Here is a 72,089-nt window from a genome sequence, read left to right as displayed (position 1 = left end):
CGATTTTCTTTTAATTGGAAACAAATTAGTACTGTCTGGAGAGAACAATGTGAACATTGAACCACAATCTTTTGGTGGAACACACCACAAACATTAAGTATGAGCAATTTTTTTTTTAACACTTCCTTTTTAGCTACAATTTTTGAGCCTCCCATTATTTTATGTGGCCTCTAGGGTTTCACTATAAGCAAGCCATTAATGCTAATGTGAAAATCTTGCAATGTTTGGAATAAATTAAGCACATGCTGTATCCTAATTATTTTACAGGTATTACTGCTTTGCTGGCTTGGTTGTGAACAGGAAGCTCACTTTTTTAATCATCTGGTAGATATTAAGCTGAAAGGATCCCATCTATGCCCATTGCTTAAACTCTGTTTAGTAAACAGACTGCACACAGCTAACTGCTCTGAATTCTCTTTGAAATTAGTGTATAAATAAAAGGCCACCACCGCTGTGTATATTTCTATTTATGAAGCTTCTAACCACAGGGTTGTGCCATCATTAAATGTGTGGGCTGTGGAAGTGACTATGCTGGGGATAAATGTCAATTAGTGCCCATGGGACAGAAGATGAGTCAACTACCTACTGTCTTCAAGACCTTGATAATCACTTTAGAGCTTCTCTAACGCAAAGGTTATTTTTAAAAGGAAGCCGGGGTTAGGTAACATATCAAAGCTTTCATTTATTTAAAGCTGAGTTCTTTAAAGCATGATCCTGAGACCTCTACCATCAGAATTACCAAAATCCTTGTTAGGTATTCAGATTCCTACCTTTGACATTCTGAATCAGAATTACGGGATGCTGGTCTCCAGATTCAGCTTTCTTAAACACTCCTGGGTGACTCTGGTTCACTGGAGCAATTAGAATCTAATTCACTGGTTCATTCCTAAACTGTAATAATCACCAAGAGAGGCAGTCATGGTAGGTAAAATGGGAGACAGAAAGGCAGGAGAAGAGAAGCCTGAAAAGCCCCCAGTGAGCTGGAGCAGCTGGACTAATGGACAGGAAAGCTCCAGTTGCAGCATTTTGGAGAAATCAACTGCAGAAGCTGCAGACCTCCCAACAAAACCTACAAAGATCTCCGAGTTTGGATTTGCCACAGGTAGTCAGATGTCAAAGAAAGTATCAGCCATATCCTTCAAACTTGGATCAAATAACCCTAAAGAAACTGTTCTGACTCTTGCTCCAAAAAACCCTTTGAGTAGCACTGGCTTTTAATAAAGATGAAGACAGTGAACCAGAGAAAACGCCTCCAGAAGCAAAGATGAGAAGATAGCATATTAGAAGGGATATATCAACATCAGCAGGAGCAAATTCCTTCAGTAAAGGAAAGCATGGATTTTCTGATAACCAGAAGCTATAGGAGCAAAATATAAAATCTCACCTTGGAAACGTCCATGACCAAGACAATTAATTGATATGTTTCAAAATTGAGGTGTGGGGTGGGTGTAAAGTTAAAAGGAACATTCTTTTTTAAAGAATGGTATAAGCCAATTTTTTTCATTTTAAGATTGAGTGGTACTTTAATAAATGAGATTTTGGAATTAGAGGTAATTTATGTTTTATACATAGGTTCAGACACTTGCTAATTTTATAGTTTCATGTGATTAGTTTCCAAAGGTTACAGATATGAAATCAGAAAAGGTAAAAAAATAAAAAATAAATTAAAAAATCACTGGAAGATGTCTTTTTCTCACCTCATTTTCCCTAGACAAATTTCTTTGGGTCTTACCTTAATTCCCAGACTTGTTCCTACAATAAGGAAGACAAAATTGTACAGTCACGTTTCAGGTCTGTGTTTCAGGCTACCTTTAATAGAAATGATAGTTAAGCCAATTATGTCTATTAAGGTAGCATCATCACAGGTTGGTGAATCATTTAGAAATAATTAAAAGATTAATCTCACTTATTGGAAAGTAGATGTACTACCTGGCCAGTAGTTTGAGTGGATTCATACTTTTGGGGAAAAATGGATGTAGGAGTAAAAATTTTTGTGTACTTCTCTCATAAGCACTACCAACATCTTGCTTTAGTATAATATAGAAGATTTATAAATGCATTATTTGAGGCAGCTTGTAGCACAGTTCAGCTTCTAGCTCAAGGCTTGGGAGCTGGGGCCCTTGCCCAGAGCAAGACATCATGACCCTTAGGACCATGCTACATATTAGCTATTGGTTTCCATTTCTGGAAAGTTTATACCAAAAGCTAATTACTCTTAAAACTGAGGTTTGAAAATTCTAGAAAATTTAACTTCTCTTAATTTTAACATTTTTTAAGAATCTCAGGAGAACTTTGAAAAACCTTGGACCACATTTTTAAAAAATTGTTGTTTCCTTTTTTTAAAATCTAATTTACCTTTTTATTTTAAAGATTTATTTATTTATTTGAAAGTCAGAGTTACACAGAGAGAGAAGGAGAGGCAGAGAGAGAGAGGTCTTCCATCTGCTGGTTCACTCCCCAATTGGCTGCAATGGCCGGAGCTCAGCTGATCGAAAGCTAGGAGCCAGGAGACAGGAACTTCCTCCGGGTCTCCCACATAGGAGCAGGGGCCCAAGGAGCTGGACCATCTTTTACTGCTCTCCCAGGCCACAGCAGAGAGCTGGATCCGAAGTGGAGCAGCTGGGACTCGAACCGGCACCCACATGGGATGCTGGCACTGCAGGGGATTCTCCACTTGCTATGCCACAGCATTGACCCCATTTCCTTTCAATTTTTAAAAATGTTTATTTTATCTGAAAGAGAGGGGTGGGGACTGAGGGAGGAATGGGGAGGGAGGGAGGGAGGGGGAGGGGGAGGGAGAGAGAGAGAGAGAGAGAGAGAGAGAGAGAGAGGCTGCTATGTAAATCCCTAAATCCCTTTAGCAGTAAGGACTGGGCCAGGATAAAGTTGGAAGCTGGAAATTGAATTCAGATCTTTTATGTGGGTGGCAGGAACCCAACCACTTGAGCCAACACCTGACATCTCTGAGAGCACAGATTAGCAAAAAGCTGAATCAAAAATAGCAAAGAATACAGCTCAGACACTGTGACATGGGATGCAGGAGTTCCCAGCATCATTTTGACTACTGTACCAAAAGACTGCTTCTTTGACCCCAATTTAAATTTGCATTGCATCCTTATTACAGGCAATGTACAAAGGTACTTCAAAAAGTTCATAGTACAATGGAATTACAAGATAATTTATATTGGTACAAAAATTTAGAAATCCAAACATACACAGAGTTTTCAAAAAGTTTACAGAAAACAAGTATTATAAGAAAAATATGTATGGATTTCAAAAAAGAATTGAAACAAAACATTTACCTTTTAATTCTATTTTATCAAGAGCTTTTTGAAGAAAACTTATTTAATTTGTGTGTTAAATTTTCCAAAAGGCTCATATTTTGAAAGATGTCACTTAGGAGCTGGTGCTGTGGCATAGCGGGCAAAGCCACCACCTGCAGTGCCGGCATCCCATATGGGCACTGGTTTGAGTCCTGCCTGCTCCACTTTCCATCCAGCTCTCTGCTGTGGCCTGGGAAAGCAGTACAAGATGGCCCAAGTCCTTGGGCCCCTGCACCTACATGGAAAACCTGGAAGAGGTTCCTGGTTCCTAGCTTCGGATCAGCTCAGCTCTGGTCATTTGGGGAGTAAACCAGCAGAACGAAGACCTCTCTTCTCTCTCTCTCTGGCTCTACCTCTCTCTGAAACTCTGTCTTTGAAATCAATAAAATAATTCTTAAAAAAGATAATGCAAATCTTCTATGAACTTTATGAAGTTTCCTTCATATTCTTTTTTTTTTTTTTTTTTTTTTTGACAGGCAGAGTGGATAGTGAGAGAGACAGAGAGAAAGGTCTTCCTTTTTGCCGTTGGTTCACCCTCCAATGGCCGCTGTGGCCGGCGCATCGCGCTGATCCGAAGCCAGGAGCCAGGTGCTTATCCTGGTCTCCAATGCGGGTGCAGGGCCCAAGGACTTGGGCCATCCTCCACTGCCTTCCCGGGCCATAGCAGAGAGCTGGCCTGGAAGAGGGGCAACCGAAATAGAATCCAGCGCCCCAACTGGGACTAGAACCCGGTGTGCTGGTGCCGCTAGGCGGAGGATTAGTCTGTTGAGCCACAGCGTCGGCCCCTTCATATTCTTAACTATAACAGTAAAGTGGAATGATTTTTCAATTATTATCTAGGCTATACTTCTTAAACATTACAAGTAGTTTCCATTATCCTTCATTATAATTATTACTTAAGCAGAACATTTTTAAAACTTCTGTAATTTTAAGCAACATTCATTTTCGATTTTTGGATATAATTTGAGATATATAATTGATTATCTGTTATGGAATATTAGCCCAAATTAAGAGAAGTAGAGTTATTGATATCTGTTCAAATTTATATTTTTAAATTCTGAGAAATGTAAAATAACAGCAACTTAAAGACTTACATAAATCATCAAAAAGGCAAAATTTATGAGATCAACAAAGGATCTACCTTTCACTTCATGTATTATTTTTAACAGATTTATTTATTTGAAAGAGTTACAGAGACAGACATACACATACACACACATACACACACACAATGAGAGAGAAAGAGAGAGAGAGAGTTGCTTCCATCTGCCGGCTCATTCCCCAAATGGCCATACAGATGGGGCTGGGCCAGACTGAACCAGGAGACAGGAACACCATCAGGGTCTCCCACATGGGTGCAGGGGCTCAAATACTTATGCTGCTTTCCCAGGGAACTAGATCAGAAGTAGAGCAGCAAGGGCTTGAAGTGGTACTCGTATGTGATGCAGGCATTGCAAGCAGCGGCCTAACCTGCTGCTCCACAATGCCAGCCCCGATTTCATGTAAATGCTGATAATGTAAAATAAGGAGCAAAATCAGTTTCTGTCAGAAAGTAGGGGGAAACTTCTGCTTCAATGTATTTGTAACTGCTTTTGTAGAATGGTTATCGAAAGAAGACCTTTTATGGATAGGGACGCTTTCATTCTTACTTTCTGGAGAGGGGTGTGGACTCTTGAACTTAACTTTGGAACTCCTCTATGGAAACAGTCCAAAGGGCTGTAATCCTCACCAATATGTTTCATATAAGCTATTATTTCTAAATAAAGAGCATCAGCCATGGCAGAGACCATAAAGATATACCCTGAATTCTCTTTCCCAACCTACACCTAACATCTGATAATGAATGTTCCATGCATAAAAGAGAAATACTTTAACCAGTATTGTGGTGGTGTTGCCATCAGTTGAGCTCACCAAGAGATCATTGTTAAGATTCAAAAAGCTCCATGTCTTTTTGAGAACATAAAAATAAAGTTACTTGAATCATGTGATTTTATATGCAATGTGTAAATAAGATCATCCTAAATAGTAATATTGTTCTAATTACCAGTTCTTTTCGACAGAAATCCCCATTGAAATAAAGCATTATGTTTGGGAAGTACAGTTCTGTCATTAACAACCTTTGGATATATGAGGCAAAAGAAGACCACATATAAAATGAGAGTGATAGAGAATATCATTTATTATTATAGCTATTGAATTAGCCTTACCATGCAGAAACATTATGATGTCACAGTAACAACACTCTCCAAAGAAATTACATACTAAATTTCTGTAAATTGGCTTGGTATTACAATAATAAGAGTAAACATAACTTTCTCTTTCATAAAGTTTACCATAAGTGCATTGTTCACAATTCAAAAAGGAAAGGGGCAAGGAACCATCAGGAAGTGAAGCGCCTACACTACTGCCCTGAAATTTATTTGTGTTCTTCCTGTGTCATGATCTCTCTTACTTAAGAGAACTCAGGGCTCCAAGTTTCTCGACCCCTGCCTGGCCAGCCTCTGGGAGGAGAGTTGACTTTCATAATGCCGGATGCCAGGTTTTCAGATACTGTCTGTTTTCTTTCCCACGAGTCCAGTAAGTGCTGTCTTGTTGAGTCATATGTCCTCCAAAAGGCAAATAGGGCTCACAAAAGAACCTCCGTTTTCTTTAGCAATGATACATTCTACTTTCTTTGATTATGTCAGTCTAGTCTGTGGGCAGGAACTCTTAGACCCAGATTGCACAGCCACACACACAACCGTAATTTACAAATGTCTTCTCTCAGTGATCCTTGCTTTCCTGACTCTCAGTTTATTGTTGTTGTCAAAAGGAGACAAGCATATGTTTATCAAGACTACTTCCCGAAAATGATCCCATTTTGAACTGATTAAATAAATCATGACTTCGAAAAAATATAAGACAAAGATTATTTTTGTTTCTTCCTTCCTCCAGAAAGTGGTTTGCATTAGTAGAGTTAATAAAACTGCTTTGGTCAAAGTTGTATATGATTTTTTTTATCTCTTGTGTGATTTATATGATAAAGCCACTTTTGTATTACACTTCCTCCTGGTGTCCAGATTTCCCATTATCACTGAATCATAGCACAATCTTCTAACAAGTCTTAAATTTAATTAGAAACATGACTGCTTCTTTACAAGGCCTGAGGTCCAGTGTTTTCTTTTATATCTGATAGTGGTTGCTATTAGACATTGGCCTATTTCAATTATTTTCAAAGTAATTCAATTGTTCTCACACAGGTCTGAATTTACCAGTAACAACAGAAAAACTGTTTAAGGAATATACTAGTTACCCAGAAATCTACTAACTGAAAAGAATATAAAATATTTATTAATTAGCCTCTATAATATTCAAAAAGATTAAATATTTAAATGCTTAAGAGATGAATCTTGAGGTTTTTTCCTTTAAAAGTAATAGAATTTTGAAGATTTTATAAATTTACTTTGGCTAAGCAAGTAGAATAGTTCACAGAGGTTGCAGGATTAGGCTAAATTATGAGATACTGGGATTTGAACACATCATGGAGGATAGAATACAAGGCAAGATGTAAATGAGCAAGGTATAGTTAGAAACAGCATCACCATCCTGTATAAATTGAGTCCTGCATGAAGCACTAACCAATACAGAGGTTCACAAGAAATTTATTGAGGATAATGCCTCTGAAAGATAGTGCAGCAGTAAGCAAAATGATCTTTCAACCAGTGTGAGTGTGACACCTGTGAGGGTGTGGGAGGAGGGCTGGTTAGGTAGAGCCTCTGACTGTAAGGCACCTCTGAGAAAGTCCCGGCAGCATCACAACAGTTCTGGCACAAAGACTGCCTGCGGAAGAGTCCACCTTAGACAAAAATGGATGGGTAGCACTGCTGCTATGCCTAATCATTGTGTGAGGCATGCCTGGAAAGACCATGGCCTCAGCTCAAAGGCTGAGGCAGAGTCCAGAGGCACTTACAGCTGAAGTTGCCAGTTGGCTGCAGTTCCCATGGCTGTTTCCCTTGTGAAGGTGTACCCCATGGCTGTCATTACTCTTAAATGCCTTGTGAGCAAGTCTAATCACCACTGACTAGCATTGGAGACCTCTACACACTGCTTCCATCTTAAGAATATTTCAAAAAGTTTGTGAAAAAATAGAATTTAAAAATTAAGTTAGCCGGCACTGCGGCTCACTAGGCTAATCCTCCGCCTTGCGGCGCCGGCACACCGGGTTCTAGTCCCGGTCGGGGCACCGATCCTGTCCCGGTTGCCCCTCTTCCAGGCCAGCTCTCTGCTGTGGCCAGGGAGTGCAGTGGAGGATGGCCCAAGTGCTTGGGCCCTGCACCCCATGGGAGACCAGGATAAGCACCTGGCTCCTGCCATCGGATCAGGGTGGTGCGCCGGCCCCAGCGCACCTACCGCGGCGGCCATTGGAGGGTGAACCAACGGCAAAAGGAAGACCTTTCTCTCTGTCTCTCTCTACTGTCCACTCTGCCTGTCAAAAAAAAAAAATTAAGTTTATTTTGGTATAAAACACTTTCCGAAATACATAAACATTTTTTATAATATACAGTTTCCATGAACTTTTTGGTTTTTTATTTAATTATTTATTTTTTATCTTTTATTTAATGAATATAAATTTCCAAAGTACAGCTTATGGATACAATGGCTTCCCCCCCATAACTTCCCTCCCACCCGCAACCCTCCCCTTTCCCGCTCCCCTTCCATTCACATCAAGATTCATTTTCAATTCTCTTTATATACAGAAAATCAGTTTAGTATATATAAAGATTTCGACAGTTTGCCCTCACATAGCAACACAAAGTGAAAAAATACTGTTGGAGTACTAGTTATAGCATTAAATAACAGTGTAGAGCACATTAATGACAGAGATCCTACATGATATATTTTTTTAAATTGATTAATTTTCTATGTAATTTCCAATTTAACACCAAGTTTTTTTTTTCATTTTCAATTATCTTTATATACAGAAGATCGATTCAGTATATACTAAGTAAAGATTGCATCAGTTTGCACCCACACATAACCACAAAGTGTAAGAATACTGTTTCAGTACTAGCTATATCATTACTTCACATTGGACAACCCATTAAGGACAGATCCCACATGGGACGTAAGTACACAGTGACTCTTGAAGTTGATTTAACAATTTAACACTCTTGTTTATGGTGTCAGTAATTTCCCTAGGCTCTAGTCATGGGTTGTCGAGGCTATGGAAGCCTTTAGGGTTTGCTGACTTCGATCTTATTCCGACAGGGTCATAGTCAAAGTGGAAGTTCTCTCCTCCCTTCAGAGAAAGGTACCTCCTACCTTGATGGCCCCGTTCTTTCCACTGGGATCTCACTCGCTGAGATCCTCATGAACTTTTTGAAGACTTGTATGCATTCCCAAACTCACAACACATTGATCTCTCTCTTCACAAGAGGTTTTAATAACACTTCTTGTTCTTATGTTTCTGGACAAGGTAGTAAATATTTTGGCTTGATAGGTCATACTGTCTCTATTAGAATACTCAACTTTGTGGTTGTAGCACAAAAGTGGTTATAGACAGTATGAATTAGTGTGATTATATTCCAATAAAACCTTATTGACGATACCAGGCGGTAGGCAGGATTTGGCCTTTGAGTAGTACTTTGCAGATCCTGACCAAGAGAGTCAGAGGAATGAGAGAAGACAGAGCTGTGTCATAAAAGAAGTCACTAATTAACAAAATAAAGAGGCGTGATAATAGAAGACTGAGGAGGAAAATAACCAATGAAAGAAGAGGAAAACCAAGAGATGACATCCAGAAGAGAAGTAATGCGTTTCAAAAGAGAATGTTCACTCCACTCAAGGGCAACTGAAAAGTCAAGTAAGATGAGAACTAAGACTCGGTCACTGGATTCAGCAACAAGGCTGAAATCAGTAGGATGACCACATATCCTACTGTTGGGATAATCAAGTGCTTTACCCAGATCCCCTCTTCAGGACTGCCCAAAGTGTCACTCAGCTACTGAGGTACTAGTTCTGGTTTGCAGCTGCAACCCTCTTTTGGAATTGTCTTCATCCACAAGACACCTCTTTATCCAATGTTATGCCTCCATCTTGCAACAGGCAGCCCATAACTGATATAATGACATAAAGGGACTTCTCTTTTCCTGAATTTGGGGTGATGATGTGGAGCATCCTCCCTCCTCTGTCTCTGTCTCTGTCTCTCTCTCTCTCTCTCCCTCTCTCTGTAGTAGGCATCTCCCTCTCCCTCTCCAATAAAATAAATATTTTTAACATTTTTATCTATATTGAATAAAGTAAGCTAAGAGGGAGACAGAGGAGGCATTTGTATGTTAAAATGGGAGAACATACAGCATATATGATCTTCTAAATAAGAATGATCTGCTAAAGACAGAAAAAGTCAATTCAACAGGAAAAAATGGAAATTAAGAGAAACAATGTTCTTGAGTAAGTAGGTAGAGATGGGTTGAATTTCTCAGTTGAAGAGTTGGCCAAAAATAGGTTCACAGTCAATTCTCCATTATATAAGAGAAAGCCGTTATATGGAATTAACATGGGAAAGTAGGCACATGTAATTATAAAAACATTGCTCACATTTTTATCTCAATGAAGTGGAAAGGAAAATACTCATCATAGTATTCTTTATAAGTGTGTCTGTCCCCCAGGCCCTGGTATGACAGTAGTAAGAATTCAATAAATATAAGGTCTTACTGATATTCATAAAGTGCCCTATAGCTTTTTAGTTTTTTACTCACTACTTTTTAGTAGAGAGACAATTTTGTAGAAAAAAAAAAAGCTTGAAAACTCACTACCCTGATAGGATTTCTCTTGCTGGTCCTTCTAATTCCCTATACTTCCTTCAAACTAAGAAAAAAAATAATGTGAAACTTAAGTTTTTAGAATTGGATATTTTCTCCTCCTGCTTCAGACTACTTGAACTTAGCCTCAGTGCCTCCACTCACGAAAAGAATGTGTTGATTCTTACAAATTGTAATGACACAATTTATGAAATTGGTTTTGTCTATTTTCTAATTGTCATAACCAAGTCCGTGGTTTTTCCTGTACAAAGCATTGGCTTCCATCCGATCAGTGATCAACTGAAAGTCCCACGCACTTTCACCATCAAAGTAGCAGATGAAATCAAAATTTCTAATTGACCATAAAATAAAAGATTATCTTGGATTAGAATTAATAAAATAGACACTTTAAAGTAAAAGTGGGAAGTAGAAAGGAAAACTGAGAAACTGAAACACTGGAAGACCTTAACCAGACATCACTGAGGAACAGCCATTAACCAAGGAAAACTGGCAACCTTAGATGCTTTCAAAGGTAAGAGGAAATATTCTTCTTTCCAAGGACCTCCAAAAAGGACTGTAGCAGACACATGATTTTAGCCCACTTATATTGTGTAATTCTTACCTTCACAGCAAGAAGATGAAATTTATGTTGCTTTAACCTACCATGTTTGTATTAATTTGTTACAGCAAAAATAGGAAACTAGCACATGAACTTTCTCCTATCAGCTTTTTCCCACTCTTCCTACTAATGTTCAATCTGACTAGATATTTTACGTATCTCTTCTCCACTCAAAATCCCATTGCAAACATGACATCAAGCCATTTCTTAAATTCTCCACTGCCATCTTCATTCCCAATTAATGTAATTCTTGAAGAAATAACTGCTTACTGAATGAATGTCACATGTTCTAGAAAATGTTCTTAAAATTGTCTTTCCAAGTCCACTAGATAGTCCAGGCTTTGTGATATATTTGAATAGCTATCATAGAAATTATACATGTGCTTCTCCAGCTTTATTTGAGCTGATAATCTCGTAAAAACAAAATGACTTTCAACATAATCTAGTCTATAAGTGGTGAGATTCAGGCTTTATTTAATATTAATAATTTCCCAAGGCCTTAACTATTAATCATTTTAATAAAGTCACAAAGGTTGATGGAGTAAAAAGAAAGAAGCACAATGTTGTTATTGAAACACAAAATGTTGTGTGAAAACACAACATTCAAATCCAAAACTACTAGAGTGACAGTGGTCCAAGTGTGGGCATTTGGGAAAATGAACTAAATAATTAAAGTATACAAAATGTTGGGATTAATCTCTGTGGAGGCCCATTGTCTTGGCAGTAACTAAAATGACTTTGATTTCATCGCTGTTAGGAAAAACTATATTTCCCAGGATGGTTAATAGAAATTCAAAGATCATGATGAGTTTGCACTTGTAGACATTTCCTTCTGCTGCTTCTAACAAACTCAAATGTTAATTTGTGTGCTTCAGTAGATTTAGATGAAATGTGAAAGGATGTAGAATTTCTAGATTGGGACATGTGCAAGGGGGCTGAATGTGGAGCAAATCTAATCATAGGATGGCTTAAAAGATTGGCTGGGATTTCTGTGCTGGGAGCTGAGATTACACTGCTAATGACACATGCCATGCTGCGTATTTGTCACATCCCTTTGCTCAGGGCACTGGCCCACCTACCTTGTTAGGCTACTGGGAAGAGGCAGTAGTTATTCATCATTTCTTTAATTGGTTGATAATTAGGGAAGCCACAGGACAAATACACTCTCTCATTTTGGGAGCAGATATCAGAAACTTAGATAAAAATGGCAACAGAGAACTGTCTACTCTCCTCTCTAATGAAGACATGTCTTCTTCAACTTCCCTTCATGTGATTCTGATATATTTTGATGCAATATCCCAGCAGTGCTAATAAGTGCTAGTAAGCAAAGTATCAGAGTTCAGACTTCCTTAGGTAAGTTCAAAGTACCCAATTTGTTCTTCAAGTCATCACTATCATAACTACTGTCATCATCATCAGCATCATCATCATTATTAAGAATTTCAGAGACCTCTGTACCCAGAACTCTTCCTAAAGGTAGCTGAACTCTGAATGATTTACTCGACAAGCTGATACTGAACTTGAAGAGGACCAGCTGACAGCAGAGTAGGAAAGAGGCAGGCTCAGAGACATGTTGTCCAAATTCAAGTCCTGATTTGGCCTCTTACAAGCTGTCTAAATTAGAAAATTACCTAATTTCTCAGTGACTCTATTTGTTCATCAACACAATGGAATAACTAAAGAGCCTGCCTCAAAGTTTTCTTAGCTTAGGAGTTAAATAACCAGAGTCTCAGACACACACCAAAGCTTCAATACATATTGAATAATTGTCTTCTTGTTAAATGTAGGGATATGGTCTTACTCATTTTTGTGTCACTAAAACTTTACAGATCCCTACATCAAAAGAGATACTATTTATTTTTAAATGGAATGGAATAACTAATAAATACTCAAGAGTCATCAATAGCTCAATTCAGTAAACCAAGTAAGGGTCAACATCTTAGTCCCTAGCACCCCATATTATATTACATGGCAAAAATAACTGTAAATACAAGTAGGTGAAGGATCTTGTGAGATTACCCAAAACAATCACATAGGTCCTTATAAGAAATAAACAATAGAATCATGGTCAGAGGGAACTGTGATATCAGAAGCAGAAATTGGAGGAATGAGGTTGGAGATGGAAGAAGGGACCATGACCAAGGAATGTGGATACCTCTCGGTGCTGGAAAAGGCAAGAAAATTAATTCTCCTGTAGAGTCCCCAGAAGGAATGCCATCTTACAATTATCTTGATATGATAACTTCTCACTTCCAGAACTGTAAGATAATTAATATTTTTTTGTGTTACCTATGAAGTTTGTGGTAATTTGATCAACAGCAATAGTATATGAATACAATGGATTTGAAATATCATGCATAAAAATTAGTTAAGAACCTTTTACATCATAGGTTCTACTAACTCAAGTAGAGCCACTTCCAAAAATCTGATTTAATCACTATTTTGGGACTGGAAAATAATATGTGTTGCTACATCTTGTCTTTAGGATAGCTATTTATATTCACATGGACTTACTTCTTTCACAACTTGTGATGCTATTTGAATTGTACTCTTTATAAGCTTCAAAGAGAATGTTCCCTTTGACAACAAAGGTGCTGGCTTGAGGGTGAGTGTTGATGATTGGGCAGCTCTTCAGAGGTTGGTTGAATGGAGGAGAGTTGCTATGAATGACAAAAGAAATTTTAGGAGTAAATTTCATCCAGCTGGTAACAGGGTCTTGTTTCTAAGCAAGTTATAATTTGTAGGTATTTGAGAGCTGTACTTCACCCTTGTACCAAGTTCATCTGGAGACTGGTTGGCAGCATGCTCACTGAATTGAATGCATTACCCCAAAAGTATCTCTTAAGAAAGTTATTTGACTGTAGGGACAAATCATGTCTGTAGGTGTCATGTTAGACTGAATGCCAGAGCCCAAAGCAATCTGTTACAGCAAAAACCCCCTACATATTCAAACTGCATTTGACTTAGTATTTATCCTTGCTGGGAGAAATTGTCTATGGGACCAAGGACAATATAATAAAGGTCACTACTGTGATTTCAAATTCTAACATGCATTTTTTCCAGCCACTTAAACCAGCAATCAAGGGTTCAAACAATCCCATACTGTTCTCATAGTTTTTCTCACCCCTTCATTCCTTAACAGTGATGGGAAGCACAACTGTTCCCCCACACACATGTTGGCAATATAAAGTATATAGCATTCATTTCAGTGGGAGAGCCTGTGGTTCTGCTGCAACCAGAAAACTGAGCCCAAAGGAAAGAGTTAGAGACTATGATATATTTACCATTCCAGTATTAAAGATAAAGAAACTGAAGCTTCAAGAAGTTAATGGTTTAAAGTCTTGGCTTGGGCCAACGCTGTGGCACAGTGGGTGAAGACACTGCCTAAAGGGCTGGCAACCCATATGGGTGCTGATTCGAGTCCTGGCTGCTCCACTTCCAATCCAGCTCTCTGCATGCCTGGGAGGGCAGTAGAAGGTGGCCCAAGTCCTTGGGCCCCTGCACTTGCATGGGATATCTGGAGGCGGTTCCTGGCTCCTGGCTTTGGATAGGCACAGCTCCAGCCATTGTAGCCATATGGGAGTGAATCAGTGGATGGAAGACCTCTTTGTATGCCTCTGCTTCTCTGTAACTCTGCCTTTCAAATACTTAAATAAATCTTAAAAAAAATAATAAAGTCTTGGCTCTTCTGAGTATGAAGTCAGGATTCAAACCCTGGCTGATCTGATTGCTAAACCCAAGAATCTACCCATTAGCCTGGTCTCTATAACTTCCTTCTCTGGAGACACTAAAGGGAGAAGGAAATGCATTTGAGTGTCTATTAAGGAGTTTTGAGGAGGCCCTCAGAGCCCTTTAGACACCTTGAATAGCACCAACTTAGACCTACCTATCTTTGTATATCCTACTTACGTTCTAACACTTTAAAGCTTACATAGGTTTTTTAAAGATCTATTTGTCTATTTGAAAGAGAGAGTTAGAGAGAGAGAAAGAGATCTTTCATCTGCTGGTTCACTACCCAGATAGCTGCAATAGTTGGAGTTGGGCAGGTCAGAAGCCAAAAGCTTCTTCTGGGTCTCCCACATGGGTACAGGGGCCCAAGGACTTTGGCCATATTTCACTATCTTCCCAGGCACTTCAGCAGGGAGCTGGATTAGAAGTGGAGCAGCCGGGTAGTGAAACAGTGCCCATATGAGATGCTGGTGTCATAGGCAGTGGTTTTATCTGCAGTGCCACAATTCTGGCCCAAGCTTACACACTTAAAGTGTCACAGAATTCAAGCTTTTATGTTTCACATTTACTAAGGGTAAAACTCAGACTCTGTGGTCTATAAAGGAGAAAGGACTTAGTCACTTAATGGGTTGAGACTTACTTACCTATAGTCAAGTGAAATTAAAACTATAAGAACCAAGCTTTTGGCCGGCACCGTGGCTTAACAGGCTAATCCTCCGCTTTGCGGCGCCGGCACACCGGGTTCTAGTCCCAGTCGGGGCGCCGGATTCTATCCTGGTTGCCCCTCTTCCAGGCCAGCTCTCTGCTATGGCCCAGGAAGGCAGTGGAGGATGACCCAAGTCCTTGGGCCCTGCACCCGCGTGGGAGACCAGGAGAAGCACCTGCCTCCTGGCTTCGGATCAGCGAGATGCGCCAGCCGCAGCGGCCATTAGAGGGTGAACCAAGAGCAAAAAGGAAGACCTTTCTCTCTGTCTCTCTATCTCACTATCCACTCTGCCTGTCAAAAAAAAAAAAAAAAAAAAAAAAACAAGCTTTTGAGAGATCAAACATGTCCAGATCAAGATTATGTAGGTAATAAAAGAATACAATAGATTGATATTACACAAATAGAGTGTGAATCAAGTGCTGTACTGGGGAATAGCATCTGGTCTATAGCAGACAAAAGCACTAACTTTTGTCTCAGAGCTGGATTTGAATGTCAGCTTTGTCCTTTGGTAGCTTGTCAGCACAAAACAAGTTATTTCGACATAGCTGAGTCTCAATTTCCTCATCTTCAACCTGGGATCACAGCGTATATTCTTTGAGTTTATTGAAAGGAGTAAAACAGAAGAGCACTTTACCAGAGGAGCTAAGGAAAGAGTTGCAAGTGTTACCATCTGCAAACTGGTGCATAAAAGATTCTGGATGCTCTGCCCCCACATCTCCTCATTGTCCTCTATGAATCATTTTATTTTTTTTTGACAGGCAGAGTGGACAGTGAGAGAGAGAGAGACAGAGAGAAAGGTCTTCCTTTGCCGTTGGTTCACCCTCCAATGGCCGCTGCGGCTGGCGCGCTGCGGCCAGCGCACCACACTGATCCGAAGGCAGGAGCCAGGTGCTTCTCCTGATCTCCCATGGGGTGCAGGGCCCAAGCACTTGGGCCATCCTCCTCTGCACTCCCTGGCCACAGCAGAGAGCTGGCCTGGAAGAGGGGCAACCGGGACAGAATCCGGCACCCCAACCAGGACTAGAACCCGGTGTGCAGCACCACAGGCAGAGGATTAGCCTATTGAGCCTCGGCTCCATGAATCTTAATTGGGAACTAAGAAATGTGTGGTGAAGCTCCAGTCCCCACTTTCTTTCCTACTATTTTAGAAAAACTTGAAAGACCTCAGATTTTACATTTTTTGAAACTCTGGATTCATTTAAAAATAACCAAAAACCAAAGAAAGCCACATAAGTGTGTAAACTGAAAATCTCCAGTCTGTCTACAGCATAATGATAGAAGCAGATCAATAGCACCTTAATTGTGTTGCTAAGTTCCTTGGGCTTCAAGAACACAGTTCACAAATGGAAAGCTGAAAATGTTAACATCTGGTCCTTTCTCCCTAATATCTCACCCTACTTCTTTGAAAAGACATCTAATTTTGAGTCATAAATAACACGGACAGGAACTAAAATGCATTTTATAGTATAGTAGTGAAAAAGTATAATGAACTTAGCTCAGTCCCAGCTCATGTAAAGCTTGCTGCATGCATTATGTCAAATTCATAAAGCATTACATTCATAGCATAACTTAACAGTCAGCTCCCTGAATCTGAGTGAGGTATATCAGTACTTAAGAGAAACACAATACAATATGAAATTGAAACATAAAAATTCATTGGCACTTGTTTTATAAGTCACATCATATACATATATATAAAACTAGAGGATTTAGTTTAATAGACAATCTAGTAACATTATCATAAATATAACATGATTTCCTATTTATATATATTGTTATTTCCTATTTCCAGAGAAAGTTGTTCTCTATTTCTGATACCTAAGTCTGAGGCCTCATCCAATAATAATTTATAATATTCAGCAGAAGTAATACTATCAATAGACTGTATTTTTTCACTTTATAAAACTAGGGCTTACTATGATAATTTACATCATATTTTATTACCTTCTGTGTCAGTACACAAAAATGCCATTTCTAGGAGCTAAAGAAACAAACGTAAACATAATTTAGCAGAATTGAAGAGCATTAGATCATGAGAATAAAAACAGTATATTCATATATTTCCTTGAGAATATGAGTATTTTAGATTTTGAATTTTTTCAGATTTTATTATTTTAATTTTTAAGGATTTATTTCGTTTTAAAGGCAGAGTGACAGGGACTGGCAAAGTTTATCTTCCATATGTTGGTTCATTTCCCAAATTGCTGCTTTGTCTGAGGCTGGATCTGGCCATACCCAGTACCTCAGAACTCCATTCAGGTCTCCCACATGGCAGGGGCTCAAGTACTTGCGCCACCATCCACTGCTTTTCTAGGCATATTAGCAGGGAGCTGGTTCTGAAGCAGAGTCTGGGACTTGAAACTGCACTCCTACATGGGATGCTGGGGTCTCAGCAGTGGCTTAAACCACTGTGCCACATGTTGCCATATTACTTTTATATTAATTAATTAAAAAGGCAGAATGACAGAGATGGAGTGGGAGCGGGAGGGAGGAAGAGAGAGAGAAAGAGAGAGAGAGAGAGAAATTGATTTTCTATCCACTGGTTTACTCCTTCCTGGTCCTCCATAAGGGTAACAGGAATCCAAGTACTTAGACAATTATCAGCTGCCTCCGAGGCGCATTAGCAGAAAACTAAATTGGAAGCTCAGGTGGGAATTGAAACTAGGCCCTTGGCCGGCGCCGAGGCTCACTAGACTAATCCTCCACCTGTGGTGCCGGCACCCTGGGTTCTAGTCCCGGTTGGGGTGTGGGTTCTGTCCCAGTTGCTCCTCTTCCAGTCCAGTTCACTGCCCGGGAAGGCAGTGGAGGATGACCCAAGTGCTTGGGCCCTGCACCCACATGGGAGACCAGGAGGAAGCACCTGGCTCCTGGCTTTTGATCAGCGCAGCACACCAGCCATGGCGGCCACTTAGGGGGTCAACTGATGGAAAAGGAAGACCTTTCTCTCTGTCTCTCTCTCACTGTCTAAATCTGCCTGTCAAAAAAAAAAAAAAAAGAAGAAGAAGAAGAAGAAGAAGAAACTAGGCCTTCAATATAGGATAGATGCATCCTAAGTGGTAGTTAAACTTGTGCCACAATGCCTTACCAGATTTTAGAATTATTTCTATATACACTATGAGTTATCTTAGTGACTTAGTATTGTGACTTAAGTGTGAACATGGAATCCATTCATGTTTTATAAACAACTTATACACATAGCCTGAAAGTAATTTTATGAAATATTTTTAAGATGCCTGCATTTTGATACAAGATCAGTTTGGAATTTTTCACTTGTTATGTTGAAGCTAAAAAAGTTTTGAATTTTAGAACATTTTGTGTTTTGAGTTAGGGATGCTCACCCCATACGACCATTTAACTTAGATTAGAATGTCTTTCGAAAGAGGCCTTTTTGATAAATGGAAGCAGTCCTACTCTGTTGACAATTTGTATCCAATACTTCAACACTGATGATACTTCTCTCTCCCTCCACATAAATAATACATTGGCAAAGACTAAAATTTAAAGTAATGATTCCTCAGCTACCTTGAGAAACAAATATTTTGAAAGCTTCTAATAGGAAGGATTAGACTAGCTTCTTCCAGTTAAATAAATTACCACTTCCACTGTTGTATATACCATTAAATGAGTAAAAACTGGGCAATAATACAATCCAATAAATATTTATTGGCCATGTAATATGTGCCAGACCTTAGCAACACATTGGGTTAATAAATATTGATAATCAAAGGGAAAGTAAATATTTGTAGGGTCCAATGTTAAAATTAGCATGAAGTAATATATTTAGTCTTAGGTATTCTTTTTATACACTTAAGCAATCATCTGTTGTGTCCCAGGATGCATTAGCTGGAAGCTGGATCAGAAGCAGAGTAGCCAGGACTCAAATTGACATTCTGATAGGAGATGTAGGCATCACAAGGGTTGACTTAACCTACTATGCCACAATGACTGCCCCTATAAAGTATCCAGTACCCAAAAAATCTGTAATAAGGCAAACACTCTTACAGCTTTCTATTCTAAAAGATAAAACAAGCAATCATATTAAAAATTGATTAGCTGGGGGAGACATTTAGATTACTGGTTAAGATAACACTCGGGATGCCCACATTCCACATCAGAGTGCCTGGGTTTGAGCTCTGGCTCCTTTGTTTCTGATCCAGCCTCCTGCTACTGAGCACCCTTTGAGGCAACAGGTGATCGCTTCAATAGTTGGGTCCTTGCCATCTATGCTGGAGACTTCCGCTGAGTTCTTGGCTTCTGGCTTCAGCCTGGCCTCGCCCTGGGTATTGCAGGCATTTAGGGGAATGAACCCGTGGAGAGAAAATCTCTCTGTCTCTGTCTTTCTGCATTTCAAATAAATAAAATTAATTTTAAAAACTTTAAAAATCACCCAACAGAATAAGCTAATCTATTCAAAATAAAATTTATCATACTAATAAGATATGAAAAATTCATTGTTAGATACAAAGTAATATAAAAAATTTTCAGTTGTGAAATAAACCTCATGAGTTTTCTAAAGCTATATATTTAATATTGCACTAACATGTGGAAGAACACAATTTCAAAAAGCTACATGATTATCTTTAAACTAGTAGCTATATACAGTAAGAAAATTCCTTTTTGTTATAAAATATATATTTTTTAATGGAGGTTACAATTAATTTTCAAAATAGTTTCTAAAACTCCCTCAACAAAGTTATCAAAGCAGATAAATTACATTTCCTTGGTGTTTGCTATTAACAGAATGTCCAGTGATAGGATTATCATCTCCTTTTTATTTATTTTTTTTTTTGAGACATGAAAAACATTCTTGCAAGCTCAGTCAAAAATCCAGATAAAATAATGCTAATAATACCTTCTGCATCCCATTACTCTCTATGCTGTTTTATTGGTTATCTAGCCAGAATGACAGCAACCACAGATGAAATACACTTGAAATGAATAACACATGTGGGGTGTTTATCTCATGCAAAGTGGACCAGAAGCAATGAAATTATTGCTATGACTTTAATAGAGAATTCTCTACATAATGTTACATGAAGTGGCAGGGCTAGAATATACAGTAATTGGGAAGGATACCTGGAAAAATAAACTTTCTTGATGCTATATATTAGATTCCACAGTGGTCTCGGGGCATGTCTGATGACTTTAATTCGTTTAGTGTGCTGGAGTGATCCTTCTGTTAGGCTTCTATCTTTCCAATGTACATAAGGCTGCTCTATGGGCATACATTAAAAAGCAGCCTTATAAAATGTTTCTTAGAAAAATAAATAACTTGAGTATCCAGATATGTAAGAGCTTAATTCTCAAGATCCAGCATGTTTAAGATTCACATTCTTGAGCTTTCAGTCCAAAGCAGAAAAGAAAACAGTCTTTTATAGTTGAGATTTCTGAACATAAAACCAAGAGCAATGCTTAAAAGCTTCTCTGCCTACCTAACACACTATCTCATAAGAGTAGAAGGCAACAAAACTACTTGAAATACCAACTATTCAAATTAAACATAATTTCCAGATACTTAAAATGGTACATATAGGAGGTTCTGGTTCAAATATGGGGTACATATTTTCTTCTGCTTTTTCCTTTCAAATTTCAGAATAGTGTTTCTACAACATCAGAAAAAAAGCACCAGAACACAAAAATGCCATTTCAGGTAAGTTAGAGTTTGTTCTAGCATGTCAAGCTTGGCTCACTACAAATTTTTATTTTCCTGAGTAGATAAAACTAATTTTTTATAGGATTTATTTATTTATTTGAGAGGCAGAGAGAGAGAGAGAGAGAGAGAGATCGAGAGGATGAGTCTTCCATCTGCTTGTTCAGTCCCCAAATGGCTGCAATGGTCGGAGCTGGGCCGATCTAAAGCCAGGAGCCAGGAGCTTCTTCTGGGTCTACAACACAGTACATGAGCCCATGAACCTGGCTATCCTCTCTTGCTTTCCCAGGTACAGGCAGCTAGACTGAAAGTGGAGAAGCCAGGACTCAATCCAGTACCCATGTGGGATGCCAGCATCACAGACAGCAGCTTTATGCACTATGCCACAGCACCAGCCCCATTTATTAAATATTTATACTTCTGTCTGGCCTCGAGCAAAACTAAGCAAACACAATCTGCTATTCATCCTTCAGTGTCGTCTTCTTGCATTTGCCTAAGGTGAAATTTTTTGTCCCCTAAATGCTGCCTCTTTCCTCTTTTCTAAACCTGCAGGCACATTATTTATACTGATTGAGTCACTCAAGAGACGTAAGAGACACTGTAAAGTCAAGAAACTTATTGTAAGCTTCTAGCTTCTGCAGTAAAGCTGCGTAGGCCATAATCGACTTGTAAAAATTAAAACCACCTCACTATAATGCATTTGAATCCAATTAGACAACAGTTCATTCTGTATAAACAGCTTGTCAGATTGTATTTCAGGGCTAACAAAAAAATAAGAGAAGAAATTCCAAATGATAATCAGTTGATACCACTCACAGAACATGAGACACTTGTCAATATTATTCTACAGAAGGATCCCAGACTACTTTCAGAACTGCACATTTTAAATATTGGTGACTGGGTCAAAATGTGGATTCAGCCTGGCAGTTTATCTTCAAAATAAAAGTGGTCAGCCTGATACGTCTGTAAAGGTCATTTGGTGTGTTTTTATATCTGTCATACATATGTAGAGCATGTTCTCAGGTTTACACGTGCCCTTTAACTCCCAGTACAGGAAATCTGCTGCTAGAAAAGACTTGTAAAATGTTTATGACATTTAAGTCCTGCACAAGATTTCTTATTCAGGAAGAGTGAGCTATAAAATTTGCATATGCTGTCCAACATTTGGACCTGGAGTCACATATTCAGCCTCCTAAAATCTTGGCTCCACAATTGCTTCATCCCCTAGCCATTTAATCATATTTGTAACATTTCTTTTTGTTACCAAATACCACATAGGCTAGATCAGCTCTGCTCTGTATTTTTGACTAGATAAATTATAAATCATATCAGCACTGTACCTTTTTCAAGTCAATCTTGTCATTAAGGTTTGCCAAGACTTTTTTCCTGTGCAACATGAAGTCTTAAAAAGTGACATTCAGAACCACAAACTTAGTTTCCAGAAGAAACTACAGGAATATATCAAGTCAACAAAGATACGATATGTACATATGCCCAACATTCATAGAGATCCAGCTTTGCTTCCTTTGTCACCAGTATTTATGAATCACATTTGTACATATTTGTAACCCAACACCTATTTAGCATGATGTTAATAAACATACAAAAATCCATACCTAACAAACGTACTCCTTTGAAGGGTATTTTTTAAATAATTTGAGATTTTACTGATCATGTTCATTTTCTTTGAAAAATATCCATGAAACACACTCATTTATTACCTTTAGAAACAGGTAGTGGGCAAAGAATTAATTTGAGATCAGAAAACATAAGAAAAAAGAAGTAAAAACAAATGCTATAAGGGTCAGCACCATGGCATAGCAGGTAAAGCCACCGCCTGCTGTGCCATCATCCCATATAGAGCCAGTTCAAATACTGGCTGCTCCTCTTCCGATCCAGGCCTCGGCTATAGCCTGGAAATGCAGTAGAAGATGGCCCAGGTCCTTAGGCCCCTGCACCTCCTGGGAGACCCAGAAGAAGCTCCTGGCTCCTGGCTTTGGATCACCCCAGCCACGACCATTGCAGATATTTGGGGAGTGAACCACCTAATGGAAGACCTCTCTCTCTCTCTTTCTCTGTCTCTCTACCTCTACCTCTCTGTAATTCTACCTTTCAAATAAAATAAATAAACCTTATAAAAAATGTTATAGGAGCAGGAATGTAGTACAGAAGAGGTGATATATATAGGGATTGGTTTTGAAGAATTTTCTGAGATAATTCCTCAAAGTCATCCCCTTTCAATGGTGGCTGTGAATATGATTTAAAAAAAAATAAAAAACAGAGGAAGCAGAGAGAAAGGGGAGATTATAGGATCCACATAATGCAGTGACTCCTTACTACTTGTTTTGACACCAACCTGTGGGTACAACTCCCCTCTTCACATCATTTGCTGGCTGAGCTTATGTTCCTGATGGTAGAATTTAGATGAGGACACTGAACAGCAGTCAGATCTTTAGGGTTAGAAAACAAAGCATTTCTTTTAAAAGTTTTTTCTAGTATAGGGTTGAAGTTTTTTGCCCTTCAGGATTTCATTTGATTATATTTAAATACTCATTATAAGTAAATAAATTTTTTGAGTATCTGCTGAATCAGGACAATGGTAGAGAGAACAGAAAGAGAAAGTGAACACAGGAGAGTCCACCTTCCAACACTGCACTATCTAACAAGTATGCATATATTCAAATGCATAGTATGATACGACCATTTCAGAGAAATCATACAGACGTGAATGATGAATTTCCCGAAGAAGTATATGAAATAATGATCTGAATTGAAGATAAGATCCATGAGATTTAAAGCTTCCAGGGTCTGTCTGTCTCTCTCTCTCTCTCTCTCTCTCCCTCCCTCCCTCCCTGTCTCCTTCTCTCCAACTCTGCCTTTCAAATAAATATAGATCTTCAAAAAATAACAATAAAAATGAAAATTAGGGACTGGTGCTGTGGCATAGCAGGTTAGCTACTGTCTGCAACAACTTTACCCCATATAGGTGCCAATTCAAGTGCTAGCTGCTCCATCTGTGATCCAGTTCCCTCCTAATGTGCCTAGGAAAGTAGCAGAAGATGGTCCAATTTCTAGGGCACCTATACACACTTCTGGCTCCCAGCTGCAGCCTGGCCTAGCCCTGTCCATTGTGGCCATTTGGGGAGTGAACCAGAGGGTGGAAGATGAAATAATCAATCAATATCTCTCTCTCTCTCTCTCTCTAACTCTGCATTTCAAATAAATTTAAGTCTTTAAAAATAAATAAATAAGCTTCCAGGATTTAAAGGGAAGAACAAAATAGAACTTAAAAGATTTTAATAAGCAGAGATGCTGCTGGAATAGCCCAGGCTCTAGAGACGGTCCTTCAGGATCCAACTCTATACTATCTTTCTGTGCCTAAGTTGTTTCATCTGAATTTTCAGTAATAAAACAGTGGCTACCTCATAGAACTTAAGGAGTCTGCATATATACATATCTTTTAATCGTGCTTAATATCTACCAAATAGCAAAATATGTCTATTATATAGTCATTGTAATTAGGAAGATTTATTTTAAAATGTATAATTGGTAGTCAGAAAGAAACAAAGCTCAAGAAGTTTTGGAAACAAGAATGGCTTTACTGGGATTGAAATGTTTGTAAGAAACTATAAAGCAGTAACTTTTACTGGGACCTGGAGCATCAGATAAACTTGAAAGAATTTGCCAAATTCACATACCTTTCTACTCTCTCCTCCCACTCAGCACCTATTTGAATACAATCCATTACACAGCTAGTTAATATAGCCACTTTGTTGTTATTGATGGGAGGAAAGGACTGTTAATGCATTCTTCCCATGCTCTGGGGCAGAGTAAAGACTTGAGAAAAATCCATATATCCAGAAAATAGTACAAAGTGTAATTATGGTGTTGTATGCCACTATTTGCATAAAGGAAAATTACATTAATAAGGAAATACATTTTATATGGGAGACACAATTATGTAATAATGAAATGGGACATTTCAATTTTACAACTTGTTCCCAGCCAGCACAGGGTCTGGCATAAAGCAAACTTCCAGAAAAAAAACAAAATGTTAGCTCCTTCCCTGGATTCATCAACCACCTCATTTACATGCCAAGCCTTGCTGAAGATCATCTGAGTGGGCCTCCTTAAATTCACTGAAGTATTTGGGGATTATGGAGGTCTTGATTTGTAAGTTCCCCACTGCTCAGGAGAGGTCCTATTTGCATCCAGACAACTAAGCGTGGATGAATGCAACTGGGATGTCTGGGAAGATATTACTCGGTACTCGGCTTTTAAAACCGACTTTTCCAATAATAAATGGCAAGAGATGTGCTTCTCCAGTTCTACCACAGTCTAAGCACATATATGTAACAGAATCCTCATAGGCTGGCAATGAGTATGACATGAGGTGATTGCTGCTTTATGGACAGTCCTGAGAGGCTGGATGTTCACAATAGGGGTCTCTTTCAGTTACTAAGTTTTGTTCTGAGAAACAATTCTGTTCAAAACCAGCCCACATATATGTTCTGGGATCTGAGTCTCAGAATACTTCTAAATCATGGATTTTTAATTTTGAAACAATCGACATTTTGGGCTGAATGGTTCATTTTTTGTGGCAGGTGCACTGTGTTTAGTAGCACCCCTGAGCTGTACCCACTAGCTCCTAGTAGCACTCACTTAGTTATGACAATCTAAAATGTTGTTAGACATTGCTGAATGTCTCCAGGGCAAAATACCATCCTCTGCTCATACCCACACAATTCTAATGAACTCTAGCACTTGCTTTCATAAAAATTAATTAATTAATTTGAAAGAGTTACAGAGAGAGAGAGAGAAAGAGAGAGGGAAAGAGAGAGAGAGAGAGAGACCTTCCATCTGCTGCTTCACTCCCCAAATGGCAGCAATGCCTGGGACTGGGCCAGGCTGAAGCCAGGAATCAGGATCTTCTTCCAGATCTCCCATACAAGTGCAGGGGACCAATGACCTGGAACATCCTCCACTGCTTTTACAGGTGCATTAGCAGGGACCCAAACCAGAAGCGGAACAGTGGGGACTCAAACCTGTACCCATATGGGATGCTGGCACTGCAGATGACAGCTTAACCCGCTATGACAGTGTTGGCCCCTGGCTGATGAACTCTAAACATTCACATTTAAGTGATACAGTGAAAGTAATCAAGCTAAAAATCAGTTGCTTCAGGTGGTATTTAGGGGAGAAGCTCAGAATGCTAGCAAGAGTGATTAATATAGTACATCAAGAGTTTAAAGATAATAAGATGGATGTTTGTCTAGGGAGATTAATTGGACTCACTAGGACAAGAGTAGGAGCAGCCCACGTAAAGTTAAAATCCGATACAACATGATTGGCTTAGGAAACCAGGAATGCTAGATACATCAAATTCTGTTCTAGTAAGCCCCAAATTTACCTTCTAACACTTCACTAGAGCTCTCTGTTGAACTTCATTTACTAAATGGACAATGGGGCAGCACTTACTTGACAGGAGGCTATGAAAACAGGAGATGAGTATATGATTTCCTCTGTGTAGAGTAGAAACAGAAAGAAAAACTTAATTTGACTTCTGGAAACTCATAACATAAAGCAGACAAGTAGTGTTACCAATTTAATGGCAAAGCTCCTAAAGTGATAATCCTATACAGCCTGATCTAGAAGAGCCTGCTCTTCCTGGCTTTCTGAAGACAAGGTGTCTAGCCTCTTCTATATTACATCTGCTTGTAGCCTCCCAATAATCCTCATTGCTTTCATTAACTTGAATGTGTCTTTATTCTTCACAGAAAAATGTGCTTTTTCTAAATATTAAAGTTTTATCAACTTTGTGGAAAATCTGAATGAGGTCCTTGGAAGCAAAGCTCATAAACAAAACTTTTTTTCTTTTATATATTCACTGATGTCAGTGTGAGTGTGAAGGTATTACTCACTGTTATATTACCTTCATTACTTTAAAACTGTCAGTGTTGATGTTAAAAAGACAACCATGACACATATTTGTCAAAGGCACTTATTTAGTGGTGACTGTAAAGTATATGTATAGCATTAATTTTTGTATGCATGTTGCCTTAGTAAATTGAGTTTGAAATAATGCTAAATTATGTGAGTACACTGCAGTGAAATGTTACTGCAAAGAACTACATTTATTTCATCTGAAATAGTCTTCCACCATAACTTAAAAAATTAAATTAGTCATGGCAATGTGAAGTAAAAATTGCATTTTATAGGACTGCCAATACTGAAAGTCAGTGGCTAACGGTATATTTGTGGCCATCATGTTTGTGATGCCAAATACGTCACTGTTTTCCATTCTGGCTTCTCTTAGCTGTTCCATCAGTTGGAACTTAAAAATATTATTTCACATGAGTATGTGAGTGGTGATGTATTCCTTGGGTGATGCCACAAATTAGTAATGCTCTCTCATGTTTAGAATAGGTTGAGTCTAAGAGGGTCTTTGCACATCCCAGGTGAGGGCAGTTTCCTCTTCTGAGGGAAAACATGCTCCTAATGCAAACTGAGTTTTCAGAATTACTGTGCAGCAGCATCCAGTGCTGACTCACCTGGTGAGAAAATACAGACACTACTTCTGACAAATACATGTGGCTACATGATTGTTACCTGTATTAGTCCATTTTCCATGACTGAGAGGAAACATCTGAAGTGGGTCCAACAGCTGCATCTGGTGATGGCCACTATTTTTGGAAAAGTCCTGAGGTAGTGCAGGGCCTCACATTGCCAGAGACAGAGAGTGTGCACACATGTCTATAGTCTATACCCTCTGAGCTGCCTGCCTCTTTCCCTCTCCCTCTCCTTCTCTCTCCCTCTCCTTATAATGCCACTAGCATTTAATCATAGGAACTCCACACTGATGAGCCTATCTAATCCTTATCATCTCCCAAAGCATTCACCTTTAATCCCCATAGTCGAATTAAGTTTCCACCATATAATACAATGGAGATTAAATTTCAACATACGAACCCTGAGGTATACACTCAAACCATACCCAAACCATAGCACTAGCATTTCATATTTGAAAGACAACCAAAAACCTGCAATAAGAAAAAAGCATAAAATTTCACGTCAAAATAGAACAGTAAAATATCCAAAGGATAATCCTATGTACTCATAGGTTTTAAATATTATTATCCTCTGATTTTCCTTCATATAAAAATATTCACTAATTAGGGTGGATAGATTTATTCATATGATTTAGAAACAGTTGTTTCGGGCTGGCGCCATGGCTCACTAGGTTAATCCTCCGCCTGAGGCACCAGCATCCCATATGGGTGCTGGATTCTAGTCCCGGTTGCTCCTCTTCCAGCCAGCTCTCTACTATAACCTGGGAGTGCAGTGGAGGATTGCCCAAGTGTTTGGGCTCCTGCACCCACATGGGAGACCAGGAAGAAGCACCTGGCTCCTGGCCTCGAATTGGCACAGCGCTGGCCATAGCGGCCATTTGTGGGGTGAACCAATGGAAGGAAGACCTTTCTCTCTGTCCATAACTCTACCTGTCAAATAATTTTTAAAAAGTTGTTTTTTATGGTATGCACTTGAAATTAAGACTTTTTTGTAATAAGAACTGTGTAAATTGCTCACTAAAAATTGAAGAGTTAAGAAAACATCCTCCTATAATTCTTCTAAAATCATCTGTTTTAACTGAAATCCGTATGACAGTAATGTGAAATGGTGCCTTATTTTGTATTGATACAGTTGAGTAGTGCTTTATATCTGTTTTTGTTTCTGTTGAGAGGCAGAGAGAGAGAGAGAGAGAGCGCGCACTCCCATACACCAGTTCACTTTCCAAATGTGTCAATGATCAGGGCTAAGGCAGGGCCAAATCTGGGAGCCAGAAACACAGTCCTTGTCTACTACTTGAGCTATCACTGCTGCCTCCCAGGGTATGCATTGCCATGGGGTTGGAGTCAGGGGCTGAAGCAGGCAATCAATGCCTAGTTCTCCGATATGGATGCAGTTGTGTTAACTACTAGGCTAAATACCCACTCTCTTGAATATTGCTTTTATTGATAGGATGCAGGACAAAGATAAGAAGAAATTGCACCTCCACTTATAAGTTCTTTGTGGTACTCCTATGTGACCACCATAGGAAGGAAGAAAATGTCCTTAAAAGCTAACCCTACGATGTGGATCAGGAGTTCCTAAAGCAGGTTGAATACATCACAGAGTTTCAGGAACTGTATGAGGATTTCTAGTCATATTTTTTGTTATATTCTTTTAGCATTCTTAATTGCTATTTTTGTAAACATTATATCATAGTCACCATGATCTATTTTTTTCTTGTCATTTCAGTGAAATATGGTCTGAAATATTAGATTTAAAATAACATGCATAATTAATTTTTAATTTCAATAAAGAACTCATAAATTTTAAGTCACATGTCCTGTTGAGTAGTGTGATGAAATCTTGTGCCAACTCACTCCGCCCACCTAAGACACAAAATATCCCTTTGTCCAGTGTATCCATGTTGTATACGTTACCCATCTATTAGTCATTTAGTGGCTGTCTTAGATATGATCACTGGCACTCTATTACAGTGCATGCATTCGAATAATCTTTGCTTTACCTTTTTTTTCTTTTAAGATTTACTTTGTTTATTTGAAAGGCAGAGTTACAGAGTGAGGTAGAGATAGAGGTCTTCCATCCGATGGTTCACTCCCCAGATGGCTGCAATGGCCAGAGCTGCACCAATCCGAAGCCAGGAGACAGGACCTTCTTCCAGATCTCCCACGTGGGTGCAGGGGCCGAAGGACTTGAGCCATCTTCTACTGCTTTCCTAGGCCATAGCAGAGAGCTGGATGGGAAGAGGAGCAGCCGGGACTAGAACCAGTACCCATATGGGATGCCAGCACTTGAGTCCAGGGCTTTAACCCTGCTGTGCCACAGTGCCAGCCCCTCTTTGTTTACTTAAGCATGTCCCCAAAGTGCTAGAGTAGCACTGCAAAGGAGGCACCAGGGTGTAGTATAAGGAGGCCTGATTAATTCTGCTATTATGTGGCAACTCTGTAGGGCATATAGGAAATAATATAAATAGGGCTTGGTATTTGGTACTGTCTGTGGTTTTAGGCATTCACTGGGGTCTTGGAACAAATCAGTTGTGAATAGGGGAGATCACTATAATTCATTATAATGTATATTAAGATAGTAATATTTGCTGTAGATTAAAAAAATGCTTAAACACTCATTTGGTTAAAAAGAATGAAAATGTTTTCATAAAAAAATGGAAGAACTTTAATCAAGAATATATTGGACACCGAAATAATTTGGTTTTGGGGAATCAGTGGGAGAAATCTGACATTTAAGAGAAATTTAACAACATTTCAGGAAAATTATGCCTTTCCAGAGTGAGGTTTTTGCTTTCCAACATTCAAATGTGTAAACTCACCCTTTCCTGAAACCCCAACCTGTTGAGGCCCCAGTAGTCTTTCTGTTCCTGTCTGTGGCTTCTTCAGATAGCATGGAACTTTTCATTTAGATAATGTCATGCCATCCTCCAAATGATAATCTTTAGATTGCTTAGATTTCTGTTGCAGAAAATAAGATATTTCTCCCTTTAATCATATTTTAACTAATATCCATATGCTACAAAATAAAAGAAGCATTTCATTTTCATCTGTACTTAATTCAGTTTCAGAAGAAAGCTATCATCTCCTTTTGACAAATCTTTGCTTAAATTCCATTTTTTGTCTGGCGATACAAAATACTCAAAAGGTCTATGTACAACAGCTGCTTTCCAGAACTACTGGGAAGGAATCCTGTAGACAGCTGAGATTTACACAGGCTAACTATTCATATATGAACACTTTGTTTTGCTGTTGGTGGAGCCCCCCTTTGCCTAAGTATTACATCTTTATGTTACAAATACAGTAATATTTTTCTTGTAAGAATGATTTGCCCCTACCAGTAAACCAAACTGGTCTAGCTAGCAGGTTTCTCAGAATCACAAAAAGAGACATTCATAGACAATACATACTGATGAAACTTTCTTTGGAGAACCACACATAATTCTGTATATTAGCTTTCTGTATAACCAGTTCATCTCACCAGGCACATTTCATCTGATGGACAGTCCATGCGAGCATCTGCGCAATGACCCTAGATGGTATGACCCTCAACTTTAAAAAAAAAAAAAGATTTATTTATTTATTTATTTATTTAAAAGCCAGTGTGATAGAGAGAAGGAGAGACAGAGAGATAGAGTGCACTGGTTTACTGGTTTACTCCCAAATGGCTGCATTTGAACCAGGCCAAAGTCCAAATCTCCATCCACATCTCCGACATAGGTGGTGGCAGGGACCAAAGGACTTGAGCTCTTTTCTGCTCCTTTCACAAGTGCATTAACAGGGAGCTGGATTGGAAACTGATCAGCCGGTACTTGAACCAGCACACCAACACAGGATGCCAGCAGCACATGCAGCAGCTTAATCCACTATACCACAACGCTGGTCCCACGTATCCCAACTTGATGGTGCATTAAAGCACTTGTGCATTTACATCAAGCAGAGTCATCATTGTCATCCTGTCATCATTGGTCATGACAATCTATTCCCACAGGAGCAAAATGAGTTGAGCATATATGGCACCGTCTGATCTGTCTAGAACACTTGCATGATGTTCTTTCAAAATTCACTTGTGGAAGCCTTGTACCTCATAATGTGAATGTATGCAGAGACTGGATCTTTAAGGAGGATAACTGAGGTCAAATGAGTTTGGAACGTGATGCAGTATAATTAGCATTCTTCCAAGAAGAGGACAGAGACACAGAGGACAGATCATGTGAAGACAAAGAGAAAAGGGGAGCCTAAAAGAGGGGCCTTGGAATGGCATCAACCACGTTGAAACTTTGATCTCGGATTTCCAGCTGTGATAAAAAAAAGTTTCTGTTGTTTAAACCATGTAGCCTGTGTTAATGCAGCCCTCAGCAACTGATACAAACATTTTTATAGAACAGAGTTTGAAACAGCTACTTCAGACAGGGTAAATTATTTTAGTACAAAAAGTAATAGAAAAATTAAAAAAAAAAATCTGGGCGGAGCCAAGATGGCGGATAGTGAGGACGTGTGCCTTAGTTTGGGAAAATAAACTTTCATAAAAGTGGAATTACTGCAGCCCCAGGAAAAGACTCAAGAAAAAAACTGCAGAGGAAACGCTTCCGGATCTCGTGGATGAGACACAGAGGACTTACAGGGAACCCACCGCGTGGAAAACCAACCGAGACGAGCCGAGTGGCAGCGGCGGGAGAGGAGCCAGAGCCTCAGAATCTCGCCAGCGCGGGAACGGAGGAGGAGGGTAAGACAAAGACCTGAGAAGTCCGAGACATTGGGGGGAGGGGGAACAGAGGCCTCTCCCTTCACTCACCAAGCAAAACAAAGAGCACCGCGATTTTACATATGTAAAGCTCAGCCAAACTCAGTATCTTTCGCGAAACTGGAGAACACATTGAGCGCTGCATAATCTCTGTGTATGGTCCCAGGGGTAGATCAAACGAATACTCACAAAGGCCAGATTTCAACTACACTCAACTCCACTCCCAACTGAGTCAAAAAAAAAAAAAAAAAAAAAAAAGAGAGAGAGAGAGAGAGAGAGCGAGCCAGCAAGGAGCAAGTGAGTGAGAAATCTGGGAGAGTTGCTCTTTACACAGCCTTAAACCTGAAGAAACAAGCATAGCTCTCTGGCCACACCCATCACAGCCCCTAAGGCTCCAACAAAGCAGACAGCTCACTTAGAGCCATAGTATAACGAGAGAAAAAAACAAAAACAAAAACACCACAAATTATCTCTAACATGCCAAGAAAGAAACATAGAAGCGGAGGTTCCAAGAACAGGGAAGGCACTATGACGCCCCCAAGTGAACAAGACACGCCAATGCAAGATTATGAAGATTATGAGATAGAAGAAATGAAAGATACAGATTTCAAAAAATTTATGATAAGAACATTAAGAAGTTCTCAAAAACAAATTCTTGAACTACAGAAATCCTTAATGGACAAGATAGAAAATCTCTCCCGTGAAAATGAAATATTAAGGAGGAATCAAAATGAAATGAAAAAACTAGTGGAACATAAATCTGAGATAGTGACAAAAAACCTCAATGAAATGAAGAACTCAATAGATCAAATGGCAAACACATTAGAGAGCCTTAAAAACAGAATGGGTGAAGCAGAAGAGAGAATATCAGAATTAGAAGACAGAGAACAGGAAAGGAAACAGTCAAATCAAAGAAAAGAAGAAGAAATCAGAAATCTAAAAAATACTGTCAGGAACCTACAGGATACTATTAAAAAACCTAACATTCGGGTTCTAGGAGTTCCTGAAGGCATGGAAAGGGAGAAAGGATTAGAAGGCCTTTTTAGTGAGATACTAGCAGAAAATTTCCCAAGTTTGGAGAAGGACAGAGACATCCTAGTACAGGAAGCTCAGAGAACCCCTAATAAACACGATCAAAAGAGATCCTCACCACGACACGTCGTAATCAAACTCACCACAGTGAAACACAAAGAAAGGATCCTAAAATGTGCAAGAGAGAAACGCCAGATTACTCTCAGAGGATCTCCAATTAGACTCACAGCAGACTTCTCATCAGAAACCCTACAAGCCAGGAGAGAATGGCGAGATATAGCCCAGGTACTAAGAGAGAAAAACTGCCAGCCCAGAATATTATATCCTGCAAAGCTCTCATTTGTGAATGAAGGTGAAATTAAGACCTTTCACAGCAAACAGAAATTGAAAGAATTTGTCGCCACTCGTCCAGCCCTGCAAAAGATGCTTAAAGATGTCTTACATACAGAAACACAGAAACACGGTCACCAATATGAAAGAAGTTAAAGGAAGGAAACCTCACAGCAAAAGATCACAGGAATCTCAAACCAGATATTAGAAAACATCTTTGGCAAATGGCAGGGCAAAGTCACTCCTTCTCAATAGTCACATTGAATGTTAATGGCTTGAACTGTCCAGTTAAAAGACACCGATTGGCTGACTGGGTTAAGGAACAAAACCCATCCTTTTGCTGCTTACAAGAAACCCATCTATCCAACAATGATCCATACAAGCTGAGAGTGAAAGGCTGGAAAAAGATATACCACGCCAACAGAAATGAAAAGAGAGCGGGCGTAGCCATCTTAATATCGGACAACATAAACTTTACCACAAAAACTGTTAGGAGAGACAAAGAGGGGCACTATATAATGATTAAGGGATCCATTCAACAGGAAGATATAACGATTATCAACATATATGCACCTAATCATAGGGCACCAGCTTATTTAAAAGACTTGTTAAGGGACTTAAAGGGAGACTTAGACCCCAATACAATAGTACTGGGGGACTTCAATACTCCACTCTCAGAGATAGACAGATCAACAGGACAGAAGATCAACAAGGAGACAGTAGATTTAAATGACACTATAGCCCAAATGGATCTAACAGATATCTACAGAACATTTCATCCGACATCTAAGGACTTTACATTCTTCTCAGCAGTACATGGAACCCTCTCTAGGATTGACCACATACTAGGCCATAAAGCAAGTCTAAGCAAATTCAAAAGAATTAGAATCATACCATGCAGCTTCTCAGACCACAAAGGAATGAAATTGGAAATTGGCAACTCAGGAGTCCCTAGAGCACGTGCAAACACATGGAGATTGAACAACATGCTCCTGAATGAACAATGGGTCATAGAAGAAATTAAAAGAGAAATCAAAAATTTTCTGGAAGTAAATGAGGATAACAGCACAACATACCAAAACCTATGGGATACAACAAAAGCAGTGTTAAGAGGAAAGTTTATATCAATAGGTGCCTACATCAAGAAATTGGAAAGGCACCAAATAGATGAGCTTTCAAGTCATCTCAAGGATCTAGAAAATCTGCAGCAAGCCAAACCCAAACCCAGTAGGAGAAGAGAAATAATTAAAATCAGAGAAGAAATCAACAGGATTGAATCCAAAAAAACATTACAAAAAATCAGCCAAACGAGGAGCTGGTTTTTTGAAAAAATAAACAAAATTGACACCCCATTGGCCCAACTAACTAAAAAAAGAAGAGAAAAGACCCAAATCAATAGGATCAGAGATGAAATGGGAAACGTAACAACAGACGCCACAGAAATAAAAAGAATCATCAGAAATTACTACAAGGACTTGTATGCCAGCAAACAGGGAAATCTATCAGAAATGGACAGATTCTTGGACACATACAACCTCCCTAAATTGAGCCAGGAAGACATAGAAAACCTAAACAGACCAATAACTGACACAGAAATTGAAACAGTAATAAAGGCCCTCCCAACAAAGAAAAGCCCAGGGCCAGATGGATTCACTGCTGAGTTCTACCAGATATTTAGAGAAGAACTAACTCCAATTCTTCTCAAACTATTCAGAGCAATCGAAAAAGAGGGAATCCTCCCAAATTCTTTCTATGAAGCCACCATCACCTTAATTCCTAAGCCAGAAAGAGACGCAACATTGAAAGAGAATTACAGACCAATATCCCTGATGAACATAGATGCAAAGATCCTCAATAAAATTCTGGCCAATAGAATGCAACAACACATCAGAAAGATCATCCACCCAGACCAAGTGGGATTCATCCCCGGTATGCAGGGATGGTTCAACATTCGCAAAACAATCAACGTAATACACTACATTAACAGACTGCAGAAGAAAAACCATATGATTCTCTCAATAGATGCAGAGAAAGCATTTGATAAAATACAACACCCTTTCATGATGAAAACTCTAAGCAAACTGGGTATGGAAGGAACATTCCTTAATACAATCAAAGCAATATATGAAAAACCCACGGCCAACATCCTATTGAATGGGGAAAAGTTGGAAGCATTTCCACTGAAATCTGGTACCAGACAGGGATGCCCTCTCTCACCACTGCTATTCAATATAGTTCTGGAAGTTTTGGCCAGAGCTATTAGGCAAGAAAAAGAAATTAAAGGGATACAAATCGGGAAGGACGAACTCAAACTATCCCTCTTTGCAGATGATATGATTCTTTATTTAGGGGACCCAAAGAACTCTACTAAGAGACTGCTGGAACTCATCGAAGAGTTTGGCAAAGTAGCAGGATATAAAATCAATGCACAAAAATCAACAGCCTTTGTATACACAGGCAATGCTTCGGCTGAGGAAGAACTTCTAAAATCAATCCCATTCACAATAGCTACAAAAACAATCAAATACCTTGGAATAAACTTAACCAAAGACGTTAAGGATCTCTACGATGAAAACTACAAAAACTTAAAGAAAGAAATAGAAGAGGATACCAAAAAATGGAGAAATCTTCCATGCTCATGGATTGGAAGAATCAATATCATCAAAATGTCTATCCTCCCAAAAGCAATTTATACATTCAATGCAATACCCATTAAGATCCCGAAGACCTTCTTCTCAGATCTAGAAAAAACGATGCTGAAATTCATATGGAGACACAGAAGACCTCGAATAGCCAAAGCAATCCTGTACAACAAAAACAAAGCCGGAGGCATCACAATACCTGATTTAAGGACATACTACAGGGCAGTTGTTATCAAAACAGCATGGTACTGGTACAGAAACAGATGGATAGACCAATGGAACAGAATAGAAACACCAGAAATCAATCCAAACATCTACAGCCAACTTATATTTGACCAAAGATCCAAATCTAATCCCTGGAATAAGGACAGTCTATTCAATAAATGGTGCTGGGAAAATTGGATTTCCACGTGCAGAAGCTTGAAGCAAGACCCATACCTATCACCTTACACAAAAATCCACTCAACATGGATTAAAGACTTAAATCTACGACCCGAAACCATCAAATTATTAGAGAGCATTGGAGAAACCCTGCAAGATATAGGCACAGGCAAAGACTTCCTGGAAAATACTCCAACAGCACAGGCAGTCAAAACCAAAATTAACATTTGGGATTGCATCAAATTGAGAAGTTTCTGTACTTCAAAAGAAACAGTCAGGAAAGTGAAGAGGCAACCAACAGAATGGGAAAAAATATTTGCAAACTATACTACAGATAAAGGATTGATAACCAGAATCTACAAAGAAATCAAGAAAATCCACAACAACAAAACAAACAACCCACTAAAGAGATGGGCCAAAGACCTCAATAGACATTTTTCGAAAGAGGAAATACAAATGGCCAACAGACACATGAAAAAATGTTCAAGATCACTAGCAATCAGAGAAATGCAAATCAAAACCACAATGAGGTTCCATCTCACCCCGGTGAGAATGGCTCACATTCAGAAATCTACCAACAACAGATGCTGGAGAGGATGTGGGGAAAAAGGGACACTAACCCACTGTTGGTGGGAATGCAAACTGGTTAAGCCACTATGGAAGTCTGTCTGGAGATTCCTCAGAAACCTGAACATAACCCTACCATACAACCCAGCCATCCCACTCCTTGGAATTTACCCAAAGGAAATTAATTTGGCTAATAAAAAAGCCATCTGCACGTTAATGTTTATTGCAGCTCAATTCACAATAGCTAAGACCTGGAACCAACCCAAATGCCCATCAACAGTAGACTGGATAAAGAAATTATGGGACATGTACTCCATAGAATACTATACAGCAGTAAGAAACAACGAAACCCAGTCATTTGCAACAAGATGGAGCAATCTGGAAAACATCATGCTGAGTGAATTAAGCCAGACCCAAAGAGAAAAATATCATTTGTTTTCCCTGATCGGTGACAACTGAGCACCAAAGGGGAAACCTGTTAAGTGAAACGGACACTATAAGCAACAATGAACTGATCAGCTCCTGTCCTGACTTTAGATGTACAATGTAATACTTTATCCATTTTAGTATTTGTTGTTATTGTTGTTGTTCTAGTACTATTGGTTGAACTCAGTAATTAACACACAATTATTCTTAGGTGTTTAAATTTTAACTGAAAAGTGATCCCTGTTAAATCTAAGAGTGGAAAAAGAGAGGGAGGAGATGAACAATTTGGAACATGCTCAATCGGTCTGGCCGCAAATGGTGGAGTTAGAAACGTGCCAGGGGATTCCAACACAATTCCATCAAGATGGCATGTACCAATGCCATCGCACTGGTCCAGGTGACCAATTCCAGCTCACAATTGATAGCTCTGACAGGTCTAAGACTGAAAGAGATCACACAAACAAGACAAGTATCTGCTGATACTGACTGATAGAATCAAAAAGGGAGAGAAAGATCCAACATGGGAAGTGGGATACACAGCAGACTCATAGGATGGCAGATGTCCTAAACAACACTCTGGCCTCAGAATCAGCCCTCAGGGCATTCGGATCTGGCTGAAGAGCCCATGGGAGTATAGCAGGCATGGAAAGCCAAGATATCATGGGAAAAAAAAAAAAAAAGACCTAAATGAATGATCTCTGTGAGTGAGATCCCAGTGGAAAGAACGGGGCCATCAAAGAAGGAGGTACCCTTCTCCGAAGGGAGGAGAGAACCTCCACTTTGACTATGACCCTATCGGAATAAGATCAAAGTCAGCGAACTCTAAAGGCTTCCATAGCCCTGGCAACTCATGACTAGAACCTAGGGAGATTACTGACGCCATGAACAGGAGTGTCAAATTGTTAAGTCAGCAACAGGAGTCACTGTGTACTTACACCCCATGTGGGATCTGTCCCTAATGTGTCGTCTAAAGCCAAGTGATGCTACGACTGGTACTGAAACGGTATTTTTATACTTTGCGTTTCTGTGTGGGCGCAGACTGATGAGGTCTTTGCTAATTAAATACTGAAGTGATCTTCTGTATATAAAGAGAATTGGAAATGAAAAAAAAAATAACCTGGTGTTAAAATGGAAATGGCATAGAAAATTAATTAATTTGAAAAAAAAAAATTTCTGTAGGATCTCTGTCTTTAATGTGCTGTACATTGCTATTTAATGCTATAATTAGTAATCCAATGGTAGTTTTTTCACTTGATGTTGCTATATGGGCAAAAAGTTGAAATCTTTACCTAATATATACTAAACTGATCTTCTGTATACAAAGAGAATTGAAAATGAATCTTTACATGAATGGAAGGGGAAAGGGGAGGGTGGCGGGCGGGAGGGAAGTTATGGGAGGGGGGAAGCCATTGTAACCCATAAGCTATACTTTGGAAATCTATATTCATTAAATAAAAGTTTAATAAAAAAAAAAAAAAAAAAAAAAAAAAAAAAAAAAAAAAAAAAACAAAAAGTAATAGAAAAATTAGCTATATGCCTTTGCCTAGAAATAAAAACTATTAAAACTTTAATGAATTTCCTTCTAGTCATTTAGTATTATACTTTAGTACTTTTTGCTATTATTAAATATTCTTCATAAAAAGCATTATTAAGGATATAAATAATCCTTCCATAAATGTATTTAAGTAGAATTCTAGTATTAGATATTGAGACTAAGCCTGTATTTGTATATTATGCTGAAATCATAACTTTAGCTATAAACAGTTTCACATATAAATTCTTTTTAAACAATATTTTAATTTATACAAGGTGAACAAATTTCATGTATTTTGTATATACAGATTTACGAGCATAGTGATACTTTCCTCCCTACCACCCATGCTCCTATCCTTCCTCCTCATTTCTTTCTTTCTTCCTTTTAATTTTTACAATGGCATGTGTTCATGCAAAAATCCTCAACAAAATACTAGCTAATCAAATCCAACAACATATCAAAAAGATCACTCACCCAGCCAGCATCATATTGAATGGAGAAAAGTTAGACACATTTCCACTAAGATCCAGGACCAGACAAGGATATCCACTCTCACCATTGCTATTCAACATAGTCCTGAAAGTTTTAGCCAAAGCTATTGTCAAAAAAAAAAAAGAAAAGAAAAGAAATCAAAGGGATACAAGTTGGAAAGGAGGAAGTCAAATTAGCCCTGTTTGCAGATGACATGTTTCTACATAAAGAGGAACCAAAAGACTCCACGGAGAGACTATTGGAACTCATAAAAGAGTTAGGTAAAGTTACAGGATATAAAATCAACACACAAAAATCAACAGCCTATGTATATACAGACAATGCCATGTCTGAGAAAGAACTTGTAGCTTCAGTCCCATTCACAATAGCTACAAAAAGCTTTAAATATCTTGGAATAAATTTAATCAAGGGAGTGAAAGACTTCTATGATGAAAAGTATAAAACATTAAAGAAAGAAACAGTAGAAGACACAAAAAAATATGGAAAAATCTTCCATGTTCATGGATTGGAAGAATTGTTATCAACAGTAATCTACAGATTCTATGAGATCCCAATTAAAATACCAATGACATTCTTATCAGATCCAGAAAAAATGCTAAAACTCATATGTAAATGTACATCAATTCTTACCCAAGTTCTTATATATTTAGAATGAAATCCAAAGCAAATATTTATTGGAAAAAATGTGAATTAAATTTATGTAAATTAACAGTTTTACTACTGATTTCTAAAATACTTATACCCAGGGGCCGGTGTTGTAGCATAGTGGATTAAGTGACTGCCTGCAATACCAGCATCCCATATGGGCACTGGTTCATGTCCTGGCTGCTCCACTTCCGACCTGGCTCCCTGCTACTGCATCTGTGAAAGCAGCAGAACATGACCCAAGTACTTGGGCCCCTGCCACCCAGTGAGAGGTCCAGAAAAATCTCCTGGCTCCTGCCTTCGGCTTCACCCAGCGCCAGCCATTTTGGTCATTTGGGGAGTGAACCAGAGGATGAAAGACCTGTTTCTTTCTGTATCTCCCTCTCTTTCTTGTCTTTCAAACAAATGTTTATCTTAAGTAAAAAGAGACTTTATCTTAAGTAAAAAGACTTGTACCAATTTATATAGCAGCAACTACAGATAATGTAAGAGTCACAGGAAAATTAAAAGTTAATTTTCTTAAAGTATATTTAGTAAATATTAAACAACTTTATGTTTTATAATTCAAATGTTGTTCTCTGTGGATCATCTACTCTGTCCTTTGCCAATTTTTCAACTATATGTTTAGTCCTTTCTCAGATAAATAATGCTCTACTCTAAAAATTATTCGTTTTATTTTCTTTCCAATATTTCCTTTTTCTTATCACATTGTAGTGCCCATAAGTTTTACTGATATGAAAAGTCACCCTTGTTTTATTCACTACTATTTTACTAATGCCTCCATTATAATGCCACAAATTTCTCTTAATGGATTAACGGATCACAAACTAAAATCTGTACTTCATGACCATCTTTTACTGAATTTTGTATTTTTTTCAGATAAATGTATATTTTGTAGAAAATGATACAACGAGAAATCTCATACCTTCCACCAAGTTTTCCCAGTGATAACATCTTTAATTACACTATCACAAGCAAGTAACTGATATTGATAAAATCCACCAACTATGTATGACTAGTTTTTTTAAACAGAAGGAATACCATAGAATAGAATACAAACTATATAATGTATTGCATATATCAAGGACAAGCCTTGTTTCTGAAACCTGGTTCAGTTACATGTGCATATATCATTAGTATCTGTGATTATTATTATTCCATATTTTCCCCATTACTTATGATGCTATTACTGCAAGGTGTCCGGTGCACAACAAATCTTCCCAGGCTGATGACTCAATTAATTCACAAGCTTTTATTGGGATTCTTCTCCTGGGCGAGGTTCCCGGTCCCAACAGAGCAGGGACCAGGGAAGTTGTGCATCAGAGGTTGGGAGGGCTCCTTTTATAGATACAGGGCGTGGGGGTTAAAGGTTGAGGCAGGTCTGATCCTCATTGGTTGACCTTTAGGCACCTGTGGGGACCTTGTCTAGGACTTTTATTCCCCAGAAGTGTGGGTAGGGACTCTCCATTCCTGGAAGTGTAGGCCTTCTCTCCTTGCGGATCCCAAAGCTACCACTTACTACACAAAATACAAATAAAGGCTGAATTGAAATTCAGCAGATTTATAGATGGATATTTAGACATGTTTAATGATTATATATATTTTGTTAATAAATTCATTGTTTTGAAAACAACTCACATCAAAAAATCACAAAATCACAGATTAGTAAATTACTATCATTGCTACTAGGATCTGCTCTATTTAACATTTTTATCCATGAATTCAATGAATATTTGAAAGGAAAAACCATAACAAGTAAATTGATGATACAAATCATTAGGCAAAATGTTAATTGTAAAATGTTAAAATCTTAGCTTGGAAATTAATTAACAAAGTCACATGGTAGTGAAGGTAATGGGACTAAAATCAACTCATTCTCCTTCATGAAAAGGAATCAATGGGGACATGTGTATATTATTCTACAAATTCCATATGAATCTAACCTTCAAAGAAGAAATGTTATCTGAGTTGTCTAAGGTCTAGAATTCTAATATTCCAAATAACACAGGAAATTTATTCATTTGTCCAACAAAAGAGTTAAATATAAGGAGGTAAGGTGCACTGGCACTGTGACACAGCAGACTAAGCAGCTGCCTGTGACAACAGTATCCCACATGGGCACTGGTTCAAGTCCCAGTTATTTCAATTCCAATTCAGTTCCCTGCTAATGGCCTGGAGAGGATGGCCCAAGTACTTGGGCCTGACAACACACATAGTAGACCTGGATGAAATTCCTGGCTCCTGACTTCATCCTGGCCCAGCCCTGCTTGTTGTGGCCATTTAAGGAATGGAAGATATGTCCTTCTCTCTCTCTCTCTCTCTCTCTCTCTCTCTCTCTCTCTCTCCCACTCTTAACTCTGACTTTCAAATAAATAAATACATCATTAAAAAATAGTAGGTAGGATTTTCATACTCAATGCCAGATGGTAAGTTTGGACAAATTCTGGAAAATAAACTTAGAGATGAAAGAAGAAACTATAGGGACTTCTGATGAGAGAGTTCTTTGTTTGCTGGCAATACAGATTCTGGTTGACTTAACCAATCAGGATGGATTGGAAAGACAGGAGGATCCACAAAAACTGAAAAGCAGGCTGGAGACTTTGACATAGCCAAATGTTGGATTCACAGAAACCTGGGGTCCAGCAGCAGAAACTGTAGGAACTGTCTGATTATAATGCTGACATTAACATGATCCCAAATCCCCAGTTGTCTGTTTTATTGTTCCATCCTTGTTTTTCTCTTCACAAGATTTAAAGTCCTACAACAGACAGAGAGTCCTTTGGTTACAGCACATGCCTGTCTCTGGAGCAGAGAGAGGAAGCACCTGGCAAGCAAGGCCTGCTGCAGCCTCCAAAGTAGGAGTGAAGAGCAATGTGGCCTATGGTTGCCCCAAGACTGCAGATGCAATGGGAGAGGAAAATTATGTTTTATTAAGAAAGGGTAATGGCTATCAGGAGGTCAGAGAAACAATAAATGTCCACTCAGAAACAAGACATTTCCAACATTTAGAAATATCCCAAAGTAGAAGGAAATGCCAGAACTGCACTCAAATGAGTCATCTCGTACCCTGTCAAAGATATTTAGTTCAAGTGAACACCAAGTATGTTGCATGTATATATAGTACCAGACTTACACGATATATGTTATGGCTTGTCGCAGTAAGAGAAAGACACAATGGCTAAATGACCTCTGGGATCAGTTCCAAATCAAGCTTTCATGATTAATAGAGGAAAGCTACTAAGCATTTAATTTGCATAATAGTTATACCATTTTCTCTGGATAACATATTGGAAAATAATTTGTCCTTTGTGGCTGAGAATATATTTTCACAATTGTGCTTTATGAGAATTCCAAAGATGTTACATGAAAGAGAAACTAAATAACTATAAAACTCATTTTGAAGGCCATTTAAAAAATTCCTTGGTGCTGCTGACTGTCTAAACCTGCGGTTGCAAACACTGACTTTACAACCACATTGGCATCCCCAACTCTTTGAGTCCCAGCTCTGTTCTCAATTCCAGCTTCCTACTGATTTGCACCCTAGGAAGCAGCGGGTGATGCTCCAAGTAGCTGTGACCCAGCCACCCATGAGGGAGACCTGGGTGCATTTCCCAGCTCCTGGTTTCAGCACAGCCTAGCTTCAGCAATTTTGGACATTTGGAGAGTGAACCAGTAGGTAGGAGCACTTTCTCACCCTCACCTCTCTCTCTCTCTCTCTCTCCCCCTCCCTCTCTCCCTCCCTCCCTCCTTCCCTCCCTCTTTCTCTTTCTATAACTCTCAAACAAAATTAGTTTTTAAAAATAAAAATTCAATTCATAATAATAAAATGTACTTAAAGTGTCTAGTCAGAAGTATCTAAGGAAGATGTGTTATAACTTTAACAAAATGACTTAAAAATAGCCATATGCTCTGTTTCCTAAATTGGAAGTCAGTGTTTCTCTTGATATATGTTTTCAGAGCATGTTTATAACTTTCCAGGTGATTTCAACTGCTTCTAAAAGCCACACTTAAGAAAAACATGAACTCTTCTTTCCTTTTCACAAGCAGGATGCCTGTGGATTTGAGATGTGATTTTTGCATAAATAAGTTAAGGAGAACATAGTATCTAGAGCAGCTCACTTATGCATAAATTTTCTAAGACCATCATTTAGTCAAAAAACTATATTAGTAGAAATCTATCACAAGCAAATGTATATATGTGTTTAGTTTAGATGTGAATTTTAAAACAAAACTTAACTCTTTGCTTCTGATTAAATGAAGTCATTGGTTGAATTAGACCCAACCAGTAGCTTTATTCATTGTGTATTATAAAGCTACACATAATTATTCAGTATTAATATAGCTGCTATATATAATACAATGTTATATATTATTGTATGTTATATATATCAATATTTTATATAATATATTGATTTTTAATTTCATCCCAGTGTATATATGTGTGTGTGTGTGTGTATATATATATATATATATATATGAAGCAAAGTCAATAATTCCATCTTGGGTAATATATCATGAATATTTGTAATCAATTCTAAAAGATTAGCCCCAATGAACCCATAATGCATATTCTTTAATACTACAGTAGGCAAAACAGCCTGTGGGGATATGTTGGATGACATCCTGTGAAAGATGTTTCTGCCAAAATGAATACAACAGAACATGCTGGAAAAGTATAGTATGAAGGCTCTCTCTGATAATTTCTCTCATATGTGTCTCCTTTTTGTTGCCTTTACTGATAATTTGGTAGGCAATCATTATCTTTCCAGTTCACAGGGAATGTCCAGTTAATTTAGAAGCAGGACAGTATCAGTCTTTATTCTAAAATCTGGATGTTCTTCTATAGCAGTTATTAATTTTATTAACTCTCATGCACTCAAAACATAACATCCAACAAAAAGTAAGGCTAATATAGAAAGTGTTGAAGTATTTAAAGTGATCAGTGCTTAGGAATTATAATGCTCGGGGCGGCGCCGTGACTCACTTGGTTAATCCTCCGCCTGCAAGTTCAGCATCCCATATGGTCACCAGGTTCTAGTCCCAGCTGCTCCTCTTCCAATCCAGCTCTCTGCTGTGGCCAGGAAGGCAGTGGAGGATGGCCCAGGTACTTGGGCCCCTGCACCCATATTGGAGACCAGGAAGAAGCACCTGGCTCCTGGCTTCAGATCTTCAGATGAGTGTAGTTCTGGCTGTAGCGGCAATTTGCGGGGTGAACCAATGGAAGACCTTTCTCTCTCTCTCTCTCTCTTTCTCTCTCTCTCTCTCTCACTGTCTAACTCTATCTGTCAAATAAATAATAATAATAAAAGAATTATAATTCTCTGTTTTGGACACCATTGGTCAATTCAATCTCACTGCATATGCTATGAGGATTTGTTTTTACTGGTGGAAGAATCCAAGTTATAATCAAGAGTCCTAGAACTTCAATAGATAGTCCTATTAAACAAGTTCCATCCCTCAGAGAGTGAGAAAAGACATAACAATGCCAGTTCTTTGTCTTATTCATCTCAGAATCCAGAGTTCCTAACACTATGTTGGGGAAATAACCCTTGCTTATAAGTATAATGGATCCTAGAAATGAAATGACTCTCAATTAAAAGATAGGCATTTCAACTCTAAGCTATCCTGTCTTGAAAAAACCAACTCAGAGAAGCATAGAAAACCTGAAGGTATTTCCTTCTAGCTATTATGTGCTTACAAATGGAAAATAGCTTAAAAATAGGGAATACAGCCAGACTTGAAAGTGCTTCTGATTCTGCCCAAATAAACAGTCAGCAAGACCACACATGCTTTTCTCCCATGTTGTAGGACTTGGTTTTTCTGTGTAAAATCAGCTGTCAATCAGGTACAGTAGAATTAAGACAATGAATGTACATGCTAAAATAATAATTAAAAATATTACTTTTTAATCAAATTTAAACCCCAATAAAATATTAGGTCACATAAACTTGATTAATTTGTAGTATTTTTAACTCTCTTTCTTTGAATTAATGTTTTTTCTTAAGTGAATAAAACAGTTTATAATGTATTTCATAGAGTTTGATACTGTGCTATGGTAGCTCTTACTAAATTAAATTAATAACATTTGTATTAGAATGTCTATATATGACCGGCGCCACAGCTCACTCGGCTAATCTTCCGCCTGTGGCTCCAGCACTCCGGGTTCTAGTCCCGGTTGGGGCACCAGATTCTGTCCCGGTTGCTCCTCTTCCAGTCCAGCTCTCTGCTGTGGCCGGGAAAGGCAGTGGAGTGCTTGGGCTCTGCACCTGCATGGGAGACCAGGAGGAAGCGCCTGGCTCCTGGCTTCAGATTGGCGCAGTGCACCAACCGTAGCAGCCATTTGGGGGGTGAACCAATGGAAGGAAGACCTTTCTCCCTGTCTCTCTCTCTCATGGTCTAACTATGCCTGTAAAAAAAAAAAAAAAAAAAAAAAGAATGTCTATATATTTGGCAGATCACTGAAGTAATCATCTTCATAATTATATGTAATTTTTCTCATTCATATTCATAATGGAGTTTCATGAGGGTGAAAAGAATAACATTACAGGTGCACAATTCTTTATGTATAAGGTAAATATTTTCCCTCAGTTAAAATCCAGAAAATTCATTGAAAGTTCTTTGATTTCTAGAACATCTGTCACATTGGCTTTGAGGAACCACAGTATTCATCTAAGTTTTCTACCCCATGGCAATTCAGAAAAAAAAAAAAGTCAAGTCCTGAATAACCTTTTTTTAGTAATAAAATAATGATTGGAATTTCAGAGGCTTAAATACTGAAATGAAACTTACTTTACCAGGGGTCGGCACTGTGGTGTAGCAGGTAAAGCCGCCGCCTGCAGTGCCAGCATCCCATACAGGTGTCAATTTGAGTCCCAGCTGCTCCACTCCCAATCCATTTTTCTGCTATGGCCTGGAAAAGCAGTAGAAGATGGCCCAGATACTTGGGTCCCTGCACCCTTTGCATGGAAGACCCAGAAGAAGCTCCTGGCTCCTGATTTCAGACCGGCACAGCTATGGCCCGTTGTGGCCACCTGGAGAGTGAACCAGTGGATAGAAGACCTCTCTATCTTTGCCTCTCCATGTCTGTAACTCTCCCTTTCAAATAAATAAATAAATATTTAAAAAGAAACAATTTATCAAAGCAAATAAAATATTTTAAGCTGCAGTTTTCTTGTCTAACTTGAAAGAAGTAAAAGGCCAATGGATGTTCCTGTTCAGCTGAAGGGTAGGATGAATGTGATTTTCAGCCTAGCTGAACTTTCCAATCTCTTGGAGAGATTTTTTTCCCTTTAATTTTTGCAATAACATGCTTTCACTTTACTTTCTAGTCACAGTCTTAGCAGCAAGTGGAAAATAGGCAGACCACTGTTCTGCAGCAGTATATACAAGGGCTACAAACAATTGTACTTCTAGGATTCCTAGGTTCTAGCCCAGATCTGAAAAGACAAATTTCCTGATGTGTTGGTTCTGAACATTTATAGTTTTTAAACTCCAACAGTATATTCTGATAAACATGCAGGAGCAAGAAGATTTGCACTTTCCTTTTTTTTTTTTTTTGTTAAGTTTTTCATTTATATATTTCAAAAGCAGAGAGAAAGAAATCTTCTATCTGCTGGTTCACTCCTAATAAGCCTGCAACAGCCAGTGCTGAGCCAAGCCAAAGCCAGGAGCCAGGAACTTAATCCAGGTCTCCCACATACGTGGCAGGAGCCCAAGTACTTGAGCCATCCTCCACTGCTTCCCAGCATGTGCATTGGCAGGAGGCTGGATCGAAGTTCAGAGTAGCTGGGACTTGGACCATGCATGGTGATAAAGGATGCAGGTATCCAAGAGGCAGCTAAACCCACCTTGCCATGATACCCTCCAGATTAGCACATTTTCAAACCTAAAAAAGCAACGTAAGCAGTGATGTGACAATGACTACTAGGATCTTCTCTTATTTCAACATAGTTCATGTTTCAAAACAACATTTTGAAGAATTTAATCATTATCTTATAATAAATTCCAAAAGGAAATTTACTTGCTTTATCAGAATGAATTTTTGTCTGTCTTCAAGTTTTCATACATTGGCATTTTTCCTAGTGGTTAACACATCGACATCCCATATCAGAGTGCCTGAGTTGGATTCTTTTTCATGACTCCAGCTTCCTGTTTAAGGCAGATTCTGGGAGGCAGTGGAGGTGGTTCAAGTAATTGTGCCCCTGCCATCCAAATGGCAGACCTGGGTTTTATTCCCAGCTCTTGGCTCTTGCTCTAGCCCAGCAGTGGCACTTGCAGGCATTTGGGGGAGTGAACAAGCAGACGGAAGCTGTCTTCCTGTCTTTTGGCCTCTCTCTCTCTCCCCCTCTTCTCCCCCTTTTTCTCTGTGTTTGTCTCTCAAATAATTTCAAAAAGGTATCTAGAAGATTGAAAAGGAGAGGAATAATCTTGTTAAAAATATTTCAAGGAATTCAAAATAAGTTGGAAAGAATCACATCTACTTTAGTATAAGGAAGTCATTTTAAAAGATTTCAGCTATCATGGGCTGTGTAGGGAAGTGGCATATTCTTATCACTGAACTTGTTCAGATGTGCTCCTGTATTGATGCTGTACAAAAGACTCAAGTTCAGAACACAGATATAATTTTCTTATCCTTAAGGTCCTTACTAAGTCTTCAACTTCCAATTATTTTTATTTCAAAACTTGCTCATTTTCTTCTTAACATCCATTGCCCTTCTAAAATCACAAATGGTCATATCTTAGAAGGGTTGTTCAGAGTCTGAACCTTCCTAGTGTTCATGGAAGAACTTAAATTTTGGACAGATTCCCTGATCGGCTGAGTACTGCATTCCTTTTGATAAAAGTGGAATCATCTGGGTGAGGCCAACACTAGGGTGAGGTAGAAAAGACTAATGAGGCATTTGTCTCAAGACCAAAATTGACAGGATGCCAAAAACTCAGTAATGAAAATAAATATTTTAATACAGTATTTTATTATCATTTTGATGTTCATTTTAAAATATATATGTTTTGAATGCAGGAGAGAGAAACAGAGAGAGACAGAACAGAGAGCGAGCCCTCCCATCTACTATTTCACTTTCCAAAAGCCCATAATAACTGGGACTGAGCCAGGCAGAGGCTGAAAACAAGGAATCTTCCCAGGCCTTTCACAAGGATGGAAGACACCCAACTACTGGGGCCATAACTGCCATTACAGACACTCCTAGGGTCTGTAACAACAGGAAGCTGGGGTCAAGAGCAGGAGATGGGCATCAAACCCAAGCACTCTGATTTCAGCTACATGTAAATGATTTCCCCGGTAAAATATTTTTAAAACTAAAAAACAATGCAAAAAAAAATTACAAAAAATACATGACATCCTTAAGAAAGTTAATTGGAAATACACATTCTAGAAAAAAAAAATGCATGGATTTCAAAAAGTTTTTGCACCTAAAAAACTTTATTGTTTAACCTTTCTCTCTGTCTCTCTCTCTCACTATCCACTCTGCCTGTCAAAAAAATAAAAAATAAAAAAATAAAAATAAAACCTTATTGTTTAATTCTATTTTCCATTAACTCTTTGAAGTATACCTGTGTTAACATTTTCATTAAAGACAGAATCAGGATTATTCATTTTACATTCATGCAGCTCAGTACAAGTAACATTACTGATATTGTTAAGATTTATGTCTCCCCTTAAATATTCACCCAAAGCAAGCACCTCACTTGCTTCCTACTAGCACTGGATCCAAAGAAGAGGTGAGCAAAAATAAGTAGTCAGCCTCCACATATTTATCTGTGTGTGTCCATTTGTGCACACATCTTTATGTGTGTTCAAGTAAGAGGTTCAAGAAGTCAGTAACCTTTACTTCATGATTGCAGTCATTTTCCTTTCAATTTGAAATGGGATTGCACAATGCATAAAAGATGACTTTGACTTTCAAAAATTTCATCATTAAAAAGGACTCCATATAGTCACTTGGTTGACAGTAAATTATGACCTGTTCATTGTTGGGCTGAAGAACATGTTTGCTAACCACTCTAGTGGGCAGCTGCATCCGGCAGTGAGGGAGATCCTTTGTATCAAACCTTAATGTGAATGTTGCTGCCTAGTGAACAGATTTCAAAGTCTCACAACCAAGTTTATTGTGAAAAACAAAACTTCCAGTAAAAGATGAAACTGCTGCTTTGTACTGATGTTACAAAACACTTCTTTTTTTTTTTTTTTTTTTGACAGGCAGAGTGGACAGTGAGAGAGAGACAGACAGAAAGGTCTTCCTTTTTGCCGCTGGTTCACCCTCCAATGGCCGCCGCGGTAGGCACGCTGCGGCCAGCGCACCACGCTGATCCGATGGCAGGAGCCAGGTGCTTTTCCTGGTCTCCCATGCGGGTGCAGGGCCCAAGCACCTGGGCCGTCCTCCACTGCACTCCCTGGCCACAGCAGAGAGCTGGCCTGGAAGAGGGGCAACCGGGACAGGATCAGTGCCCTGACCGGGACTAGAACCTGGTGTGCCGGCACCGCAAGGCGGAGGATTAGCCTAGTGAGCCGCGGCGCCGGCCTCAAAACACTTCTATACATGTTCTGTGTTGTATTAGAGGCTTACATTTGTTTTTTGTTTGTTTGTTTTTTAAGGGAAAGGTTTATTGGGGAACACCCTACAAAGTGAAGGGGCAGTGAAGGGAAAAGAGAAAAAGAGAGTATAAGAGAGAGAGAGACAGAGGAAAGAAGATGAGTAGAGAGATGAGCCGAGAGAGGAGAGAGCACAGGAGAGAAGAACCAAGAGAGCACGTGTTCAGGAACAGGCCCTTTTAAAACTTTGCCTGAGGGCGGGCAGGGAAGCAGGAGCAGCGAATCCCATTAGGATGGGGGTGGATCCTGGCTCAGGTAGCTGGGCAATGCAGCCACCTGGCTAAAACTGCCCCAGTTTCCTAACATTCCCCCCTTTTGTTTTTTATAAAGCAGGGTTTGTATGGGATTACATTAGTCCCAAAAGTCCAGCAGGGGTAGAGGGACGATGATCTGTCTTTAGAGCTACTTCCTGCTGACATGGGGCGATGTCTCAAAGAGGCTCACATTTGTAATACTTCTTTTACCCTTAAAATTGATGGCTTAGGGTTTTCTACATAACAAGTATTATGAGTATGATTAATAAAATTTAATAAGAACCAGAATTTTAAGAAATAATGGCCTAGAAAGACAATTTAAACTTGTGTACTACAGAAAGAAGGTGTAGCGTAGGCCAAATGTTAAAAGAAACAGCAACTTGGGTTTGATTTTCTTCCTGCACAATTTTACTTGTTTCTTCTAATCAACACTCACATCAATTTTCTCTCCTCTAATATATGAAGGAAATTACCACTATACATTCTTTTTTTTTTTTTTTTAAGATTTTTTATTTGAGAAAGAGAGTTACAGTCAGTGAAAGGGAGAGACAGAGAGAAAGGTCTTCCTTCCTCTGGTTCATTCTCCAAATGGCCACAATGGCCAGAGCTGCGCCAATCCGAAGCCAGAAGCCAGGAGCCAGGCGCCTCCTCCAGGTCTCCCATGTGGGTGCAGGGGCCCAAGGACTTGGGCCATCCTCTATTGCTTTCTTAGGCCATAGCAGAGAGCTGGATGGGAAGAGGAGCAGCCGGGACTAGAATCAGCACCCATGTGCGATGCCAGTGCCGCAGGAGGAGGATTAATCTACTGTGCTACGGTGCCCACCCCTACACATTCTTTATTTATTCTGTCACCTGTATCTTGTCCTAGGCAAAGGCAGAATCGAATCTGTTGTCCTTATGGACCTCCATTGTGATCTTTTAAAATTACTATGTGCACATAACATTTAAAAACAAACAAACAAAAAAAGACCTCTGTTTTCACCCTGGCAAAGGCAAACATGTTATCCAGAAGGCAGCACAGCTATGGATCCATCTTATTTCCTGTAGCTGACCTTTTGGTGGGTTTCTGGGTCGGCCTCACATTAAGTGAAGGGAAACCTATTCATTCACTTAGTGAAAATGTCTTGTATGTAACACACACTGGTAGCATTGAGGATGTAGGCATGGCTTGTCTCTTTGTGGCTCTGTGAGTTTCACCTTTACATTATTAGGAAAGAATGACCATGGATTTGTACTTGGTAGGCAATACAGAGAAATTATATCCTCATATATACCCCTCTTGCTTGTCCTCATAGAAGGATGAATAGATGCCGATATGAATTCAAATAGGAAACACACTTATTTTCAATGGTTTAGTGAAAAAAAGGACACCATAAATTAATTTTTGAAAACAACCATAGTTATATTAAAATGAGACAAAGACATAAAATAGTAGACATGTTCTCTGTTTTGCAATTCCAATATTGAACTAACTAGTCATGTAACATTAAATAAACTGCTTCACTTCCATGCATACCATTTATTTCATCTATCAAATGGGTGAAAGGTCAAGAAATATGTAATAAATTATCTCCATCTTTCATTCCAGGTCTAGAACACTAAATTTTATAATGTTATCCCATTTGAAATTTATTGGTTTCATATGCTGAGAAAAGTGCTGAGAAAGTTTTTGGGATAACTTATTAGCATTTGGTTTGCAGTAGGCACTCAAATGTCTGTGGAACGAAAGGTCATTTTGGAATGGTCCATTTTTTCCCACTGGTAAGATATTTTACTGTGCCTGTACCGGGGATGCTAGAGTAACTCACAGAATTTTTTACTATCCCCGGATTATATGCTGTTGATAGACAAACTATTGGTTTCTGTGTGTGTTTGTGTTTAAGAGACAAAATATTGACATCCATTTTAACTTTGGCTTGGCATTTGAATATATATCTATAAATAGTTGAAAATTCTAGAAACAACTTTACCTTAGCAAATCTGTTGTTTGATCTGGTGTGTGGGAGGGTGGACCTTTTGTTTAATGCCAGATGAATTTGCCAAGCTTTCCTTTGATCATCAGTTAGCCTTTGATAAAGGAACACCCATCTATACCTTCACAGTACCCTTTTCTTTTTTTACATCTTTGTTTTTGTGAATCTTAGATTATTTAGCACATCATCAAAATTCATTTTGTTTTAAATTGGCTTCTTTTTGTGGGTAGCAGGTCTTGTGTTCGTCCCAGAACATAAACAACAATCTTAGATGAACATCAATTCTGCTCTTAGGATACAGTTATTATAGCTTCATCATAGCAATTGCCCTTATTAACCATTATCCCTTCAGCATCACCATCCTGATTTTAAAAATTTTAGCTATTATTAAATGGTTTTTCCATTCATTCTACCACTTCTCACCATCCTGAACCAAGCATAATCACCTCTTGCCTGGATTGCTACAGCCTTCCCTAAGTATGACTACTGCACCTACCCTTGGTTTCTTTTAATCTAATCTCAGCACTGCAGCAACACAATCCCAATAAATACTTTCTGTAATCTTCAGTAATTGATATGATCCGTACTTACTCTACCATGTGTTAACTCCCTAAACACATTTCCTAATCCTCCCTCTCTGTATATTCTTCTCTAATCCCACTGCCTTTTCTGTTGCTCCTCAAAACTGCTATACATGTGGACAACTCCCAGACTTTGTACTTGCTGGTCCCTCTGCCTTGAATACTCTTCCTCTAAATCTCGACCTCTTATTTTGGACAGGTTGTTAATTAGTCACCTGCTGGGAAGGATATTCCCTAGATACTCTATGCCTTCCCCTTCCTCTATCATTGACATTCTTTTTTCTTGAAGTCTTTATCCTTAGACCTTGCTTTAAAGTTTTTATTTATTTATATTTATTCAAAAGGCATATGGCCTGCAACAGCTCAGCCAGGCCTAAGCCACAGGTCAAGAATGTAGAACACCAGCTGGGTCTCCCACACTCCAATCCTCAGTCCTCAAGAACTCCTGTTCGTATCCCACACATTGTTGTGCCTTAATTCTCCCTATCCTTTACCTTTGCATTCAGTGCTAGTAGAAGCCATTAAGTGAGATAATAACAATACTATTTATTAATCTCTCTGTAACCTAGTTTCTTTTTCTGTAAAATAAAGACAAAAATAATATCTACATCATAAGTTTGTTGTAAAGATTAAATGAACTGTGGCTGGCATTGTAGCACAGAAAGTTAAGCCTACAATTACAATGTCTGCATCCCATTTTAGGACACCAATTCAAGCCCTGCCTCCTCCACTTACAATCCTGCTTCCTGCTAATGTGCTTGGGACTGAAGTGGAAGATGCCTCAAATACTTGGGTTCCTGCCACCCACATTTGAGGTCAAGATAGAGTTCCTGGCTTCTGTCTTCTGAAGGCCCACACCTGGACATCTGGGGAGTGAGCCAGAGGATGGAAGATCTCCTTATCTGTGTGTCTGTGTGTCTTTTTCTCTCTTAGTTGTGCTGCCTTTTAAATAAATCAATCTTGTAAATAGATAGATGAAATGAATTAATATATAGAAAGCCCTTGGAACAATGCATGGCAGTCATTGTTTATAGCCCTTGCCTACTTTCCTGCTGAGCTTTGATCTGTTTACTTTTTGTTTTTTCACCTCTTTGTTTACTGGAGAATTAAGCCTTCACCTGTAATGTATATTAACAATAGATTATCTCAAAAACTAATAAATAAATTGTTAAGATGAAAATAATGCCCTTAGAATAATGCATGGCATTCACTGTTATACAACTGAGAGGTATTATATTTTACTATTAATGTCATTAGATACATTAAAATATACATCATGCAGTATTTTTGCCTATAAGTTTAAACAAAATCATCATCATTGAACACAGAGGATGGTTGATGCTATTATACTTGATTCTGATATTTAAAAAAATAGATGGGGGTTGCCATTATGCTACAGCAGGTTAAGCTGCCCATATGGGTATAGGTTTGAGTACCAGCTCTCCACTTCTGATCCAAATCCCTGCTAGTGTGTCTGGAAGGGCAGCGGAAGATGACCCAAATACTTTGGCCCCTGCCACATGTCTGGGCAACTCAGATGGTGTTCCAGGATCCTGCCTTTGGCCTGGGCCAGCTCCTGCCATTGTGGCCATTTGGGAAGTGACCAAGTAAATGAAAGATCTCTTTCTCTGTGTGTATCTTCCTCTCTGCCTTTCAAATACACATTTAAAAGAATAAAAATAAAGTAGTTGGAAGCAATAAAATGAAGCAATGTGAAACATGGTCCTCATGGTACCCAGCTCCTGTAAAAACTTCAAAGAATTCTTTCCCCATAGTGCTTACACCCTTCTGACTCCTTACTTTGACCCAAATGAATAAGGGCTGACTCTTAATAATAGGATATTATAGAAATGATATAGTATGACTTCTAAGACCACTCATGAAAAGTACTGTACTTTCTACCTCGTTCTCCTGGATCACTTTCCCTAAATGAAGCTAACTCCCATGATATGAGGACATTTAAGTGTACCTAGGGAGGGGCCTGTGTGAAAAATAACTAATTCCTTCCACCAACAGTTGATGGAACAAAGACATAAGCCTCAGCCATTCTAGCTCATTGCCCAAAAGATAGATAAACATTGGAATTTATTCCTTACCTTTCAATCCCAATGGGCCTCACACCCTATTGCCTTCAAACCCTATCCTGCATTCTTTTCCAGGTTCCCTGTGCCCTGCCCAGTCCAGAAATTCACCTCAGCCTGCTGCCCTCTACCCCAACTCTCATCCCTAGCCTGCTTAAAATATAAAAAGGTCCAGCCCCTGAGGGTCAGGGTCTTCTGCTCTGTGTTCCATTCATGTGCATTCCAGCAGTTGGTCACCACCTCTGCAAATTTATTTTATCTGAATACATCTGGTCTGGCTGTAAATTCATACACTGCCTCCTCTCTATTCTGTGCCTCTTTTCCTAACAAGAGTGAAGATTAACCTGTCAGCTATGGGCATGAGTCTTCTTGGCATCAGATATTCCCTCTCCAAGGCAAGCCACATAATCTTGACCACAATCTAATAAGCTATTCTTGACAAAAATGACACCATTAATACACCCACGAATATAGATCCTCAAACTATGCAACAGTATTTGTTGTCATCTTACATGGCTGTAACTGAAGTATTTTGTAAACCATAATAGATAACTAACACAGTCCTCATAAACTTAATATATACATTTGAGAAAAAGATGGAAATCAGTAAGCCAGATAAAAGTACCAAATTCTTGACATCAGTCAAAACTAACTGGCTTTAAAATACATAAGGGTTAAATTGCAAAGGGAGGAAACATTTCAGATAATATACAAAGGGCAAGAAATATATTATCAAATAATAAATTGAAAATGTGAGGTATAACTTGTATTTTGGTCATTAACGGGAATGGAAACTTTTCTTAGAAACAACAGAATCTAAATGTTACTACTTTAAGCAAAACTAATTTTATTGCAAAGTTCTTAATTATATGAATTATATGATTATCATGAACTTATATGAATATTTGTACAATTAGTTTTCTGAAAGACAGGAAGCTGAGCGCCTGTGGGATCTACCTGAAGAATTCAAAAGCTGTTCATGTGGGGGAGTTGTCAAGAGTCATACTGTTCAAACTTGATTGTGCACCAGATTCACCTGGGGATATTACTAAACAGCTATTCTGATTCAGTAGTTCTGATAGCCTACATTTTTAACAAATTCACAGTGTTGCTCATGTCATTGTTTTATGACTCCCACATTCAATAGCAATTGCCAAGGAAAATAGTCCCCTTGCATTGTTTGACTGATTAACCCTTATCCATTCTTTCAGGTTTTCCATCACTATCTTTTTCCCAAGGAAGGTCCTCTGGCCCTACCTCTCATCTCCACATTCTGGCAGGGTCCCTGGCTGTAGGTTTTCATAACATTTTGAAGCTGACCCTTTTCAGCTCCATCGTATTTGCCATATATATCTTATTTCTCCTTTTCCCACCGGGCTATAGTTTTCATAGGGGAAGGAATGTGTCTCTATCAGTTTTGTCTCCTCAGCAGCTACCACAGTGCATGGACCACAGCTCAATAAATGTTTATAATCTTTCTATGAAACATTTAACAAACTCCAGCCCATAGCCTAGCCCCTTGCTTATTAAAATAATAATTCTCAACCAAGGCTTTATGCTAGAATCACCTAGAGAACCTTAACAAAGAACCCATGTTAAGGCTCCACTTCAAATCAATTAAATCCAACCTTTAGCAGAGGGTCCCAGACATTAGCTTAAAAGCTCCCTGGGTATTTTCAATTACAGTATAATAATAAATATATCTAAATATTAGCCATTTGTCCTTGGATCCTGCCTCAGAGATCTTAATACCTTAGAAATTCCTGAAAGACTATAGCGTCTCTTCTAGATTCATAACAAACCCCAACTGATTGTACCTAGGTTTATGGTAATGAAGTGACTTGTTAGGCCCCTAGATGGTTTCAGGATGGGGTCTGGTTATAGAGGACACAATCGCTTAAGTAGAAGGTTAGAACTTTCAGACCCATCCCTGACCCAAAAGGGCCAGAGATACTGGGCATCAAATTGATTCACAAGAATTTAATCAGTTGTGTCTACATAATGAAATTTCCACAGAAACTCTTAAACAAAGAAAGTAGATGCTTGCAAGTTGGTGAGCCTATCAATGTGGTGGGAGGATGGTATCCAAGAGGAGTCAGGGAAGCTCTGTGCCCCTCCATACCATTCCTTGCCCTGTGTGTTTTTTTCCAACTGGAAGTTCCTGGGTTATACCCTTTATAATAAAACTGTATTGTAAGCATACTGCTTTCCTGAATTCCATGAGTCATTCTAGTGAAGTATCAAACCTGAGGAAGGGTCAAGAAAGCCCACAAAGCTATTTCATCCAAGCAGTAGTCTTAGCACAGAAATTCTATTTGTGTCAAGTGTCAGAGGTGGGGTCAATCTCAAGGGACTGAGCCCTTGAATCTTGGAATCTGTTCAAACACCAGGTAGTTAGTGACACAATTGAGATGAATTGTGGGATTCCAAGTTGATACTGGAGAATTGTCATTCAAAAGTTACTGTCAGTGTTCAACCAAGATTGTGATTAGTTGATTAAAAAGCTCATTTGAGTATCATATGCTAAGGCTCATCCCTTACAGCACAGATTCCAGAGGGTTAGAGCTGACCACAGAAGATATACGTTATTTCCTATGAACAAAAATGTATTCTAGTATAGACAAACCAAGACTTTTCTGTTAGGTCAACCATCTTCTGACTCATTTATGCATTTTACTTTATTCAAACTGTAAGAAGCCAAATATCTTTCAAGATTTATTGTAAATATTATATGAAAATACTATAAAAATGTGCTGTTGTTTTTAAAAAAACTATTAGCTATATCTCACCTCTTTCCTCCAGAAATTTATAACAATAAGCCATACTGATGAAGATCACTAATGTTGAATTGAATACTTCATTGGCTGCCATCATTAATTACTTTCCCATTAGGTCTTAGCTAAACACACCAATCTAAAATTCAGCAAATACACTGATCTAAAAGTCTGCAAACTGAAAAAATATAAGCAATTGTTTTGTCATTGAAAATGGGTCAACTTTGTTCTCTGATGTGTCTCAATTGTCTAGAACAATACTTGACACATAATAAGTACTCAAAAAAACATTTGTTTAAAAGGTTTTGTGTTTTAATGTATTTAGTAGAAAAGGTACCAAATAGAACTGCTGTCATTTTTCAATCTAACTAAAGAGAAACAAAATATACACATGGAAAGGTGTGACAGTAAAGAACAATTAAAAGGGTCAGGACAGGGGCCAGTGTTGTGGCACAGTGGGTTAAACCACAGCCTGCAATGCCAGCATTCCATATGGGCACCAGCTGGAGTCCTGGCTGCTCCACTATCCATCCAGCTCCCTGCTGATGCTCCTGGGAAAACAGTGGAGGGTGATCCAAGTCCTTAGTCCTTGCACCCATGTGGGAGACGCAAATGGAGTTCCAGACTCCTGGCTTTGGCCTGGCTCAATTCAGGCCATTGTGGCCATTTGGGGAGTGAACCAGTGGATGCAGCTCTCTGTTTCTGTACTCTCTCAAACTCTTCTTTCGAATTTTAAAAAATCTTTAAAAAAATAAAGGATGAGGAAAGTTACAGTAGTCCATGGTCAGAAAAGGCTGCTGAGAAGACCTGATGTTTGGACTGGTCATCTGAGGTAGAGAAGAGGAGGATCCTTCCAAATAAGGGGAGGGTATATGTTGAAATACCAAAACAGAAAATAAAAATGTGCTTTTTAGAGACAGCGCTTGAAGTAACAGTTAAGATATACTTGGAATGCCTATATCCCATTCCCATATCAGAGTACCTGTGTCTGAGTCCTGGCTCCACTCCCAACTCCAGCTTCCAGCTAATGCACACCCGAAAATGGCTCGGTAGTTGGGTTCTGACCACTCACGTGGGAAAACTGGACTGAGTTCCTGCTTGAAGCTTCAGCCTAGCCTAGCCTTAGCTATTGCAGGCACTTGGGGAGCAAACCAACAGAAGGGAGATCTAGGTCCGTTTCTCTCTTTCTTTCTATGTGTCTCTGCCTTTCAAATAGATCAATGATTTTTTTTTTTTAATAAGTGCTTTTCTTATTTTCACATTTGGTACAAAACAGAGTATTACATCTCTGGTCACCTAAACAAAGGAAGATTTCTCTTGTCAATCAATCAATTGTGCATATTTTCCAATGGACATTAACTGGATGGCCTCTGATTCAATTCAATTCTGAAACTATCTGAAGCTATCTGTGGGATAGCATCAGATCCCACAGTTGACAGCTTAGTCCCATTACTCCTACCTCAGATGTCAGTTGTAAGCACAGGTCATTAAATGTGTTTTTGAATGGCTAGAAATTGGTGTTCCCACAACCCCTTCCTTGGGTCCAACTGACTTTCTACAGCATTTCACAAAACTCAAAGAAGCACTTTATTTATATTTACTGATTTGATAAAGAATATAATAAAAGATACAGATGAACATCATAGAATGACATGTAAGAGAAAGGGTGCAGAGCTTCCATGACCTCTTTAGGCCTACCACCCTCTAGGTACTTTCAGGTGTTCAGCTACATGGAAACTCAAACCAACCCTGTGCTTTAAGGTATTTTGGAGAATTCATTACCCAGGCGTGATTTACTGCATCCTTGCCCATAGGTGATTAACTCAATTTGCAGCTCATCTTCCCTCCCTGGAGGTCAAAGGGTGGGATGAATGTTCCAACCTTCTAATCACTTGGTTTCCTGGGTAACTAGCCCTCCGGGGGATTTCCAGGAGCCAACTTAGCTTCATTTCATTACAATAAAAGACACACCTATCACTCAGGAAATGCCAAGGGATTTAGAAGATCTGTGTCTGGAACCAGGGTCAAAAACTAAATGTTGGAACAAAATAATCTCCTAGCATCCCTAGCTACACCAAGAACTAAGTCTCAGGCAGAGTCCAAATGTTAGAACAAAAGACTGTTTTAGCATCCCTATTGCTCAGGAAATTAGAGGATTTTAGGAGTTCTGTGTTGGGAATGGAGGCAGAAATCAATATGTATAATTCTTGTTGTTTGATAGTATGCATAAAGGCGTAAGCACATTTAGGACTTGTAAGCAGCCTAAGCTGGATTAAGTGGAAAAATCATGTGGGTGGAAAAAGCTGAGACTGAATTAATGGACCAGATGGCACAGAGAGCATGGAGATCATTCTGTAGTTAGTAGAACTGATCAGGATAGCAGTCACATGATGAGCACAGTATTCAAGGAGAAATGAAACCCAATCAGTAAGTAGTTGAGGAAAATCTTCATGGGGAAAATGAAAAGTTAAGGAAGAGTTCAGTTTTGTTCTTTTTTTTTAGTGAAATGATAGGCTAACTATTACCTGGTGGATTTCAAGATCTAATGGCATGAAATTAAGCTTAGCAGACATTGACTTCTTCTGAGAGTGGTGGGAACATGTTTTGTAGCTCCCTTGGTGGTAAGCCATGATTCTTAATTTTACATATAATTTATAGAATAGGCTCTATATTTCATAATCATATTTTATAACAAAGAATTTCTTTTTACATGTTTTGATTTGGAACAAAATCAAAGAAGCCAAAATAAGAACAAGATCTAAGGAATTCTACCCTTAATTTTGTCTTCATTTGGAATAGACATGTCCCTAATTTTAAATTGACTGGTCATTTGAAGTATTTTAGCTACATTTATATATGAAATTAAGAAAAAAGAATTAAATCAAATTGTCTAACTAGATTATTTTAAAACCAAGTCCTTGTAGTATAAATCAGGAGTGTTCTGTTTACCAAAGACTTTATTGAATAATATTTAGGGAAATTTCACTTGTAATCAGAGATTGCCAAATATGATAAATACCAGATTTTATGGTGAAAATCACCATCTGCTTATATAAGGTTAAAATTAATGGCCAAAATCCTTAATCTTCATGTTCTAGAACTCTGTAAAAGGGGAAAAACTGGAAAAGTAGACTTTTGAGATAAAGTGATATCAATTTTAATTAAGAACTAGGAGTCAAGCATTATATTTAAATAAGAAACTGAATTCAAGACTATCTGGATTAAGAGACTGGTTGGATTATCTTTCCTCTTTGCTTTCCCCACACATTTTGAATATATACTTACATACACTAAGACAGGAGAAGGAACTCAAATATGCAAGATGGAAATTACAAACAAATTTATAAAAAAAAGTATAACCTGAGTTTATACATTGAAGTGTAAATCACTTCTGAATGCCTCATATACTATAGCTGGTACATAAACTTTATAGAGAAATATACAAAGGTTCTTCAAAAAGTTCATGGAAATGTGCACTATTAAAAATCTGCATACATTGAAAATTACTTCACAATAAAATAAACTTTGCCATTTTTCCATGAGCTTTCCTAAGTACCTTCTACAGACAGTAACAGTAATGAAACAGCACAGAAAAGAGAATTTAATTGCTCCCCCTCAACATCTATATAGAACTATGACTGTTTTTCATTTTTGAAGAATGTCATCATTTTAAAAAAATTAAATTTTAAACTAGTCAATTAGATATTTAGGAAACCAAATATTCAAAGTCATTTTTAGGCAAAACTATAACTTTTAAAATTATCATGAATAATATGAATAATTTCATTTAGAGAGCAATGAGTGAGTGGCAGCCTTAATTCATTATGCTAAGAGAAAGAAACACATTAACCATAATCATTTCTTTATATACAGGGAAATCAAGACTCAAGAAAATAATGTTTTCTATCAGTTACAATCATTTTGATGCAAATGATAGAATTTCATTTTTTATGGCTTAATAATATTCTTTCCGTTATCCATTCATCTGATAATGGATACCTTGGATTATTCCATATTCTGGCTATTGCAAACAGTGCTGCTATAAATATGGTGGTACAGGTATCTCTTTGATACAATATTTCATGTCTTCTGGGTATATACCCTGTAGTGGGATTGCTGGATCACATGCCAGTTCTATTTTTAGACTTTTTAGGAGCTCTCCATGCTGTTTGCCACAGTGGCTGCACTAATTTACATTCCCATCAACAATGTATAAAAATTCCCCTTTCTCTACATATTTGCCAACGTTTGTTACTCTATCTTTTTGGGTAATAACCATTCTTATAAGACGGAGGTGATGTCTTATTGTGTTTTGTTTGTTTTTTCATTTCCCTCATGGTTAGTAATGTTGAACATTTTTTCACGTATGTTTGATCATTTATATTACTTCTTTTGAGAGCTATCTGTTCAGATCCTTTGCCAATTTCTTAACTGGATTAGTTGTATATTTTTGTTTTCTGAGCTGTTTGAATTGCTAATAGATTTTGGATATTAAATCTTTGTCAGGTAGGTAGTTGGAAATATTTTTTCCATTCAGTTAGAAGTCCCTTAACTTGATTGTTTCCTTTGATATACAGAAGCTTTTCAGTTTGATGTAATACCATCTATCTAGTTTTGCTTTTGATTCCTGTGCTTTGGGGGTTTTATCCAAGAATTTATCACCTATAATAATGTCTTGAGGTGTCTCCCCTACACTTGCTTCCAGCAACTGCATAGTCTCAAGTCTTAAGTTTAGGCCTTTTATCCAACTTGAATTGATTTTTGTATATGGTGAGATGTAGGGATCCAATTTCATTCTTCTACATATTACATCCAATTTTGCAAGCAATATTTATTAAAGAGATTATCCTTTCTTCAATGTATGGTCTGGGCACTTCTGTCAAAAAACAGCTGGCTGCTCCATTGATCTATGTATCAGTTTTTATGACGGAACCATGCTGTTTTAATTACCACAGCTTTGAAGTATGTTTTGAATTCAGGTTTGTGATGTCTCTAGCTTGAGTTTTTTTGTTCAGGCTCACTTTGACTATTCTGGGTCTTTGTGATTCCATATAAATTTTTGGATTGTTTTACTAGTTCTGTAAACAGTGTCATTGGTATTAATGTAAAATGAAATAGCCAGCACAGAAAGACAAATATCGCATGTTCTACCTTATATGTAGGAGGTACAAAACATTAAAAAGAAGAAATACCAAATATCAGTTTTCCTGATGGGAATACAAATTAGTGCAGCCACTGTGGCAAACATTATAGAGATCTCCTAAAAATCTAGAAATAGACCTGCCATATGATCCACTGATCCAATGTTTTGTCGATTTCATTTTAAATCTTTGTCAATTTTTTTAAGTTTTATTTATTTGAAAGGCAGAGTCTTCAGAAAAAGAGACAGAGAGAGAGATGTCTTCTATCTGCTGATTTACTCCCCAAATGACTGCAAGGGCCAGAGCTGGGCTGTTTTAAAGCTAGGAGCCAGGAACTTCTGGGTCTCCCACATGGATAGCAGAGACCCAAAGACTTTGGCCAACTTCCACTGTTTTTCCCAGGCCAGTAGCAGAAAGCTGGATTAGAAGTGGAGCCACTGGGACTTGAACTAGCATGCATATGGGATGCAAGAGTCACACGTGATAGCTTTACCCACTATACCACAATGGCTGCCCTTTTCAAATTGTTAAGAATGATATAATATTGTAGTTTAGATGAGTTGTGACTATTTTTAAATTTACTTAGTAAAATAGACATTTTTTCATTTGATTATTGTTTATATCTCTTGCCTACATTCCTGTTGAACTATGATCTTTTTACTTTTTATTTGGTAAACACTTTATTTAATGAAACATAGAGCCTTTGACTGTATTGTTAATTAAAAATATGTTATCTTGGGGCTGGCACTGTGGCGTAGCAGGCTAAACTTCCACCTGCAGTACTGGCATCCCATATGGGCTCCGGTTCAAGTCCCAGCTGCTCCTCTTCCAATCCAACTCTCTGCTATGGCCTGGGAAAGCAGTAGAATATGGTTCAAGTGCTTAGCCCCTGCCCCTGCATGCGAGACCTGGAAGAAGCTCCAGGCTCCTGGCTTTGGATCAGCCCTGCTCTGGCTTTGTGGCCATTTGGGGAATGAATCAGTGGATGTAACACCTTCCTCCCTGTTTCTCCCTCTCTCTGTCTCTAAGTCTACCTCTCAAATAAATAAATAAAAATCTTCTTTAAAAAGTTATCTAAAAACTAATAAAAATAAAGAAAAACAGAAAATTATGTTATTGCTCAATGCCACACAGAAGTAAGATATCACCTACCTGACTCTGAAATTCACATTCAGTTTAGTTCCTTATCAAAATTGTCTATGTCTTCTACTATAATGTCCACCCTATAAGGGATAGGGACTATGTCTCTGTGGATTTAAAAAAACGAAATTTGGGGCCACTGTCATGGTTCACTTGGTTAATCCTCTGCCTGTGGCGTTGGCATCCCATATGGGCGCTGGGTTCTAGTCCTGATTGCTCCTCTTCCAGTCCAGCTCTCTGCTGTGGCACGGGGGGGCAGGAGAGGATGGCCCAAGTGCTTGGGCTCCTGCACCCACATGGGAGATCAGGAGGAAGCACCTGGCTCCTGGCTTCGGATTGGCGTAGCTCCAGCCATAGCGGCCATTTGGGGGGTGAACCACCAGAAGATCTTTCTTTCTGTCACTCTCTCTCACTGTCTATCTGTCAAATAAATAAAAAATAAAATTTTACCCTAGCCCAACCCAAGAAGAACCAATTATCAGAGTTGCTGGGGTTAGGAACTGAGGTAGTCTGTTAAGTTGTTAAAGCTTTCAAACACATTGGCCATAAACAACCTAATTTCTCTGTTCTCCATTATATTTGTGTAATAGCTAGTTATAATACTAAAGCATTAGGTATTATTTTCTCTACTTTTCAGGTAAGAAAAATCATGATTAAGTCATTTATCTAAGCTCACAAAACAAGTAAGTGGAGGATCCAGGATTTAAACTCAATTTTTCCAGTTCGAAAGCCAATGCTTGTTTTGCAACCACTAACTTATCTCCCCTCAAAGGAAACAGCATGTGTTTCTGAATATTAATAAGTCCCCTAAATTCTTTAAATGACAAAAATTACGAGTTTTTCTAATTTTCAAAAGTCTTAGTGCCAAGCATTATTGCAATTAAGCTATTTATCAAGTTGAGTTATTATACCTTACATTATTTTATTCCTGATTGTATTACTTCTAAAATATACTCAGCTATTATTCCAGCTCTACAGGAAAATCATAAAGGACCAAAATAAAATGTCCTTCTAAAAAATCAGGGAACTATATTCTAGTTATTTTTTATAACAGGCTATCGATTATTTACCAGTAAAAAGTTATCTCATTTATTTCATCTTCCAAGGTTCAAATTCTTGGCATTTTATTTTTTACTTCCCTAGTAAAAAAGACTAGGGAAGTACTGCAAGGTAACTTTGTGTCTGGGTCAAATAAAACCTCTTTTCAATAAGGCAATATAAATTTCAGTTGTCCTGCTGGAGTCATTAAGAAAAAGGACATGAATCAAGGTTATGAAGCTAAGTATTGCTTCCCATCATCCTCAAAAATGCAAGCTAATGAAGAAAGGCCATGGTCCAGGAAAGTGCAATGTTACACCTTTGCCCACATGGTTCCTCCAATTTGTGGTCAAGAACCACTCAGCTCCTTACCAGAAATTCAGCAGTTCCTTTGCCAGTGGTGGTTGGTGAGGGCCTGCTGATAGGGGAGTGTAGATTAAATGAAGACTAGCCAGAAAAATGTTGCCAGTAAGTTGAAAGGATGAGGTTTGATATTTTCCTATAATTTCTGGCATTTCAAGCTTTCATAGACCTCAAAGCATGGGTTTGCAGCCTCTTGCCACATCCTGTTTCAGGATTATAATACAAAATTTTCAGAGTTCAGACTTCTACTGACTGTCTGGAAGGAGGAGTAGTTGTAAGAGTGATCTGTAATTAAGAGCTGGAGGGGGAGCTGATTTAATCATATGCATTAAAACAATGGTAACAATTTGTGTTCAGCACTGGACTCAGCCTTCAGATGCATTAACTGAAGTGTCTATGAGAAAAGATTTGTGTATATTCTCATTCCTCTTGTATCTATAAGGCAGACACTCAACAGCTACTAGATGATTCTATCACTTTGAGTCTTTACAACATTATGTAATCTAGGTAGTACCATGCTAATAATTTTACCCAATCATTATAGATGATTCTGTACTCAAAGATCATATATCTGGAAAAATGAGATTAGGGATATGAACTCAGACTACCCAATTCTAGGCTCTTAACAATCAAGGTATACTCCTGCCTAACCGGCCAGTTTAAATGTGTTGGCAAAACATTCAGTACTAATGTGAATAGCATTCTTCCTATTCTGAAAGGTCAGTTCTGAATGAAAGTAGCTGTTTTCCCATATCAGAATGTCAACATCCTGTGAAATATCTCAAAATAATTAAGCTCATGTTGTCTGTGTCTAGGAATCAAATAACTGAGTTGATTAAGAAACCCTTCCATCTCCATCCCTCCACAGGTAATCTCAGTGGAGAAAATCAAGATTTGAGGATTTCCCATCTGCACAGTTAATGAAGATATGTAATCTCTGTTTCTTAAAGGGCAACATGAGGATTGCTGAATATCTTTTACATCAAGGAAATTCTTTTCTCACCAACTGATTTATATCCAAAAGCCAAAGATAAAACTCTAACCAAATAAAGGTCCTAAGGCAAATGCCTGGCTCCAAGGATTGGAAAATGTTACACAGAACTTAGACCAACCCATTGTGCTAGACAAGTGTGCATTTCAGAGTTAATTACCTGTTGATAATCAGGTAAAACCTGAGACATTTAAAGTCCAAAAAATTAGCAAACCTATGGAGATCCATAAACATATCATTAAAACAGAAATGCCAGAATGGATTATGTCCAATAAACAAAGGGAGTACAAAGGAAAGAGATAAATAGAATAATCCAGAAGGCATTCTAAAATATTAGCCTTGAAAGAGGACACTTATTAACCACCCAAATGATATTACAGTGAGACAGACTGATAATCTGCTTGCTAACAAGAAGACCAATGGAAAAGATAATGTGTACTTGAGGAAAACCCCCTTTTCCATGTGCAATTGGTAAAGAAAATGCAACTCTGGTTAACCATAAATACTATTGTGCAATACATTAATTTTTAATAATTTAATACTATAAAAATATTGTTAATGGATAAGATTTCACTCTGTTATGGAAAATTTAAATAATGTGCCAATTGTGATGTAGAAAGTTGAAGTTATATTTTTCCCCAAAATCTACAGGAAGACTTTTGCAAACTGCAAATTTAACATGGCTATAATTTTCCTGAATTTACTTTCACATATTAATCTGCCAATACTTTCCAAACGACTGTATTAAGAAAACTGATACAGGTATAGCAGTCTTAGAAGTTAGGTTTAACTACTGAGAGCTTTTTACACTTGAAAAAGTTAGGAAATCAACAATGGCAACAAAATAAAGTAGAACATAAATGGAATTTATGTGGCTAACACAAAGAACTACAAAACTTAAAAGGCTTTTTTGTTTGTTTTTTGTTTTGTTTTGTATTTTTTTTTTTTATGAAGCCCCAACTTGGAAAGACGAGAGAGGCCTGCAGAAGACACTGTGACATCTAAATGGAAACTAGAATGTCACACGGGACAAGTGGAATAAATTAAGCCCTTAGTTAAATTGTTGGCTATTGTTTGGACAAAAGCAATGGATCAAAAACTAATGGTCTCAAAAGCACTTCAGGTTGTATCTTTCCAGTGATTTCACAAAGGTCAATGGAGTGGGAAAATTTGTCAAACTAGTTATTTGAGTATGTGAAAAAAAAAAAAAAAAATCAAGCCAGTGTCCTCAGTTGTGATAGCATTGTGAAGGCACAGCCACATCTCTCCCTGACAAGCAAAGCCACTTATCTGCATTCCCTGTGCTCGGCCCAAGAAGCTCTAGGGAAAACTATATTGATCTCTTTGCCACTCAAGCCTTCTTATTCCTTCTTTCCCAGAAAGTTCTATTTTTCCTCTTTGTCATTCTGAACAAATTAGAAAAAGAAATGAAGATGTGAAAACAATTGAACAAAAAGCAAATATGAGGTGTCTTTAGCTACAGAAAATGACCTTTTATTAGGAAGAATTTTCTCAGTTTGCCACAGGGGATAATGAGAAAGAAAAGTTTTAAAGAGGGACAAGAAACTCACTGCTGCCCAAGGCTAGCTTTTTCCTTCTTCTAACTAAAGTTTTATAAAGTTGTGCCTTTAAAATTAGGAAGTGGACCCATAAATTTCTTGTAAATATTGATGAGAATTATGGCATTAAAAGACTTGAACCCATGGATACACCAAACAGTCAGGCATAGATGCTACATTTTTGCCTGAATAAGTGCCATGAATTACTAGACCATTTTCTTAGTTCTCTATACAGAAGGTCTAATCTAACTACAGGCTTAATACCATTCAGAAGTAGTAAACTCATGGTGCTTGTTTTTGTTAAAAAAAAGTTTTGCTGGCTTGCAGCCATGCCCATTAATTTATATGCAATCAGTGGCTTTTTCATATTATAATAGCTGAGTCATAAGAGGGGGTCCCATGCATAAAATTTTTAAAACTTTACAGATAGAACATTTGTTGATTTATGTTCCAGAACTATCCTAAGTACTTTCTAGATAAAAATTGTATGCATTTAAGGGGTACCATTAAATATTTTACTACATCTATACATTGTATAATGTCCAATATGGATAAAAGAATCAGTACTATAGATTCTCATTGCCATGGGCTAATTGACAAACTGCCCCAGTGGCTCTTCTACAGCTCACCTGACTTGTCCTACCCATTCATTGGTAAGGCCATCACTCCTAAGCACCAGGTCCTTTCTGCTCTGCAGCCTTGGCTTTGGTTTTCCTTTCTGGCTAATGCATCCTTTCCCCCCTTTTCAAATTAGTAAGATCATCTTTTTATAGACATCAACTCCCCCATGAAGCCTTCTCTGATCGTCCCAGGCAGAATTAATCATTACCTTCTATCACTTCTCAGTTTTTTGGCTAAGATCAAATGTAAGCACTGCCTTCTGATCACCAGCAAAGCACTGTTGCAACATTCACTTAGTCTTATCACATTGTATTGTGATTCCACTTTGATTGCTATGCATGAACTTATTGGAGACAGAAATTCTATCCTCTCTCTCCCATTGCACTAAGCAAGGTACCTAGAATTTAGGAGACATTTATAAATATTTGCTAAGGTCCAAGAAAACTTACCTAAAGCAATCCATAAAGGTTCCAACTGAAAGGCATTTATGATTTCTTACAAACTATCTGTGCCTGGGGAGGGTGTAAGGGAGGAAGACAGACAGGAAGGATAGTTAATGGGTACAGGAGTACAGCTAGATGGGAGAAATAGCTTCTAATAGCTACTGCTATTATAGTTCTATAGCACAACAGGATGGCTGGCAACAATTAATTGAATTTTTCAAAATAGCTAGTAGAAAGGATTTTTAATGTTTTCAACACAAAGAAATTATAGATGTCTGAGGTGATAGATATGGTAGTTACTTTGGTGTGATCCTTACACATTGTATACATGCAGGAAAATGTCACACTATATCCCATAAATGTGTCCAATTAATATATGTCAACTAAAAAATAGCAATACAGGGATTAAAACAGAAACTGTTTGCAACTGTATTAGAAGATAGGTCCATGAATGAATGGGATGAGAAAAAATAAATTATGAAAGACAGAAGTTGAAAACATCTGGAGCACAGACTAACTCCAGAGTCAAAGTTCTTGAAACCAAGGGAAAAGCACTTTGTATCAGGCTGCAGAGACACCTTTATAGCCTCAGTGTCCTGCCTACCTCTAGCCTTTTTCACCCATCAGCTTCCTTCAAATGCATTCACTTTCTTCCTATCTCAATATTCTTGCTGAGATGACTGCCTTTCTTTCCTGCTTGCCCATGTCTTAAATGCCCTTCCAGTCTTATCCTAACTACTGTTTGTCCTTTCTTCCTTATTCCCCCTTTTCTCATATTGCCCAGCTAACCACTAGCTTTATTTTTTAAATTCCTAAATTTCTATGATAGTCTATTGCATTATCTAGGTAATTTTCTGTGAATTACTGAGTGATTAGTATGAACTAAATTTGGGCTTTCACTCCCCAAAAAGTAAAATGAATTCCATTTTTTATTTTTATTTTTTTGTCTTTCCTTTTTCATATTTCATATGACTCATTCCTTGAAACTCTTTAATTCTAGTTAAGTGTGTTACCCAGTAAGACACATCGAGTTACTCTCGCTTTTATTTTTTCAAGGCTTTTGTTTTCTCAAAAATGACTGTAATCTAAAATCAGCAGTCAGGCAATGATGATCTATTTAATGTTTATCTCTTGAGCCCGACTGCTTTGGACTCCTTTGTATCTCTTCAGGGGCCACTGTGCCTGCAGTTCACTCCCAGAAGAATCTGCCAATTACATGATATTTTGCTAACTAGCACGTGGGGCCTGAAACATTTAGCAAGTTTCCTAAATGTTTCTTAAGCAGGTGCATACCCCCCAGTCCCCTCAGACAACAATTTCATATTCATGGATCCTAACTCTACAATATAAGAGTAAAAACAAACATTTTTTTCATAAACTATTTTTAAAATGTTAGAGGTATGAACATACCCTTTGGCTAGAAGATCTTGATACTGCCTAAGAACATAACCTTTCTGCTTTTATTTCATCATCTGTGTAGGAATGTATGCTTTCTGTCCTTTTTACAATCTTTTTCACTTCTGGAAAGAGTGACGTGGCATTTTTGTTTGTTTTTAGAAACCATTATCTCCATCTATATGCAAAGGGATTGACTTGCCACTTTTTTCTTCCTTATCCCATCTCTGAAGAGATAATGGGAATAAATAACTCAGGTATAGCCAATAAAAACACACAGATTGTGTTAGTGCTGAACTAGACCTATTAGAACCACTGTTTTCTGAAATGAGTATTAAAGAGGCCCTATTTCCTGTCTTATTGAGATAGTAAGTACCAAGGACTATGTGAACACAAAACAGTCAATGGCAATGGCTCTCTTCTACCAGCACTGATAACAGAAATTGTTTAAGAATGAAATTTACACAAGGAAAATTAAAGAAGGGGTTGGGAGTTGGTGGACAGTCCCTATGACTTCACACACACCTTTGGATGCATGAATGTCCAGAACTGGGAGCATTTCTAGAGTTCTCAATGAAATATGCTGCCACTGGTATCTTAAAAAACAAATCTCAACTGATTCTGCTGTTAATCCTGTTTTTTTAGGTCTTTTAAAGTAGGACTTAGAATTGTTTACATACAGTTTGTGTTAGCAAAGAATGAATCTGAGGTAATAAAAGGAAATATGTAGTCATTATACAATGAAATACCTGGTTAGTGGCTTAGGTAATTATGACAGTTGTTCTATTTTGATTAATAGGAAGCTACTGCAGCATGATTTGATTCAACATCTTGTAATCTGATATACTTCCTTGTAAATTTTTTCATGAAATTATACCAAATGCTTTGTTTAAAAGTTCATGGCTTCTTATAACATGACCACTGAAACTGACTATTGCAAAAACAATTGGCACATGTG

Source organism: Lepus europaeus, chromosome 22 (assembly GCF_033115175.1).
Source record: "Lepus europaeus isolate LE1 chromosome 22, mLepTim1.pri, whole genome shotgun sequence".
NCBI classification, from domain to species: Eukaryota; Metazoa; Chordata; class Mammalia; order Lagomorpha; family Leporidae; genus Lepus; species Lepus europaeus.
Note: the sequence above shows the minus strand (reverse complement) of the source record.